The following is a 72,089-nucleotide window of genomic DNA, read 5'->3' as shown; positions in this document are numbered from 1 at the left end:
TATGGTATGGAAACATACAACACCAAATATAAGAAGATGATAAAGAAGAAAACTATAGGCTACAAGTAAAAATTACAATTAAATACCGAGGACGACATTCAATGCTTCCCGGATTGTTTCCTCCGGAATGTTTACAAAAGGTTCCTGTACAGAGTATCCATTATTAATTTCAAGGCATATGGCTCAACATATTTGGCCTAAATCACATCAGAAGAAGTATCGGTGAATATTCAGTCGAGTCGAGCGAAAAAAATTCAAGTTAGCTGAGTTTGCAAGAACCACCTTTATCATTCAAGTTATATTTGATTTTTTTCGGGTCGGTCGAGTTAAATAGATTAATTTGGATTTTTATTAAAATTCAAATAAATTATTTATAATATTATGGTATTGATCGGCTTCAATTTAAACTAAGACAATATTGATAGGAATATAAATGAGTTAAGGAATTGATGAGAAGTAGGAATTTACAAAGAGTTGTATTAAGAGGACTAAATAGAAAAAATATAAAGCTGATAGACCAAACTACAAAAAAAAAGAATTTTGTTGTCAAAAAGTGAATTGGCAGTTACATTGGTATCTAAGAGTGTTGAGGAGTGTTGAGGATCATATGGTTGATTTTTGTAAAAAAAAAATAGATCTAAAACCAAGTAGGAATTGAATAAATAAAAAATTTATAAATTAAAGATTTATATAACAAATAAGTATCTAAAATATATCATCTTTTTCATTTAAGTATCTAAAGTATTTTTTGGTCAAAATAAATATCTAAAGTATTTTTTGATCAAAATATATACATAAAATATTCAATTGTGTTTCATCTAAGTACGTATTCTTTAATTAATGTTACATGTTAACTTTTTTAGAAAAAAATTTGAATAGTTTAGGTACCTATTTTGACATAAAATACTTTCAGTACTTATTTCAACCAAAAACATACGTTTAGATATTTATTTTTAACAAAAAATACTTTATTAAATGAAAAATATGATATACATTATGTACTTGTTTGTGAAATAAGCCAAAATTAAATCAAAAATCAATCAAATTACTTAACAAAAAACTAAATAAATTGTACTAATTTTCGTTTTTTCAATTATTCGACCATCGCAAATTCAAGCTAGACGTTTTAGTTCAACACTCACAAGAAAGTGTAAGCAATCCACGGCCTGAATAAGAGCATTATATCCACAATTCTACTTTTTAGTTCAATCAATTGGTAAACCGTAAATTTCACAACTAAGAAGAAACAAGACTAGTAACAGCTCGAGCTAGGGTGATGATGCAAAGAAGGATGCTTCTTAGCTATCAATTTTAAATTCCCAAAGGATTCTATAATCTTATATTACGGTAAAGAACACAGTTCAGGGATCACAAATTCCATGGATATGGAGAAAATAGGACAGAATTATCAAAAATTAACATTTTGATTTTAGCTTAGGAAGAACCATTTTCGATGTCAATTGAGATATAATCATGGCAATCAATACCTTGAATCCATCGATACCGAATTGGAAAAGCTTGATTCCATTAGCCTTTAAAAACTTGTTGCTGGCTTCCGGATATGTAACACCCTCAGACCGATGCGGATATCCCGATCCGATCTGGAGTGTCACATTAGGGTCACCGTAGCGACCCATTGTAAAAATAGCAAAAAATTTAAAACTTTTATTAAAACATGTAACTCATAATTGCTTTATCATCATTCAGAAATAAAACATATTTTCAGACTCGTATATAAAACAAAATACAATCTACATGCCCCCTAATCACATGTATCATACTCTGAAAACAACGCCGGAAGAACTACCTTACTGATGTCGATAGCTGCACTGGTACAATTCTTTTAACCTGCAATGTTGAGTAATAGAGTGAGCTTCGGAAAGCTCAGTAATACAGAACTACCAGATGATGCTACATGACATGTAGATAAATGGAAAGCCATATAATTTTCCTTATTGAATCATACGTATACCAGTTTGCAAAATAATTTGGGGTTCCCTTAGAAGTTCATCGAGTAGAAGCCATGAATCTCAGTTCATAAGAAACCTTTCAAAGTATGACATTTTCAAGAGATCGAATAGGATGTCTAGTGTGTTCCAACAGTATAATAAAATCATAATAGGTACACTTATCAAATGATAGTTCAGTAAATCTCATAAAATCATAATGAAATTTAACTTTTGAAAATCATAGTTTAAACTCTTTTCTTGTACACCATCAGTAATTTCCAAAACTATTTTTCATATAGCTTACTCTAAGCACACAGCAAAAAGAAAGTCAACCCAAGGATAAGCTTTATAGCTTGTATCCTTAAGCCCGTAAGTCCAAGTCCATATAGCTTACCCTAAGCACACAGCAAGGGAAGCCAACCTAATGTATCTTGGGGCCCCAAGAGTCACATTAGGCCCATTCTGTTTATTAGCTTGATCAGAGCTATACTATTGTAATTCAATCCAAAAGTTCAATTGCACCGTGATACAAATTCCATAAATCATCACATTAAATTGGTGCATCAATAAAACAGTAACCAAAGAACTCAGTGTACCTCATATTAAAACCAATAAAATAGTTCAGTAATAATTAGGGAACACACTAGAGAATCCAAGTATTTTCAGAGGCCATTGTAGTTATCATTTTGGATAACATGAAACTTATGAAATTTGATCAAATTCCAGGAACAAGGTCCTATTGAGGAGAATCGATTACTAACCGATCTAGCCAGACATTTAAGGTTGATACATTAGAATCCCACTATATTTTCGTGTGCATTAGGAAAATGTTCAGGAACCTTTATACATAATAATTCTAAATTCAGATTTACTGCGAGTGATTCCATTACCCAACAATCAGGGGTATTCAGAAATATACTTTGAATTCATAGGATTTCATCCCAATTGAACCAAATGAGATATTCATAATCTTTTCCTTCTGCGTTACTTGTTTTTTTTTCAAACATGACCGAAGTGATTTTAGATGAAATATAGAATCGAAGATTCAAGTCATTTACAATCTACGACTATCGATCATATTATCAAACAACTCGAGTTACATAACTCTCAAACTGATGCATGTCAACAAGTCAATTCATTATCCTTCCAGTGTATTCACTCTTTAATACCATAATGCAGATCCATAGATCATCCCCATAATCATCACTGAATAAATCTTCCAACGGTCTTTATTTCATTTCCACGTTTCAACAATATCCGGAAATACTGACGTACTTGATCCATGGCTCATAACCCATAATGACAATTCATCATGTAAGTTCAATAGTGTTTCCAAACTCATCAAATCACCTATTTAATCCTTAGTCATTGATGTTACTTAGTTCGTTTGGTAAGCAAGTCTATCCCGATTACTTTAAAGTTTTCCAGAATAACGTTTCTGAATTTCAAATACCCGTTGTACTTCATTTCATTTCAATTTATTCATATAATAAAGTCATTCTGGTATTCGTGGTTGATTTGACTAACGAATACCCACTTATTAGTACTGTATGCGCTCTAGAGTTGAGCTGAGCCAAGTACTTCCAGAATTATCATCGATCCAAATTTGAGAAGATGAACAAACATTCAAGTGATACTTATATCATTCAGGTAATGATATAGTACTAACGTTGGTTGATCACTTAAGTTGCGTTCCACAACTTTTACTGGTAGCACAACATCAATGTTTATTTGGATTTCTTAATTAATCCAAGACATTTACTTATTCTAGGTCATAAGGGCATTTTGGTCATTTTGGTGCTCAACATTTTTCTATTCATTTCAAAGCTTTAGTATATCCATTCATTCCTGAGCTTGGTGACATTCTTGAGTCATTTTCATTCCAGGGGTAATTTGGTCATTTTATAATTCTAGAATATTTCAATCATTTCCTTCCATCCGGTCTTATTATTTAATTCAATCTTATCATTTACTTCAGTCCTTTCGAACAATTCTGTCAGCAAAATACCTCCGATAAATTACTCTTCAAGTATTTACTCCTTATTCGAATATTTTCGGGTCAAGTGTCTTCTCAGATTTTACAAACGGAATATTATAAATTTTTCTGTACAAAGACAGGATCTTAACAATTAAATTCGTACTTAATCGAGTTAAGTACAAATCCTCAAAGTACTTTCTCATTCAGGGTTAATTCAGACTATTTTATCTCTCAAGGGCATTTTCGTAATTTCTTAACTAGATAATTTCAATATTAGCTCTTAACGAAAATAATTATAATTTAGAGATCATATGATCAATTGCTTTCCCGAACATTCTCTTATCTTGAAATAATTCCTTAATAGAATTCTAATATCTTGCACAAACCCTCTTGGTTTTAAAAACCGGTTATTCACATTTCCTATATAAAACTAGCATTTCTTATGCACATAAGTAGTTTTATCAGATCAATATGTCTTTTCAGATTTACTAATCAACTTACAGGGACAATTCTTATCATTTTCCTACATAAGGGTAATTTCGTAATTTTACCATATCGGAGTATTCTCATAATTTTTTCATCCAAGTACCTTTAACATTTAACCCTTGATGATATAAAATATAAGTTACAAATCCAGAGCTGATTTCTTTATCACCAATCACAAACTTGTAATTTAATTCTAACAATTATCAATCTCTTATCTTAGTCATTCGATCCGTATTCAGTTGTAGAATTTCTACCACATTCATATCAAGTGTATAAATTATTCAACTCCACAAAAGTGATCAACATTATCTTATTCATGCATTTACCGATATCAACATGTTCCATAAAGCATAAAGAGGTAGTAAAGTATTACCTCGATTTTTCATGCCATTTAAATTCCATTCGAATGCCCTCGATCTTTGATTCAACTTCCAATAATTTCCTCTCGATCCAGACCATTAAAATTACTAACTCGTATCCAAATAATTTTCCTCGCCATAAAAATAGCTTATTAGAATTGAAATAATAATTTGGAAACCCAACTGATAAAATTGAAAACTAATTGTGCCATCAAAATATTTAATTACCCAATTTAGTGACTAAATTGATAGTATAGAAATTATCATGTCATAACTATAACCACTTGAAAACTAAGAGACAAGGTAAAAATCTTACCAAACTTGGATGGCACACATTGAAATTTTCTCATTCTCATTTTGTTAAAAACCTCCAAAACCACGTGCCCTGTACCAAATCTTTATTTCCTCGTTTATTTTATTTCTTTTAAATTCTCCCCAACCGAAAGCTCTGTAGGAAGACGACGAAGCTTCATCGACCATTACTCAAAACGCCGATGACCACCGTGTCGACCGTCATCGATGGTTGCCAACCAAAACCTAAGTTACACCGTTCGAAGTGCCTTGGTCTCCTCTCCATGAATATGTCTTCTGTTCGTCGAGAATATTTATAAATAAATACAGATCTACCAAAAATGTTTCAGATCCGAGGCTCTCCATGTTCCCTTCCAGTTCGCTTGTCTCCATTTGAATTTGAAGCAGAAACCATGGCTGCCTCGCATGCCATCTAATTTACTTTGGACCCCTTGACCGGTTCTGAATTAAGGAAGCTCCAAGGGGGCGGCAGACTTAGCTACGACAGATTGACGTTGGCTAGAGACCCTCTATAGCTTCCCTTTTTTATGCCTCGTTTGTGATATAGGATTAACCTATTTATTCTTTCACTGTCGGTGTTGTGCTATCTTCATTTCCAGCGGTAGTCGTAACATTCATAAATGGTTCTTTATCATCGGTGTAATGCTTGAACAACAATTTCTGGTTCTGCTGGTGTTGCTTTTACCTCTGTTGAGTTCCGAAGATGATGAAAAAAAAGTAGCAGCAGCGACAGCAGCATGTTCAGGCAAATCAAGAAATTTTTGAAGCTGGTCTAAAGTCCATGAAACATCCATATTTCCCTATATGTGATTAAGCGAAGCTGTGGACTGCGGATAAAAAAAAAGAATCGACTGGTGGCAAAGATGCTAGACCCCTTGATGACTGAGAAGTGAATGTGGGATTTTGAGAACATTGAATATGTGCTAGAGCCGAGAGATGCACATCACCAGTGGCTATGGAAGGGGATGAAGACGAACTCCAAAGGGTTCCCTTCTAGGGAGCCAATGAAGATTCTTCAAGTGATACTGTGTTTTTCATCACCTCCCTTCCCGAGGAAACTTGGAAATGGGTTGAAATCTCCTTTATAAAAAAATCCAAAATATCTTTAAAGTATGTGGTTCTCAATTTTTCATATTATAAAAATAATAATAATTGCAGTAGTTGAACAACTCTTTTCACTTGTGGTTATTCATTTTTCATATTTTAAACTTAAGAATTCTAACCCCATATTGGGGTGTGACAATTCTCTCATCCTTAAAAGGATTTCGTCCTCGAAATTCATTCATGTCACATAATTGCAGTAATGAAATTTCAATCAATTCTATCATATCTTCTAGTAGCTTTTACAAAAGTATTGGTCATCTATTAATCTTTAACTTGATGATTATACATTTTCTTCAGAACTCTCCCTGATTCCAATAAAATAACCATAACAAATTTATCATTGTGGAATAATTCAGCCTTGGTTACGAGAATAAGCTCATAGAGCGATAACATATCTCAATTTCATTTCTGAAGTTCGATCGAAATTTCTCAGATGAATAACTCTCACATGGCTCATGAGGTACTTTATAGGGTTTAGACATATGTTGATGGTATTCTTTTTTTGTACAAGTATAGCTTTAACAGATAGAAACTTCGGTTTACTCATTACAGATAGAAACTCAGCCTTAGAATTCTAGCTCAGAGAAGTACGACTGTAGTCTAAGGGCATGTACTGATTAGACATATTTTGACATTCGATCGGGCGGTCTAACTTGAAAATGTTGACTCAAACCTGGCTCTGATACCACTAAATGTAACCCCCTCAGACCGATGCAGATATCCCGATCCGATCTGGAGTGTCACATTAGGGTCACCGTAGTGACCCATTGTAAAAATAGCAAAACATTTAAAACTTTTATTAAAACATGTAACTCATAATTGCTTTATCAGCATTCAGAAATAAAACATATTTTCAGACTCGTATATAAAACAAAATACAATCTACATGCCCCCTAATCACATGTATCATACTCTGAAAACAAACGCCGGAAGAACTACCTTATTGATGTCGATAGCTGTACTGGTACAATTCTTTTAACCTGCAATGTTGAGTAATAGAGTGAGCTTCGGAAAGCTCAGTAATACAGAACTACCAGATGATGCTACATGACATGTAGATAAATGGAAAGCCATATAATTTTCCTTATTGAATCATACGTATACCAGTTTGTAGAAAAATTTGGGGTTCCCTTAGAAGTTCATCGAGTAGAAGCCATAAATCTCAGTTCATAAGAAACCTTTCAAAGTATGACATTTTCAGGAGATCGAATAGGATGTCTAGTGTGTTCCAACAGTATAATAAAATCATAATAGGTACACTTATCAAATGATAGTTTAGTAAATCTCATAAAATCATAATGAAATTTAACTTTTGAAAATCATAGTTTAAACTCTTTTCTTGTACACCATCAGTAATTTCCAAAACTATTTTCCATATAGCTTACTCAGAGCACATAGCAAAAAGAAAGCCAACCTAAGGATAAGCTTTATAGCTTGTATCCTTAAGCCCGTAAGTCCAAGTCCATATAATAGAGTGAGCTTCGGAAAGCTCAGTAATACAGAACTACCTGATGATGCTAAAGGACATGCAGATAAATGGTAAGTCATAATTTTCTTATTGAATCAGACATATACAAATTTTCAGAATAATCTGAGGTTCCACTGGTAGTTCATCGAATAGAATCCATGAATATCTCAGATCATAGGAAGCATTCATAGTATCACGTTTTTAGGATATCGAATAGGATGTCTAGTGTGTTCCAATAATACAATAAAATCATAATAGTTACAATAAACAAATCATAGTCCAGTAAATCTCATAAATTCATAAAAGAGTTTAACTTTTGAAAATCATAGTTTAAACTCTTTAATACCATAATGCAGATCCATAGATCATCCCCATAATCATCACTGAATAAATCTTCCAACGGTCTTTATTTCATTTTCACGTTTCAACAATATCAGGAAATACTGACGTACTTGATCCATGGCTCATAACCCATAATGGCAATTCATCATGTAAGTTCAAAAGTGTTTTCAAACTCATCAAATCACCTATTTAATCCTTAGTCATTGATGTTACTTAGTTCGTTTGGTAAGCAAGTCTATCTCGATTACTTTAAAGTTTTCCAGAATAATTCAGACGTTTCTGAATTTCAAATACCTGTTGTACTTCATTTCATTTCAATTTATTCATATAATAAAGTCATTCTGGTATTCGTGGTTGATTTGACTAACGAATACCCACTTATTAGTACTGTATGCGCTCTAGAGTTGAGCTGAGCCAAGTACTTCCAGAATTATCATCGATCCAAATTTGAGAAGATGAACAAACATTCAAGTGATACTTATATCATTCAGGTAATGATATAGTACTAACGTTGGTTGATCACTTAAGTTGCGTTCCACAACTTTTACTGGTAACACAACATCCATGTTTTTTTGGATTTCTTAATTAATCCAAGACATTTACTTATTCTAGGTCATAAGGGCATTTTGGTCATTTTGGTGCTCAACATTTTTCTATTCATTTCAAAGCTTTAGTATATCCATTCATTCCTGAGCTTGGTGACATTCTTGAGTCATTTCTATTCCAGGGGTAATTTGGTCATTTTATAATTCTAGAATATTTCAATCATTTCCTTTCATCCGGTCTTATTATTTAATTCAATCTTATCATTTACTTCTGTCCTTTCGAACAATTCTGTCAGCAGAATACCTTCGATAAATTACTCTTCAAGTATTTACTCTTTATTCGAATATTTTCGGGTCAAGTGTCTTCTCAGATTTTACAAACTGAATATTATAAATTTTTCTGTACAAATACAGGATCTTAACAATTAAATTCGTACTTAATCAAGTTAAGTACAAATCCTCAAAGTACTTTCTCATTCAGGGTCAATTCAGACTATTTTATCTCTCAATGGCATTTTCATAATTTCTTAACCAGATAATTTCAATATTAGCTCTTAACGAAAATAATTATAATTTAGAGATCCTATGATCAATTGCTTTTCCGAACATTCTCTTATCTTGAAATAATTCCTTAATAGAATTCTAATATCTTGCACAAACCCTCTTGGTTTTAAAAACCGGTTATTCACATTTTCTATACAAAACTAGCATTTCTTATGCACATAAGTAGTTTTATCAGATTAATATGTCTTTTCAGATTTACTAATCAACTTCCAGGGACAATTCTTATCATTTTCCAACATAAGGGTAATTTCGTAATTTTACCATATCGGAGTATTCTCATAATTTTTTCATCCAAGTACCTTTAACATTTAACCCTTGATGATATAAAATATAAACTACAAATCCAGAGCTGATTTCTTTATCACCAATCACAAACTTGTAATTTAATTCTAACAATTATCAATATCTTATCTTAGTCATTCGATCCGTATTTAGTTGTAGAATTTCTACCACATTCATATCAAGTGTATAAATTATTCAACTCCACAAAAGTGATCAACATTATCTTATTCATGCATTTACCGATATCAACATGTTCCATAAAGCATAAAGAGGTAGTAAAGTATTACCTCGATTTTTCATGCCATACTGGTCGACCATTTAAATTCCATTCGAATGCCCTCGATCTTTGATTCAACTTCCAATAATTTCCTCTCGATCCAGACCATCAAAATTATTAACTCGTATCCAAATAATTTTTCTCGCCATAAAAAATAGCTTATTAGAATTGAAATAATAATTTGAAAACCCAACTGATAAAATTGAAAACTAATTGTGCCATCAAAATATTTAATTACCCAATTTAGTGATTAAATTGATAGTATAGAAACTATCATGTCATAACTATAACCACTTGAAAACTAAGAGACAAGGTAAAAATCTTACCAAACTTGGATGGCTCACCTTGAAATTTTCTCATTCTCATTTTGTTAAAAACCTCCAAAACCACGTGCCCTGTACCAAATCTTTATTTCCTCGTTTATTTTATTTCTTTTAAATTCTCCCCAACCGAAAGCTCTGTAGGAAGACGACGAAGCTTCATCGACCATTACTCAAAACGCCGATGACCACCGTGTTGACCGTCATCGATGGTTGCCAACCAAAACCTAAGTTACACCGTTCGAAGTGCCTTGGTCTCCTCTCCATGAATATATCATCTGTTCGTCGAGAATATTTATAAATAAATGCAGATCTACCAAAAATGTTTCAGATCCGAGGCTCTCCATGTTCCCTTCCGGTTCGCTTGTCTCCATTTGAATTTGAAGCAGAAACCATGGCTGCCTTGCATGCCATCTAATTTACTTTGGACCCTTTGACCGGTTCTGAATTAAGGAAGCTCCAAGGGGGCGGCAGACTTAGCTACGACAGATTGACGTTGGCTAGAGACCCTCTATAGCTTCCCTTTCTGATGCCTCGTTTGTGATATAGGATTAACCTATTTATTCTTTCACTGTCGGTGTTGTGCTATCTTCATTTCCAGCGGTAGTCGTAACATTCATAAATGGTTCTTTGTAATCGGTGTAATGCTGGAACAACAATTTTTGGTTCTGCTGGTGTTGCTTTTACCTCTGTTGAGTTCCGAAGATGATGAAAAAAAAAGTAGCAGCAGCGACAGCAGCATGTTCAGGCAAATCAAGAAATTTTTGAACTCAGGGCAAAGATTTCTAGACGGAAAAAGCGAGCATAAAAATGTAATTTAAATTTTATAATTAATGAAATTTACGTTGTCGATAGCCATAGCCACGCAAATCGGCAAGTTTGAGTGACTCACGTAATAGAACGGTGCCCTAGAGCTTGCAAGAACCTGAAATTATCGGAATCAGGGAAACCAGACCTAAAAACTCCATTATCAACCATGGCGAAATTCAGAGGTATGAACAGCTCCTCTCCGTCGATCTTGCTATCTTCAACGGTGACAGGAAAATTAGGCGGCAGCGAGTGACCGTCAACCGCCTCGCAAGTCTTTTCCTCAAATCCTTCCACTTTTTCGCGACAATTTTTTTTTTAAAAAAAAAAGGGGTAAACCGGGGGGATGAAATCTCGATGGATCTTTTGGGGAGAGAAGATGGAAGAATTTTTCAAGAGTGAATCTACAGGAAAGAACTTTGATTCATGAATCTTTGGGGTTTTTTTTTTCTCTTGAATTACGAGGTAATAATATAATGAATAAGAGGGATCCAAACGGATGGGACGATTAGTCACACTACTCAAGTGCCCTTATTCCTTTTCGTTTTAAACTTAATTATAACGGCTGAATTTTCCCGATAATGCAGTGGAAATTTTTATTTCCCAAAATAATGTATTGCAATAATTATTTCATGAAATGAGGTGAATGTTAGGAGACCATGGCTAAAACGCCATGTGTTCCCAGCGTCCAAAACCGGAGATGTCATGTGGCGTCATGGGGTTCCATGGGGAGCAATGCGTCTCCCCCTAGTACTCTGCATCCATATTTCACGTGAAAGCTAGAGCGCCTCTGGGATCAATGTATGCAAACCCAATTTCACATGAAAGCTGAAGAATGGTGTCAATTTTGTATGACTAAAGCTGCATATGGCAACAATAATTTTGCTTGTTTAAAGCTGCATATGGCAACAATAATTTTGCTTGTTTGAAGCTGCATATGGTAGTAATAAATGGCACCAAACAAAATAATTTTGTGTTGGTGGAATCGGGGGATGATTTCAAGTTTATATATATGTGATAGTTGGGAGAATTTAAACACACACTCTGAAGAGAACAAGGAAGAAGGAACAAGGAAGAAGGAACAAGGAACAAGGAACAAGGAACAAGGAACAAGGAACAAGGAACAAGGAACAAGGAACAAGGAACAAGGAACAAGGAAGAAGGAAGAAGGAAGAAGGAAGAAGGAAGAAGGAAGAAGGAAGAAAAAAGAAGAAAAAGGTAAATTTTATATTTCGATTGATTTTTTAAATTAATTAGTTAGTTTATATTACTTTTAGATTAAATTATTTTTGTTTAAATTAATATAATGTTTAGATTAAAAAGTTATTATTTTATTAAAGATTCGGATAAATGGTAGAAGAAAATAAACTGTTTTTCTGGATGTTCATCATATTTCTAGCACTTTGGGAGTGTAAACACGTCATTTCGTCCCACTTTGTGTTATGTGATTTATATCATATACACATTATATATTACATATTTATAATATATATACATTGTATAGTTATATATTATATTTATGTTTCTATTATATAGTATGGAGCATATATTTATTTTTATTATATGTTTTGTACCAGGTCCAATATTATAATGTTAGGCCCAAAGCCATTACAAAGTTGCCAACCCATTACACACCAAACCCAACAAGCGGTCCAACCCGACAGTAGCTCCGACCCGAGACCCGATTCAGACCCGAACCGGTCCAAGTTGTAACCTGAATTCAGCTAGGGTTTTAAAACCCTAATTTTCCACCCTCTTCAGTGTTGCACGGTCCATTTGCCAAGGGGAACCGCTGGTCAAGAGTCCATCCCCAAGTTTTCCGACTTCATGATTTCGTGGGGCACCAAAAAACAACAAACAAGCAGTCTTTTAGTCCGAGTAAAACTCTAAGAAAATCCAAACTAAAACTAGCAACCCTAGAGATTATAAATACACGTAAAGGACACGAGAAATCATACAAGGAAAAATTTAGAAAAATACTAGAGAAAATACAAGAAAGCCGAGCATTTGTAAAAGATTCGAAGTGAAATCAAAGGGTAAAATTTCTCACTTTTTTTTATTTTTGTGTTTGCATGTGGGTTGTCATTTTTTCTCTTCGTATTTGACTCGAAAAAAACCAAAAATAGTTAATCAACCGATGACAGGGGAGTGCTTTTCGAGATCTTTCTCCTCAGATCTAGCTCTCCCCGAGGCTTGTTTTTGAAAACCAACGAGACTTTTGAAACAAGGATACAAAGATCTATTGAAATGTTTAAAAAAAATTTGTCGCCGATCAACGACGGCCAGCAAGGCGCCGATCGACCCGTGACCCGATCTGACCTCCCTAAGATCCGCGTATTTTCGATTAAAAGGGGTTAATCTCAATTATGGTCCCTCTTTTTCTTTTTAAAGTTTATTTTGCCCCTAAACTGAATTTTAAGCTCGGCTTTCCTTTTAAATTGACCACCTAATTTGTTTTTCTTTTGATTTGGTCCTTTTCTGAATTTAATTCACGATTTAATTATTTTTATTTATTTTTTTATTTTCTATTTTCTATTTTTTGGTTTTTTGTTTCTTTTATTTTATTCTATTTAATTCCATTATTTTATTTATTTTTATTTTTATTTTCCTTGTTTTATTTTTATTTTATGTTTATTTATTTTTTTATTTTTTTACTTTATTTTACTTTATTTATTTTATTGCTTTTTTTTGGAAATTAGTCTTTTATTATTTTATTATTTTTTTTATTTTATCTATTTTTTAAGGTTTATGTTTTTTATTTTATATATATATATATATATATATATATATGGATTGTTAGTTTACTTCAGAATGATTAAGCGTTGAATGATTCAAATGCTAAATGATTCAGAGGCTCTGTATGAATTAGCTCTGAATGTGACATGATGTTTGATAATGACTCTGAATTATTCAGAATGTACTTCTGTGCTGAATCATTCAGCATTGTTTGCTGAATCAGTCAGCACTGAATCATTCAGATGTGCGAAACAAACGCGAATGGTTTCATTAAGAGGCAAACAAACAGCCCTTTAGACTTTTTTTCTTCCATTACATTTTTTATGTGTTGTGTGTTTTAATACGAGCACTTTGTTCTTATTTATGTTAATTCCTTGGCATGTGTTTTTTTAAAAGCACCCTAATTTAACCTTCATTTTTTTCTTTTAATTATGCATTTTGCTTTATCTGACACTTTTCTTGACTTTTTAAGGGTACGCTTGTAAATCCATTAAAGGTAATAATTTGGATCAAACTTTACCTTTTAGTTTAACTTACAATTCTCTAAATTAAGACAACTGAAAATTAATTAGTACCGAAAGGGCAGTTCAATGGTGCTAACCCTTCTTTGATTGTAACCGACTCCCGAATCCGACATATCTTTGGTAAGATGCAGATCAGGTAAGAAATCAAGGTATCCGATCAACCCATTTATTCTTAAAATAAATGATGGCGACTCTAACACTTTTATTTCAAGTTGAAGCCCAATTTCGGGCCCACCCGAAAGACGACGACGACAGCTTGGCAACTCTACTAGGGACAGTTAAGTGACTCAGGCTAAGGTTAATTTCCAGTTGTCTTCTTAAGTGAAAAGATTAAGTTTAAATTTTAAGGTAACTTTTTCGATCCTTATTACAAACTTTTGATTATCTTTTCAAATAAATAGTTGTACTGGCAATTTCTTTCAATGGTTTTAGCTTATCAAATTGTTTTCACCTAAGGCTCTATACCCGAGCTCTAAACCCTTTTAAGTGGGGGTAAAAGTGACGCCTTCGTGAGAATTTATTCTCCACATAGGCCTAGCAAGTAGCCTTTGGGATTCATATACCTTATGCCTTCGTGTGAATTTATTCACCGCATAGACATAAGGGAATGTATCCTCTCGAGTTTAACTTAGTCCACACAAGCTTGTAATGGGCTCAGGACTAAGGTCTAGCAAGCCCAAGGGGGCACCAACAAGGAGAACTCGGGTACCTTCTTTAGAACCTAAACCGGGAAACTGTAGGGAATTAGAGCCTACCCTAAAACCCCATTTCAAAACCTAGGATATTTTTTACTCATGCAGTTTGTCAATTATATTTTTTCTTTCATCATTTATATTTTTATCATACTAACGTTTTTCCTTTCATGTTTTTCTTTTTAGCATTTGTATCATAAAAAGAGGTCATTGATCCATAAAAAGTTGTTAGTTACACACAAATAATCTACATTAATGGACAAAGGGGTTGTAATGCCAGAGGTAAAAAATATCGAGGTACGACTATGGTCCGAAAAGACTCAGAAAGAGAAATGAGACAGTTTGTAAGGGAGCTATGTGCCAGAACTGGTTAGCCATGCTTCTGTCATCCTAAAGAAAAATGATGTTCAATAGCTACGGAGAATTTGGGATAACTGGAAGAGTGACCAAAAGCAGAAGTTCAGCCAGCGGTATGGTGATATCGCTCTCTTTCTCTATGTCAAAACGGATGAGACCCTAATTACAACCTTGGTACAATTCTAGAACCCGGGGTACAGCTGTTTCACCTTTAACCAAGAGGACATGGTGCCCACAATCGAAGAGTATACTACATTTCTATATTGTGAGGGAATCATAATAGAGCAGGTCTACATCAAGCACATCAAAAGTCAGCCTTTCAAGAACGGACTGGAAAAGGTTGCGGTGGTATATGAAAAATGGATAACTGACAGGGCTCTACACAAAAGTAGTAGGGAAGGAATTGCTTGGATCAATATCAAGTAACTAATGAAGAATTATCCCGATGAATGGAAGGCAATATATCTTTTTGCGCTAGGTCTTTATGGTTTGGTTATATTCCCAAGGACTTTGGGGTAAATTGATGCAGCTGAGGTGGAACTATTTGAACAAATCCCGAGGTGAGTAAATCCAGCACTGGTAATTTTAGCTGAGACCTTTTGCTCTCTCAACCACTACAGAAAGACCGGCGGAGGAAGATTCATAGGGTGTGCTCAGCTTCTCCAAGTTTGGATCCACAATCATTTCTTGAAGACTAACGGGATTACTTACCACCGATTCAACACCACTTATTCACATTTGGGGGAATTTCTTACTCCAAAATGGCACGAATATACCTCAAAAGAAAAGTGGATGAAGGTATTCATACATCTTCAGGATAGGGATATTGCCTGGATAGCTCTTTGGTTGACCCATAGTGACATTCGTTTTCGATGTGGGGATTCGGGCACTATAACATTACTTGGATTACGGGGAAGAGTTGGATATTCTCTACTTTTGGCACTGCGACAGTATGGGGCACACCAGTGTGTCCCAGCAACATACGGAATATTTGGATCATAATTTGCATACCATGGGGACAATTACAAGAAAATGGTCAAGGAAGTAACTGAGTTATGGAAGAAAGTGTTCTGAATGGATGTTGTGGCTGCCAAGGACATTCTTACTCCCGACTATTTGGAATGGTGGAGGTTAAGGAAAAATGAAAACATTCATGTGCCAGATCATGAGGACACCCGGACTCTAGAAGAACATCTTAAGCATGTTCCTTCTGAGCTAGAAATAGCAAGGGAAGAATTTGAAGTTGTAAAGAAAGAGCTGAAACAGAGGGTAAGGGAGCTTGAGGTTGAAAGATACCAGTGGAAATTAGATGTCGATACTCAGAAGGATCGGGCAGACAAGATGGAGAAGGAATAGAAGAAAACTTGTTTTGAACTTGAAGACTTGAGAAAATGATATCGAGAACAAGTCCAGAGCAATTCTAATCTGAAAAGGACTTCTGAGTACTGGAAAAGCGAAGCTAGAAGCTTGAAAAGGAAGTTTGAAGGGCATGATGAAAGAGAGACTCTGAAAGAACAGTTAAAGACTGCTCAGAGGCATTTGATAGATAGCCAGCATTAGAAGAAGCGTTTGAGAATCCAGGTAGATAATTTAGAAAAGTCCCTTCAGAAGCAGCAAGAACAAGATAGAAAAACCATAGCTGAGTTAGAGGCCATTGTGGACGGTTCAAGAAACAAGCAAGCGAGCTTCATATAGTACCTTTTGATGGAGGGTTACAGTGGCGTTTTCGTTGGGAACAAGCTCAGCAAAGGGTGAAAGTTAGAGATGTAGTCATCCGTTATTTCTTGGAACAAGTATAGAAGGCAGCTTGTCAATTGCATAATTTAGCAAGAGAAACCAGAGCGGTTCGACAAAGCATTCAACCAGTGACAAATGAAGGAAGAAGACTTTTCAACCTATTAGATGTTGTTCGAGGTCTAGAGGATTTAGTCTGGATGTACCTTTAGAAAATGTTTATTATCTCTTAAAAGATAAAACACTTTTGTCTCAATAAGGATTATTTATAATAACATATACATTTCTGGATCAATGCCTCTAAATTTCATACATCATGCATCTCATACTTTGCATTTTATTTTCCATGTTTATTTTTCTATTTTGCATGTTTTACATTCATATTAACTAACAAAAAATGTCTCATCAGAAGAAAGAACAAACACCGAGTTTACCTCTACAAGCTTTGGACACGCATCATCCCCACAATACCCGCACAAAGAAAAGATAAATGGAAGCCAAAATCGCTCAACTCGAGCAGAACATGTCGAATTTATAGAGAGAACTGGAAGAAAAAGATAAACCAGAACAATCAGAGTACTTTGGATACAATCACAAAGAGCCAAGAGTTCTTGGTTGATCAGATTGTGGCCAAGTTATCTGGCTTACATCAAGCAAGCGCACTAGGGGCAGGTTCATCTGATGGGGTAACTATACCACCGACCCCACTGGTGGTTATCTCACCTAGAATCTTACCCAGACTGTAAAGGGACTCATCTGGTGCAAAAGGGAAAACCTCATCTGCTATAAAAATACAGACTTCTGTATCCAACCCTGATAATAATCCAGATGATTATCACATATCGGATTTTGATGAGGAAGATAAGGTGAAGAAGATGGAAGAGAAAATTACGCTGCTTGAAGACCAAATAAAGATGGTCAAAGGGGACCATGATTACTATGGAGTGGAAGAATTGGAGCTAAGCTTGGTCTCGGATTTGGTGCTTCCATCAAAATTCAAAGTTCCTAAGTTTGATAAATTCGATGGAAATAGTTTCCCCTCAGCCCACATCACCATGTTATGTCGGAAGATGACGGGATATGTGGGAAATGATCAACTCCTGATTCATTGCTTCCATGAGAGCCTGTCTAGTTCAGCAATCCGGTGGTATGATCAGCTGAACCGATCTCATATCAACACCTGGAAAGACCTAGCCAAGTCTTTCTTGGAACAGTACAAGCACATAAATGATATGAGACCAGATCAGGTTAATCTACAAAGCATGGAGAAAAAACATAACGAAAGCTTCCGACAATATGCACAGAGATGGAGGGATTTGGCTGTGCAAGTTCATCCACCCTTGAATGAAAAAGAAACAAAGAAGCTCTTTGTACAGACCCTGAAGGCTCCTTACTTCGAGCACCTAGTTGCAATAACATCAGGAATTTTATTAGATTTAGTTATGGCCAGAGAGATAATTGAATTGACCATTAAACAAGGCGAAATCAAGGGAGGGGAATCAATCATGAAACCTCCCATGAAGAATAAAGAGATTAACAATGTCAACACCTATAATGCCAATAAAGGTGTTACAATCTTAAACATAAAATCAACTGCAAGTGTACCATCAGGTACTTCTAGACAAAGTCTGTGGGAACCTAGGAAAGAAATAGAGAATGAGCAATTCGATCCTATTCCATGTCATACAAGGAATTATACCAACAGCTCTTTGACACTCATGTAGTGTCAATGTACCCTGTGGAACCAATGAAGCCCCCATACCCCAGATGTAATGATGAGAACGCTCACTGTGAATACCATGGTGGTGTACGGGGCACACGATCGAAAATTGCCTCGCATTTAAGAGGATTGTAAAGAATGCGCAACAAGAATTGGATCCACTTTAACTCTGGAGCACCAAATGTTGCACAAAATCCTTTTCCTAATCATCAAGAGAGTGGGATTAACACAGTCACTTTCGAGAAGGGAAAGAAAGTCAAAATTGGTATTTCAGAAATAAAATCTCATTTGTCTTGGGTATGGAGCCAAATGATGAAAGCAGGGCTTCTCGTACCACATTCGGATACTTCAAGGAATGGAGATGGTAACCACTGTTGTTACCACAATGAATAAGGGCATGAGGTGTAAGATTGCCCAGAATTCAAAGCCTTGATCTAGCTCATGATGGATAGTAAGGAGCTAGAGTTCTATAAAGAAGTTTGAGATTCTCCAGAAATAGATGTTTATGCTATCAGATAGTCATCTGAAAGGAGATACGACAGGGGTAGTCTTTTGATAGTTACCCCTAAAGTAAAGACAGTAGACAAGACACGAGAAAAAGTGGTGATCACAGCACCTCGACCTTTTTTCTACAAAGACAGCCGACAGGTGTCGTGGAAATATGAGTGTCAAGTGAGCACCATGAAAGAAGATGATAGTGAAGTGGCACAGGCTGCAGGAAAATGCTACTCCCAAGAGGCCAAGTCACTCCAGAGACCACATGAATCGTTCAATGAGGACGTACTGGCAATTAACAAGCCCATAAAGGAGGAAGAATCTAGAGAATTTCTTACATTTTTGAAGCACAACTAATATAGCATTGTAGAATAGCTGAATAGTTTGTCGATACGCACCTCAATGTTGGCACTACTGCTAACCTCGAAAGTACATAGAGAGGCACTATTAAAGGTCCTAAATCAGACGTTTGTGCTACAAGACATACTAGTCAACAAGTTAGATCAACTGGCTAATAACATTCAAGCTGATAATCTAATCTCATTTTTGGATGATGAGATTCCGTCTAAGGGAAGATATCGAGCTAAGGCATTGCACATCACCACCCATTGTAAGGGGCACTCCTTGCCAAGTGTTTTAATCGATAACGGTTCAGCCTTTAACGTAATGCCTTTATTCACATTGAAAAGACTGGCAATAGATACCTCTCATATAAGAACCTGCCAGAGCGTGATTCGAGCATTTGATGGGACCAAGATGGAGGTAATTGACAAGATTGAGGTGTCGTTAACCATCGGACCTACCACCTACAATATTGAATTCTTAGTGATGGATATCACTCCTTCCTACAACTACCTTTTGGGAAGGCCTTGGATTTATCAAGCTGGTACAGTACCATTCACACTGCACCAAAAAGTCAAGTTTGTATTGATGGGGCCATGGTAATCATTAATGCTGAAGAAGATATCGTGGCAAGTCTGACCAAGGATGCTCCACATATTGAAGCAGATAAGGAGGCGGTAGAATATTCATTTTGCTCCTTAGAATTTGTGAATGTCACATTCGTGACTGAAGGAAGAAATATTTCCAAGCCCTGGCTTCTGAGTGCGCCAAGATGGAAATAAAGCAGACCTTGGAAAAATGTGCCAATATAAGAAGAGGGTTTGGGAAGCTACTGTAAGGAAGGATTAATCCAGTCCTTCCTATATCAAAGTTAGATAAATTTGGGCTTGGTTTTTAACCCAGTCAGAAACAAAAAAGGAGGGAAATTCAGAAGAACCGGGAAAGAAGAATGGTCAGGTTAACTGGAAATGAATTCCAATGGGAACCCATGGTATTCCCACCTCTTTACGACACATTCAAGTCAAGTGGTTATGTGTTTGAGACCACCTCACCAGATTTGGAAACGGCTCTGAAAGACTTGAGTATCAACGCCGTAATTACAAAAAATGTTGAAGATGCGAATAGATCCGGAATTCACCCACTATTACATGGGTCTGTGCTTAGCAAATGGTCGGCGGAAGAACTACCTGTGATTTTCAAAGTTCTTTCAGAGTAATATTCAAACTATCCCTATTCGCCTATACCCGAGGTAATAGGTGATATTTTGTAAGGATGAATAAACATGTTGATTTAAATTCAATAAAAGATGCAATTTCTTTCATAGCAAACAGTTTTCTTATTTCATTTCTTTTGAATTCAATTTTTTCTTTTTTTTTCTTTCTTCATTTCAATACTCCATTTCATTGTCTTTCAAATTTAATTTTCATCTGTTCCGTGTGGGATATTTTTCCCTCACACATACACATTTTCTTCTTCCTTCAGGTCCCAAGATAACAATAATGCAAGCACTGACGATCCTGATCTGGAGGTGGATTTTGAATCATCAATTTGTCTTGGGGAAATTAATGAATGTGTCAATGAAGAGGAGTGCAACTAATCTACCGAATTGTTGAGAATGGCAGAAAGAGAAGACAAGAAAATATTATCACATGAAGAGAAAATCCAAGTCATGAATTTGGGCACCGAGGAGGAAAGAAAAGAGGTCAAAATTGGCATAACTCTTTCGACTGAATCAAGATAAAACTTGATAGTCTTACTTCAAGAATACATAGATGTGTTCGCATGGTCGTATCAAGACATGACGGGGCTAGACACAGATATGGTAGTCCACAAACTGTCAATCAAACTAGAATGAAAACCCGTGCAACAAAAGCTAAGGAGAATGCAACCTGAAATGCTCCTTAAGATCAAAGAAGAGGTCAAAAACAATTCGATGTTGGTTTCCTTCAAGTGGTCAGGTATCATGAGTGGGTGGCCACCATAGTGTCGGTTCCAAAGAAATACGGGAAAGTATGCATGCGTGTTGATTTTCGGGACATTAACAAGGCAAGCCCCAAAGATAACTTTCCTTTGTCGCACATAGACACTTTGGTGGATAATATAGCTAGGAACGATTTCTTCTCATTCATGGATGGATTTTTAGGATATAATCAGATTAAGATGCATCCCGAAGACATGGAAAAGACCACATTCGTCATAATGTGGGGAACCTTCTGCTACAAAGTGATGCCCTTCGGATTGAACAATGTTGGGGCAACGTATCAGAGAGCTATGGTGTTTTTTATCCTTTTTTTTAAGAGAAGAAAAATGATTGGTGTTTTTTATCTTTTGTATTTATACTAATACCCATCGAACTGTGACCTGATCCGACGCCCCTAAGATATGTTTGTTTTTTATTAAAAGGGGGTTAATCTATATTTTGGTCCCTCTTTTTGTTTTTGAAGTTTATTTTGCCACCTAAACTAAATTTTAACCTCAAAGTTCATTTTAAATTGACCACTTAATTTGTTTTTCTTTTGATTTGGTCCTTTTCTGAATTTAATTCACGATTTAATTATTTTTATTTATTTTTTTTTCTTTTTTTTTTTTGTTTCTTTTATTTTATTCTATTTAATTCCATTATTTTATTTTTATTTGTTTTCCTTTTCCTTATTTTTAATTTAATTTTATGTTTATTTATTTATTTTGTTTATTTTATTTATTTGTTTATTTTTATTTTTATTTTAGTTTATATTTTAACTATTTTTTAGGGTTTATGTTTTTATTATATATATATATAGACTTTTTTTCTTCCATTACATTTTTTATTTGTTGTGTGTTTTAATACGAGCACTTTGTTCTTATTTCTGTTAATTCATTGGCATGTGTTTTTTTAAAAGCATACTAATTTAACCTTTATTTTTTGTTTCCTTTTTGATTCTGCATTTTGCTTTATCTAACACTTTTCTTCACTTTTTTAAGGGTATGTTTTAAATCCATTAAAGGTAAGTAATTTGGATCAAACTTTACCTTTTAGTTTAACTTGCAATTCTCTCAATTAAGACAACTGAAAATTAATTAGTACCGAAAGGACAGTTCAAGGGTGCTAACCCTTCCTTGACTATAACCGACTCCCGAATCCGACATATCTTTGGTAAGATACAGATCAGGTAAGAAATCAAGGTATCCAATCAACCCATTTGTTCTTAAAATAAATGATCGGTGGTGACTCTAACACTTTTATTTCAATTCGAAGCCCAATTCTGGGCCAACCCCAAAGACGTCGGCGACATGAAGCAATGGTGTTATTATTTTTTAATAAGATATTATATTAATTAATTGGTAGAAGTTTCTTTTATGATTAATTGATTAATTTTATTAAAAAATTAATTGTAGGAAGACGAGTAGTGAGTAATTCGTCATCGGATCAGTATTCCCATCAAGCCACACGAGTTGATTGAAGAACACTTGTGAACGGCTAGATTTTACTACGTAACATTTGTTCGAGAATAAAAGTTGGTCCCAAGTTTGATCAGTGCGTTAATTGAACGTTGGAAACCAGAAACACATATATTTCATTTTCTGTGTAGAGAATGCATGGTAACTCTGGAGGATGTGGCGTTGCAACTCGGGGTCCCAACAAATGGGATGCCAGTGGTGCTAAAAAATGAGTACGAAAAGGAGGAAAATCTTTGTGAAGAATATCTTGGTCAGATTTCAATAAGACCAAATTTAAAATAGTGGCGTTTGAGGTTATTGTAGTTGGAGAATAAATTTAAGCTTGGAAGAAATAATATCGAACTAGAAATTTTATATACTACTCGAGCATATATATTACAGTTGATTGGGGGAGTTTTGATGCCGGATAAATTCGATAATCTGGTTCACATGTAGTATCTCCCATTTTTTAGTAATTTTCATATTACTTGTCAATATAATTAGGGATCAGTAATATTGGCGTTCTTGTATCGAGAGATGTGCAAGGCGTCATTGACCATAAATAATATTAATATATTAGAAATCGATGAATGTTTGATGTTGCTAGAGTCATGGGTGTGGCACAAACTTCCATTTATAACACTTATTAGTCAAACGGTGATTGATTTTCCACTTGTCGGAAGGTAATATTTCTATATTTTAATTTTAAATTTTAATTAGAATTTATTTATTGTGAATAAAAATAATTAACAAATAATATTTTTAATCTATATTCATATGGAGGCATAAAATAGAAAGAACAATGTTGGTGCATAATAATGTTAAAGAGTTTAGGTTGATTATCGACATTTATAGCAAAAAGAAGGCATAATAATATTAATATAGCAATATATTTTCATAATTATTGTATATACTAATATAATAATATATTTAAATTTATTTTACTATTTATTTATACTTTTATAATGCATAATTATTTAATTTTTATAAATTTTGATTGTACAGTTCAATTGGATGTCGTATGTAGATGACGAAATTATTGCGTTTGTGCCGTAAGACGGTTGGGATGATTGTGAATTTTGGTGTGCTATTATACCATTGATTCACTTTTTTATTGTTGAGTACCAGTTTTTGGATAGAGTGTTGAGGCAGTTCGGCTTCCACCAGCCGATTCTGTAGACTCCAATTTGGCAGACCATTTTTCGTGTGGGATTTTTGAAGCCCACTTCCAAACATGCTGATCATCATAAAACATTTTCAAATTCTCCAACCTCTTATCAAAATTTGATTGGCGTAGTTCGTATCATGTTTCATAATATAATATATATATATATCATCAATTAAAAACACATAAATTGATACACAAATGTTGAAAATAAAACTTGCTCATTCTTACCATCTCGCAACGAACGCGGGCGTTATGAAAATTATCGATACAATTCTTACCAATATGGAAAATACATAATGTGGGATATGCATACAGAGGTATCCAATGACTTCCTGGTCATTCAATTACCACCAAAATTCCTATTCCTCGATCGTATATCAAGCACACCCCATTTTCTCGAACTTCGTATTTACGTAGATTAGTCAAAAAGAAATCACAAGCCTCAGTTTCTCTTCTTCAACAATGGTGAATGCAATTGGAAAGATATTTCATTCACCATCTTACATGACTGTTATCAATAATACATGCTTAAATTGACCATATAACCATGTATCATCTACTTGGACCATACATCTGCAGAATGAAAATCCTTCGATGCACGACTTGAATGCCCAAAAGAGTACATGAAATATTTTTCTTTCTTGGAACAAGTTGACCTTCTTTGTTGTATGCAAGCATGGTTTGTGACTTCACTATGGTTCCTGAGATGAATCGTTTCATTGCTTGTAACAAATTTGTTAGTTCATTGTATTATGCATCCCAATCTCCAAACGTTAGCCTCATTGCCTTCGACTTCGGATACCAAACCTTGTCGTATTTCACTCAGTATCGCAACTGGCTTCAAATAGATGCAGATAACACTGAATAAGGGATCCTTGGATTTTTTTCAACCATTACCTTCACGTATTGACATATTACATCAGAGTCCAATAGTCGGTGGTCATGTTCGATGGAGTTTCGCAAACATGTGTGAGGACCATTGTACCTTGTGATGACCCAAGCATCATACCTGTGAATTTTCGAGACTCTAATCTTTCACTTGCACTCTGGATCATATATAACACACTTCACATATATGGTTTTCTTGTTTGACTCTGCAACATGGAAATCAACATGGAATTTGATGGAATACTCTTTAATCACCAATGTAGCTTCATTTTTTCCTCCAAATTGCATCCCAGGTGAAAATTCACTCGAATTTTCAAATTATTCAGCCATGTGATATGGAGTCAAGTGTGGCATGTATGGGCATTCAAGTGCCCTCATCGCATCATAATCTATCTCGTACATGTGAGGGATAGGTTAATACGGTGCCAGAACTTCATCCATGGCCAAATTAGGTGCACCACCATCGCAGAAATCGTCATTTTCATCCAAAATATGTTCCTCGATTTCTTAATCTTCGCTAGAATCATCAGGTATTTCTCCCCATCAATTTTCATAATCAACATCAACATTCAATTTCGAATGATGTATACTTCTCTCCCCATACTCTATTGTCGCAGATGTCCTACCGACTTCATTTCCACTTTCCAATAACAACATAAAATTGTTTATTGATCTGTATGTTGGATCCTCAACCTCACTTCCGAAAGTCATTTGAGATGAATTTCCAGTCACATTTCTTGATGACCCAGTAACATCGGATATGTTACGCACCTTAACAAATAAATCAATAACAATAATATTTGTTGACTAATATAATACAATCATGGTTTCAATATTATCATCTTCTTCAGTTGATACTGCAACATATATAACTGGATTGGGACATACCATAAATCTATACCTCAAACTATCAACGGTAGCTCAAAATTTTCTTTCTATCATATGCTTCATTTCTACAAATGTGATGTCCCTATTGAACATCATATTTATAAGTTTTTCATAATAAAAAGCAACTCCGATCTCATTTTCACTTAATATATCTATTATAATGGACAATCGTGAAAATATTGTCGCTCATGTTCTCTACAAATTAAAAATAACAATTTAGAATAAAATAAACATATACATATACTATGATAAAAATTATTGATCGTAAAATAATTCAAATAAAAGTTCTTCACTAGGCTGAAAAATTATTGATCGTAAAATAAACACTTACTTGATCGTTTCTTACAACATCTTGATTTGGATGAAAAATATTTCACTCATTCTTCCTCTATGAATTTCTTCCTCTGTCAATTGCTCTCCCTTCAATTGCTTCCTCTACAACCAATTCTGAAACAATTGCTCATTCATCAAATATATAGTTGAAGAACTTTTTTATATTAAAAATTTATTATATCAATTATGCATGAATCGATTCCCATACCATGTTGGTCTGTTACCTAATCTATTCCCATACCCACTGCCATGCCTATGCCTAATCTTATTAGCAGTGCCACGACCTATGCCTAATCGGGTCACAGAAAAGGGGGACGCAACACAAGAAGGGGATGTGACAGAAAGGGATAGACGCATTGCAGTCTGGGTGTCTCCGCATGGAACCCTAGGACACTCAGAGCACATGGCATCTCCGGTCTGGACGCTGGGAACCCATGTCGTCTCAGCCATGGATGCATGGAACGCACGGCGACTCCCTCCTGCACTGTAGCATTCACCCCATTTCATGAAGTAATTCTTCAAGTACATTATTTTGGGAAATAAAAAATTCCCACTACATTATCGGGTAAATTTAGGTAATTTATAACTAATGAAACTTTGAGGGAAACTTTTGGTTTCGTTCCCTCAACTATGCATAGATTCAGAAATTAATCTATATTCTTTCATTTGATCTATTTCCTCCCTTTAATTTTTATGAAGTTTTTTTTATATATGAAAGATGCATAAGTAAGAACTAGGTTAGATATTGACTTAAATTTTAATTGGTAATTAAGTTAAATTTTATTATAATTCTAATGGTTGAAGATTACCTAACAATTGAGTTTATTTAATTAGTAAATACTTATTTTAAACACTAAGTCTTATGAAATTAGGTTTCTTGGTGATTAAAAATTTGAATCTATAAATATGAAATAGGTCTTAACCTTTATAATTAACTCAATTAATGATAAAATTATTTTTGGACCTTTGTAACTTTTGAGGTTTCAAATGTAGATAAAATTTTGTTGGGATATTGGAAGAGTCTTTTAAAATATACTAGGTTTTGATATATGTATATCGGGTGTGTGAATTATGAGATATCATGTGCGTGTAGATAAATTTTTGTAGTGAATTATTTATTTCTCTCATTCTTGAAAATAGGTAATATCAAACCACATTAAATATTCTCTCATATGCGTGTTTCTTTTTACGTTAGTATAACTTTAATTATTCTTTCGCTTATAAATTCCTAACAAACTAACATACAAGTTCTTTGTAGGAAGGGTCAATTGCATCCCAACAGATTACAAACTATTTTAGGAACATCATCATATGACATCAATTGAACATTCGAAGATATTTTTAGCTTGATCATATCATCAATTATTATATTGATCTTACGGAAAATCCATTTAATCTCTATAATCTAACATTTTACAACTTGTGCACAATTAGTTTAGACTTGGAGACGTTGGAAGCTACAAGTCCACACAAGACAAAACCTTTCATAAAATACCCATAATTTAACCTATAATGGAGAAGTGATCCCAATTCGTACGATAAAACCTAATCACTCATTTGCGAACGCCATTCTCTAATAGTAAAGACTTTCAACTCACATAGGTGGGTTTCGAACAATAACTTTTAAAGTCCGAGTTTATTTGTATAATGCTACTTTTATAACGTTATTATTATTTTTATCAAACATGATTATTTTTGTATTATAATTAGTGTTTTAAAGAAATAAATAAATTTCAATTCTGTAGTTAGAGTAACTAATAGTGTTAACTATTTGAACTAGTTAATAACATTATAAAATAGAGGACTCAAACTCCATCAAGTTAAAATATAATGATTAAAACCTAATTTCGGCATTGTAGAAGGACTAGATTCAGAATTTGACCAAGATTTTTAATCAAAGACCTATAAATATCTCTATCGGAGCAAAATTCTCTTCTTACTTGGGCTTTACTTTTGATAATAAAGGGCGATTCGTAATTATTTATCATTTATACGAGGTTACCATAGTTGGAAAGGGAATTAAATAAAATAGTTATGGAATCCAATCATTCATATTATTTTATGGGTAAATTACACGTTTGGTAACTGAATTTTACTCTTTTTTATATTTCACTCATTGTATTTTTAATTTTTTAATTTATTCACTGAACTTTATAGATTGGATTTTTTTAGTCACTCCGTCGTTAAATAATTAAACGACACCATGACATGGAAACTTACATCAAAATGACATCGTTTTGAATTATTAAAAACAAATTTTAGACTAAAACCACGTCGTTTTGATTAAAATACAGTCATGTCATAAAGTTGTTAATTATTTAACGGTAGAATGACAAAAAATTTCAGTCTATAAAATTCAGTAAATAAATTAAAAAAATAAAAAGATAAATGAAATAAGAGAAATAAAATTCATTTACCAAACGTGTAGTTTACCCTTCTTTTCTTTGGCGGTCGAAATAAAGTTCCAACCTGCCGGTAAGTAGTCCACTATGGTATCTTGTATTTATTTATTTATTTATTTATTTATTTATTTATTTTATTGTTTTTGCTTAAGGCTGCGTCGATCTAATTGAAAACATGGGTTGAGAAATGAGAATATGTTTGTTAAATTTTTTAACGGATACATTACTGAACAGATATTATTGTCAATAACGTCATTTTTTGCATAGTAATAACGTCATTATTGTTGTTGTAGTAGTTATTTTGGGATTATTTAATGTAAAACGTGATTGGTCCTTTATTTAACTTTTCCTATAAATTAAGAGAGTATCGAGAGATTATTGTTATCTTTTTATGTCTCGGATTTGAACAATGAGTATATAAGGTTATAAAAATTTATTAACAGTTGATTATGAATTTCTAAATAAATACTACTTTGTATTCACTCCGGATTTGTACAAAAAAATATTTTTCTCCTTTTTATTTCATTGCCATTTTAAAATGTTTAAAGTCAAATTTTTTATTTTTTATTGTGAAATATTTTAAATTGAATATTGTATATAACGATGACAGTAAGTGGGGTCGGATTAAATTTTTAGTCAACCAATATTTGATTTAAGTATGATATTCATCACCTGAAATTTGACTCTTGTTTAAAGAAGTTTCATCAAACTTATTAGATTAAAAGTTTGTATATGATCAGATTCTTGTAATAATTAAATTAATCAAACTGTCATAAAATAGTTATTTCAAAATTATAATGAGTGTAAAAGTTTGATAATGAACATTTTTTAACTGTTCAATAAAATTTAATGACTATCTTGTAATAATTCTATAAAATTTAATGATATATTTATAACTTTTTAAACGTTTAGTGACCAAACCGATAATTTGAACTTAGTTGAGTGACCTCCAATGTACTTTAACCAAAATTAAAAGATTTATAGTACTTAAATAAAATATTTAAATAATGGCGGGCTAGTCACTGAGAAATTGTATATAAAGGGAAGATGGAGAGAACTCTTCAATCCATCGCCACTGTATTTCGAAATTACGAAAGAGAGATTCTCCAGTATTCATCGCCGTTGCTTTTGAATTTACGAAAATGGAGAACAAGGTTGCAGCAAGAAGACTTGAAGGCAAAGTCGCAATTGTGACTGCTTGGACTCAAGGCATCGGTTTTGGCATCGCAGAGAGCCTAGCTTTGGAAGGTGCTTCGGTCGTCATCTCCTCTCGCAAGCAGGTCTTTTAATAATTTCGATCTTCGCCGGATTCAATAGTAAATGATTGCTATTCGATATTAATTAGCAAGATTTGAATAATCATTTGTTTATCGATCGATTGCTTATGCTGTGGTTCTGTGGATGCTGTTGTTACTTTGCAAAATAGGAAGAAAGCATTCCGACCATACTTACAGTAACTTATTAAATTACTTTCTTATGTTTCTTTTTCTTTGAAATAGGCTGTTGTTTGATCTGTTTTGATTTGATTATGGATGTTAATTATGTTTTTGAGGTGTACGCTTGTAGAAAAACGTGGATGAGGCAGTGGAAAAGCTTAAAGCTAAAGGAATACATGTTCTCGCAGTCGTTTGTCATGTATCTGATGCGCAGCAAAGGAAGAATCTAATAAACACGACTGTTGAGCTTAGTCAATGAAAATCTTGAATTCCAATACCAATCGTCGAAAAAGAAAAACTAGTAAACTTGAGAACTCGATTACTTTCCTTTGATCTGTTCCATTGTATTAATTTGTAACATTACATTTTCTAGAGGGACTACACCACAATTTTATCATTTCCGGGGCCAAAGCCCTGTCTGCTCCGCACTCGGACTCTGCCCTTGTGTTGATGACCCTTTCTCTCTTATTTGTTGCTTATAAGATTGAATGCGAAATTCTCTCATCAACAATGTTCAATCCTCTGGCTAATTGTTATGCATAAAATTGTATGTACTTTGTTTTCAGAAAGATGGGAAAATAGATGTGATTGTATCAAATGCTGCTGTAAATCCGACTAATGTGCCCTTGCTGGAAACCAAAGAATCCGTCCTCGACAAGCTATGGGAAACAAACGTCAAAGCATCCATACTTCTTCTGCAGGTAATCAAGATGATTAGGGTAAACAACGTATCCTTAATCACTATAGCCTATTTGATGTGACGCTAATCTGTTTTCGTTGTATAATGCAGGACGCAGCTCCTCACTTTAAGAAAGGTTCATCAATTATTTTTATATCATCATACGGTGGTTATCAACCTCATGTTGCGGAATACGGCTATCGAATCGCAACTGATAATTTGAGAAAATAAAAATGAAGAAAAAGAAAACACAAATTTTACATAGAAAACCCATAAATAAAATAGGGTAAAAACCACGGGCAAAGATAGAAGAATTTCACTATGAGAAAATATGAATTACAACTTCTCTCGATCTAACAATTAGAAAACAATAACAATTCTCTCTTGATAAAAAGGAGAAAACAACTCTCAATAAAAACTCTCTAAATTCTCAAGTATTGAGAGAAAGCTAGAATGATTTGGGATGATTTTGAAGCTAAATGGGTTAGGATATTTATAGTTGAAGCTTAAGGACTAATCTCGTAAATATCCTAAAGTATAGGAACTAAATTTGGTAATTTCCCTTACCAAATTCAACAAAATCTGCTGCCACAATTTCTGCAGCCTTTTGACCACTGCACATTCAGTGCATTAATGCACCGAATAAATGTTTGACTTTCAATAATCTCCCACTTGAAGATTTGATTGGAACAATCATATCTTCACATCATTCTTTCTACCTTGTACCTTCATGTTGCTTACGTTTCTGACAGGCCACAAGAGGATCGACACCGAGTAAATGTATCAGCATTTACCGCCTTTGTCATAAAATGTTGTCTTTGGTATGGATTTTCTACATATCTACTATAACATCCTCAATACCAGGTTAGTGATCAAATTGTAAAGTTTCAGAATTTGGTGATTAGAATAGAACCATGGATTAGTTCAATGATTTATTTGGAAATAAATCATAAAAGTTATTAGTAATTATTAGATGAATTGAATGGCAAAAAGGTCATTTAACAAGGAAGATTTTTTTATAAGATAAGGAACCACGTAGGAAGAGAGAAAGGTTCCAGAGTTCTCTTCTCTTATTCCTTCTTCATACGTGAAGGCTTGACTCAAAGGTGAGTTTCTTTGTTAGTTGATTAATTATTGATTTTAAGGATGGGTTATGATTATTAGATGATAATTAAGCTTAATGAAAGCTTAATTTGTTCTAAAACAACAAGATGAAAGATATAGAAGAGATTAAAGAAAATGAGTTTTTAGATGAATTTATGGAAAAGAGTTAATAAGTGAAATTTGACTTGTCATCACTAAGAATAAGAGATATATGAAGTTAGAAAGGATTAATAACAAAGTTGAAAGTTTAGCAAGATTCTTAAATTTTAAGAATCATGATGAGATATGGAAGATAAAGATGGTTTATATGGATATAAGTTGGTTTAAGTAATGGTAATTGAGTTTAATGACATGATAAGGGCTTAAAATAGAAGAAGTGAGTGAAAAGTTGATGGTTTTCAGGCTTAAAATGCAAATTCCGGGCAAGGTGTATTGATGCACATTCAATGTGTATTGATGCACTCTTTAAAGAAGAAACATCGAATGTAATTAGTGCATCGATGCATAAGGAGTGCATAGATGCACCCCCTTAAAATGAAAACATCGAAGGTGATTTGTGTATCGATTCATGAGTAGTGCATCTATGCACATGATAAAGAATGCATCGCATCGATGCACTGTAGAATGCATCGATGCACTTCAAGGGGAAATTGAAATAGACATTTCTTTTGGTCTAAAAAATGATAGATTAGAATATATCAATTAGATACTGATATATATCAATGTATGATTATATAGATATCGAGCACGAACAAGTTCCAGAACGATTATCAAGTTAAAATTCGATCGAAAGAGAGGAAAGCATAAAAGTGGATTGGAACTTAGTGAGGCCAAGGTGAGTGCATATACATTGGCATATGATGTGTGTGGAAAAGACTCACGATGAGTCTACTTCCAATATTTGATTGCATGATTTTATGGATGTTAATATGGGTGATATGATTATTATTTATGCATGAATATAGTCATGGATGATATATATGATGAAAGAAGAATAAGATATGAATCATATGATATGAGTTATATGGAAAATATATGTGAGACCATGCAAAGTGATATGAGCCATGTGAAGTATGAATATGAAATCATATGAGAATTGACATGAACTATGTGAAAAGAAACTACGTGACTACATGTATATGTGAAAGAAGCTATGAGCTTATATGACATGTGATATGAAAGTGTATATGTGGAATGATATAAGTGAAAATGCCCATGTTATATGATACGAGAGCGATAGGTATAGTTGGCATGCCAAGAGTCGAGGGTTTACCTATGTTCTACGGAACATATGGACATAATTACCTATGTCTTTCGAGACATATGGATAGTATACCTATGTTTTAAGAACATATGGAAAGTTTACCTAGGTTCTTCGGGACCTATGGACAGTTGTCGAGGTTCTTTATGACCTCTGAATAGGTCCTTCGGGATATTTATATGAGCTGTGATGACAACATAGTGGTGCACAACCTCAATGTACTCACATACCTTAAGTTCTCAAAAGTATACATGAGCTAATAAGAAATAACATTGAATACAATGTATATGATACGATATATGTGTGTTAGTGATTATTGTATATGTTATAAGATATATGATATGAACATAATGGATCATATAAACAAGATAATAGAAATATGAATGGTAATGATATGATAATGATAGGAAAGAAGATAATTATATGCATGTGTGGATATGATATATGAGATGATGTGTATATTACGTGATTAAAAGAATCATATATGGTTTAAAAGAATGAATATATGAGTATATGATTATAAGATATAAATAATAAGAATATGGATAGTGGAATAAGGTTAGTGATGGAAATAGTGTGAGATATGTATATTACATTGTATGTAATGTTATATTGTTTTGGGTGTGACATCATGAGATGATGTGCTTATGCATGTTTAAATAGTTAGAGTTTTTTTAATAAATTTAATGCCTCACTAAGTCATACACTTAGCGTGTGATTGTTTCACACGTAGGTTACAGAAACGAGAAGAAGAGTAAGGAGCAATGTGGAGCAAGACATGTCAGTTCTCCTTACTGAAGGTCAGATCAGAAGAGAGGTGAATAATATGTATTTTAATATATAAAGTTCTAGTTGGCATGTACTCAAAAGAATATAGCGTATAAGCTCTGAATATTTCTGTAAACGTTTTGAATAAGTTATATGTTATAAAAGTTTTAAATTACTCACTATTTTATACAAGTAAATGTTTTAAAAAGTCAATGTGACACCTCAGACTCGGATCCGGGTCGGATACGGGTTGAGGGTGTTATATCTACCGTCCCTTCTTACACCTTTTTATGAATGAAATGGTATTGAACTCATATATGTTTTGTCATTGAATGAATGTTGGATTCCTTGCTAGATGCAAGACACTTTGACTGTCACAAAATAGAGAGACATACTCTCGATTGTGCCCAAGCTCCTCCAATAGCATCTTCAACCACATTGCTTCTTTACTGGCTTGTGTAGTTGCTACATATTTTGCCTCTGTTGTGGATGTGGACCATAACTGACTGTAATTTTGAAACCCAGCTTATAGCTCTACCAGCAACTTTGAACACATATCCTGTAGTAGATTTGCTTTTATCCAAATCCCCTGCATAGTCAGAATCAACATACCCATTGGTAAGTAAATTTGATCCTCTGTAACATAGTGCAACATTTGAGGTCCCTTTGGTGTATCTCAGGATTTTCTTTACTGTATTCCAATGCTCTTTGCCTGGATTTGCCATATACCGACTAACCACTCCCACTACTTATGAAATGTTTGGTTTTGTGCATATCATAGCGAACATTAAACTTCCCACTGCTGATGCATACGATACTCGAGACATCTTCATCCTCTCTTCTTCACTACTAGGACTCATACTGGAGGATAATTTGAAGTTAATAGGAAGAGTGATAGAAATTGAATTACAATCTTACATGTTGAATCATGACAAGATCTTCTTCAAGTAATTCTTTTCTGAAAGCCAAATCTTCCTATTACTTCTGTCCTGGTGAATTTGCATCCCCAGAATCTTGTTTACTATCCCAAGTCCTTCATTTCAAATTCCCTAGCCAATTGTTCCTTAAATATGATCTTTTTTGGACATGTCATCCACATAAACAGTAATATAACAAAAATTTTATCACCAAACCTCTCAAGGGTCTACATTAAGTCTGTTGTATCCAAGGCACATAATGAAGGAATCAAATCTCTTATTCCAACACCTTGGCGCCTGCTTTAGACCGTACAGAGATTTGTTCAACCTGCAAACCAAGTTCTTATTTTCTTTTTCTTCAAAACCTTCAGGCTGGAGCATGTAAATGTCTTCTTCAAGATCTCCATGAAGAAAAGATGTTGTAACATCTAGCTGCTCTAGATGTAAGTTCAATGTAGCACACATTTCCAAAACTACTCAAACTATTGTTAGTCGAACCACAGGAGAAAATATTTCATTGAAATCAATACCTTTTTTTGAGCATATCCTTTTACCACTAGTCTTGCACGATACCTCTCCACTTGATCGTAACAATTTTGGTTGATTTTGAAGACCCATTTGTTACCAATTGGCATCCTTCCTTGTGGTAGTGGCACAAGGTCCCATGTATTATTTTTGTGAATGGCTTCAATTTCTTCTTGCATCGCCACCATCCACAGTGAAGCATCTGAGTTGTTTATTGTCTCTTGGAATATTGATGGCTCACCGTCCTCTGTTAAAATGTAGTATGCATTATTTCCTTCTATAACATAATCTAAGTGCCAATTGGGACGTCTTTTCACACGATTTGATTGACAAGTTATTGGAGCTTCAAAACTTTCTAGTTCTTGTTCATCATGTGATGGTTCTGCTTTCAGAAGAATCTCCTTGTTCAAACTCTTTTTCCACATGTATCTGTGTAGTCTCTGACTTTTTAGCGCTATCGTCGTCTTTTTTTCTTTGTAGTTTATCTTCTACAAAGATAACATCCCTGATGATGATCACTTTGCGGGCAGTGAGATCCCACAAATGATACCCCTTTACACCATTAGCATACCCCAATGATTTGCATTTCCTAGATTTTGGATTCAACTTTGAAATTTCTTGGGAGTTGTACATCACGTACACAATACTTCCAAATACATGGAGGTTTGAATAATCAACTGGTTTACCGGTCCACATCTCCATTGGTGTCTTTAGCACTATTGTAGTTGATGGAGCTCGATTCACCAAATAGCAGGCGGTATTGATTGCTTCTGCCCAAAATGATTTTTCTAGGCCTGCAACACTAAACATTCCTCTTTTTCTTTCTAACAAGGCTCTATTCATCCAATCTGCCACTCCATTTTGTTGAGGAGTGTTCGCTATTGTGAACTGTCTTTTGATGCCTTCTTTCCTGCAAAAGTCATTAAATTCTTCACTTGTGAATTCTCCTCCATTATTTGTTCTGAAACACTTGATCTTATTTCCAGAATCAAGTTCCACCCGCGCTTTGAAGTTTTTGAAAGTTGAAAACACATCTGACTTCTTTTTAATAGGTACACTTAACATCTCCCGGAGTAGTCATCAATAAATGAGACAAAGTATTTTGCTCCACCTAGGGATGTAACTGGTGCTTGCCATACGTCAGAATGAACCAATTCTAGAACACTTTTGCCTCTAGAATTTGACGTGTAGAATTTCAATCGGTGCTTCTTACTTGTTATGCAATGCTCACACAAAGTAAGTGATACCTTTGTTAAGCCTAAAAGTAGCTTTTGCTCCACAAGGACTTTCATTCCTTGTTCTGACATGTGTCCAAGTTTCTGATGTCATAGCATTGCAGAATCTGAACTACATGAGGCAACAGAGGCTTCTGCTTCTAGAAAAGTCTCTCCCTTTAGCATTTACAAGTTTGTTGCTATCTTTTCACCTTTCATCACCACAAGTGCTCCACGGAACACCTTCATGATTCCTTTCCATGTATCAATCTTGTTTTCATTATTATCCAACAATCCGTACGATAATAATTTTTTCTTCAGGCCTTTCACGTGCCGCACATCTCGAACAACTTTAATTGTTCCATCATATATCTTCAATTTGATGGTTCTCACACCAACGATCTCTAAGGCATGATTATTGCAACTATACACAGATCCCTAAGACAGGTTCATAATGATGGAACCATTCTCTTCTTTCATGTGATATGTTGCTTCTGAATCAATGAGTCATATATCTGCAAATCACTTTCTACCTTCCGCGGTGGTTGACGCTTCACAAAATAGAACATCTCCATCATCTGAAGTGTTTGCGGTATTGCCTTGTGGATTGAAGTTTTTACCTAGACTCTAACAATCCTTCTTCAAGTGGCCCTTCTTTCCACAGTTGTAGCACTTTAAATTTTTCTTGCTTCTTGACTTTTATCTACCATGTTTGTGACTACTGCTTTGGCCATGTTTTGTTGATCTCTCTCTCATCGTTGTTAACGCTTCTGCTTGTTACAAATTTACTTGTCTGTCTTCCTTGTTCTTGCGCCGATTTTCTTCTTGTAGAACAGAAACTGCAACGTCATCGAAGACTAGACTGGTGATATTACTGTTTGTCAAGTTGATGATGAGTTGATTATACGAATCAGGTAGACTTTGAAGTAGAATTTCAACACGTTCTTGTTCTCCTATTGTATACATCTTAAGGATGTAAGCTGAGAAAATAAAGTGTTCATTGTGTTTAAGTGCTCCGTCACTAAAGTAGATTCTGGAATCTAGAGCGTGTATAATTTTCTCTTAAGGAAAATTTTATTGTGCAACGATGTGGCCTCGTACAATTTGGTGAGATGATCACATATCTCCTTAGGTGTCTTCTTCTCCTCAATACTTGACAATACTTCATCTGCTAATGCTAGATGAAAGTTTGCCATAACATTCCCGTCTATCTCGTTCCATTTACTATCATCTGTGAAATCTACCGACCTTTCACTGATAGCTGCTAGACAACCGTCTTTCCTCAGCATGACCTTCATCTTCAATTTCCACAATGAGAAATTTTTCCCATTGAACTTTTCAATATCAAATTTCATTACTATAGATTCTATTACGGATAGCTCCCACTATTTCACTATCGTGAATAGTTCTCTAGAACCTTCAAAGAATGGGTAATAACTTCTTACTTTCTTATGTTGGAAGATCTACCTTTTGGTGACAACCACAAAGATAATAAATAGATATTACACACTCAAATCCGTCTCTGATACCAATTGTTGCGGAATACGGCTATCTGATAGAGCAGAATCGCAACTGATAATTTGAGAAAATAAAAATGAAGATAAAGAAGACACAAATTTTACGTGGAAAACCCTAAATAAAATAGGATGAAAACCAAGGGCAAAAATAGAAGAATTTCACTATGAGAAAATAAGAATTACAACTTCTATCGATCTAACAAGGAGAAAACAATAACAAATCTCTCTTCATAAAAAGGAGAAAACAACTCTCAAGAAAAACTCTCTAAATTCTCTAGTATTGGGAGAAAGCTAGAATGATTTGGGATGATTTTGAAGATAAATGAGTTAGGGTATTTATAGTTAAAGCTTAAGAACTAATCATGTAAATACCCTAAAGTACAATGATTAAATTTGATAATTTTCTCTTACCAAATTCAACAAAATCTACTGCCACAATTTCTGCAGCCTTTTGACCATTGCACATTCGATGCATTAATACACCGAATAAATGTTTGACTTTCAACACCTCTGCCTAATATGGCTATGTATGGGGTTACTAAGACGGCACTGCTTGGTCTCACTAAGGTTTGTTTGTCTCTCTTTCATATTAGACTAAAAAATATATATAATAATTGTTTAATAATAAATAAAAACAATGATCGTTAAATAATCACGCTATGGAGAGATCCGGTTGAGATGTGCTTGTAATGATCCTTTAATTGGACACATTTCAACTAATTTATAAGATACATAATGTCATTTTTGTATTAGATTTATTCATGGAACGAGTGGCTGATTCCGCTTCATCCATATTAGATTATAAATTTTAGGGTTAAAGTAAAAATAATTATCTAAACTATATATTTTTTAGATATCTAAATTATTTTTTGTCAAATTAGGTATTTAAATTATAATATTTTTTAATTAGTAAATTATTTTTTTGACCAAAAAGATGTTGACACAACACACAAATTAGGTACTTATTTTGATAAAAAAATATTTTAGGGGCTTAAAGCAAAAAAACATAGTATAATTCAGGGACTTATTTTGACCAAAAAATAGTTGAATTACTTAAAGTGGTTACATATAATAGTTTAAGGACTTATTTTGACTAAAAAATAATTTAGGTACTCAAAGCAAAAAAAATAGTTGTATTTTTTTCAGTTTAAGTTTAAATTTTATTATAATATGAGTTAATTGTATAGGAGGTCCATAAATAATGTTTATATTCTAAATTAGTTCATAGTTTTTAGAATATTTAATATCAATCTCAAAATTATGATTCCAAATTGTTCTTTAAATTTTAAAATATTTTATATCAGTCCTCAAATTATAAGTATCATTACAGTTTGATCTTTATGTTAAGTGATGTTAACTCTACTGGTTAAAAAATTAATATATTTTTAAAAGCCCTAATTTTTTAAAAAGGTCGTGATAATTCTCGGAACCTTCAAAAATATATAAATATACGTTAACAGAAGCATCAAAACATAATGTTACTAATAGTTTAAAGATTGACATAAAATACTTTAAAGTTTAGAAATCAATTTAGAATGTGATCATAATTTAAGGATTGTTATAGAATATTTGAAGTTTAAGGCGCTTGTGCAATTATCTCTTATAAATTTGATAGATATATTAAAATATAAATTTAAATATATAAAAATAATTTTTTTGATAAAATATATAAAAATATTTTTAAATTTAAACAAAAAGTGAACAAATTAGATGGATTAATTTGGAATCTGATATAAAAAGTTTATACTCAAATAATATTATAAAAATTAAATTTTATATTAAATAATATTTTAAAATTAATCGAGCCAAATTTGGATTGGGGATAACAAAATAAAGTTCCAAACTGTAGGTAGGGAAAACATCCTATATGTATGTATGTACGTAGTCCACTATGGCGTCTAATTAGATTTATATGCATAAAAAAGAATGATGTGTCAATCTAATTGAAAACGTGCGGTGTTGAATATGTTTGTTAAAATATTTTATAGTAAACTACGTGTTTAATATCTAAACTATTAATTTTAGTATGTTTTAATATATAACTTTTCACATTTTAACATCATACTTAATGTGTAGATTTTGTTTTATTTTAACACCCATCTTTAAAAACTTAACGGATGGGCTCACCGGTCATTGCATATGTTGACCAATAAAGCCCAAACTTTCTAACCCACACCTTTTTTTACTTTCAAAACGCGATTTCGGTCCCCATTTTACCGGGAAAAAACACTTTAATCTCCCCAAATCAACATGCACTATTTGATATATTCATCCTCTGATCTCCATGATCCATAATCTTACATGCCTGAAACTGGACTATGTTGGTCGACTCATCATTCTCTCGTGGTATACCGTTCGGATTGGTCATCCGTCCACTGTAGCTATGCTACATCAATTCATCCGTTAAGTTTTTAACGGCGGGTACTAAAATGAAACAAAAACTAAATATTATGTATAATTAAAAAAAATGAAAGTTTAGGTACTAAAATAGATCAAAATTGATAATTTAGGTATTGAATACGTAATTTACCCAATATTTTAATGGTTACATTAATTATAGTTAAACAACTATTATTATTATTATTATTATATCATTGATTCCGAAACGTTATTTTCTTTTTTATTTAAAATTCATTTTTTTTGTTCTCTCTGGTTTCGTTTAAATTTCTAAATTTCAATAAGAATTTTCACTTGAAAATTATTTAAAATTGAATATTGAGCACCGCATATCAAATAGTTTAGATTAATACGTTAAAAAAGCCCTCAAGCTAGTACATTTTATTCAAGTAAGTCTTTATATTATTTTTTTAACCAAATATATATTTGATAAAAAATAGAGAAGATAATATATAATTGTATTGAAAATGAAAAATAACAAAATTAAAATACATATTTAATAGAGAAGATAATATATATATTATATATATCAGTAATATGTTGTCGATGACTCTTCAGTTCTATTATTAAATTGCTATTTGATGTGACATATATACAGTTAAATATATAAATCCAAGAATGAATAAAAATTTTAAATAATGGCGGGGTGGTTGTTGTGAGGACTTGTATATAAAGGGATGATGGAGAGAGCTCATCGCCACTGTTTTCTGAATTGACGGAACAGAGAAACTCTTTGGTCTTCATTGCCACTGTTTTTGAATTTACGAAAATGGAGAGCAAGGTTGCAGCAAGAAGATTTGAAGGCAAGGTAGCGATTGTAACTGCTTCGACTCAAGGCATCGGTTTCGGCATCGCCGAGCGCCTTGCTTTGGAAGGTGCTTCGGTTGTCATCTCCTCTCGCAAGCAGGTCTTTTAATAATTTCCATCTCCTTTGAATTATATCGTAAATGCTTGTTGTGAGATCTGTGATTAGCAAAGTTTGAACAATCTTTTGTGTATTGATCGATTGTTTGATTTATGCTGTATATGCGGCGTTTTTTCTGAAAAATCACCGGTGACTGATATATTTATCGATCTAATACCGATCATATTATATTTTCCGATCTAACACCCGTAGCATGAAAGCGCGTTCTCTGTCCTGCGCTATATGCTGATTTGGTGTCACGTGGGGTATAGCGCACCCCCTGTACTGCGCTATATGCTGACATGACTTACACGTGGGTATAGTGCGCCCCCTGATCCGCGTTATACACCACGTAGGGGTATAGCGCTGCTCCTACTCAGCGCTATACCTGGGTATGAATTATATTTAGCGCGGACCCTGGTCCGCGCTATACATTTTATCTGAATAATTACATATAGCGCGGTGCAGGTACCGCGCCTTATATGGTTATAAATACCCTTCCCTCCCGGTTAAGTTTCTTACATCTCCTCACATCTCTCCTCTCAACTTATAAATTAATACAACAACTCTGTCAATGAATAATAATTCTGGTAATTTTCTCATATTTGATTTAGAAGTTCGTACGATTTTTCGTTATAAATTTTGTTATAAATTTTTTTATTATACTTATTGTTTATTATGATTATTTGAAAAAATTATTATGCTAATTATTTTCAATTAATTTTTGTGTTGGTAAAATTAAAAAGCAGGAGCATACGTCAAAATAGTTTTGCGGTACAGGTAATAATATAAAATTATATTATTTAAATTATTTATGTTGATGTGTAAAAAATTTATTGTGTTATATTTTCGTTCATATATAATTTATTTAATCAGGTTTGTTTCAGTTTTTTTTTTTAAAGATATAATATTATCGTACTTTTAAACTCAAAGAATGGCGCGACTTTCAGCTATTGTTTATTATGATGGTGAAATTCGAGAAGATGAAACCGACGTTGTTTTTGTATCAAATGAGCGTGTTAAAATATCATTCAAGAGAAACATAACTCTTGAGGAGCTGATAACGAAGATTTGGAGGAAGATTCATGTTGGAAGTAGTAGAAGAATGTCGTCGTTGCAGTACAAATTTCCAACATCACATCGTTCGAACTTTCGAACAATGATGATGTTCAAATGATGGTTGAAGCTCAAAGTAATTATTTAGACACCGCTATTGAGATGTATGCACATTTTGTTCAAGTGCGTGCTGTTCGGGGTTAATCATTAAGTTCCACTATGGGCTGGCTGAACAAGTTGATCAAGTTTACAGCCCGACTACACTAATGTGTAATGATTTTAATGTCATAATGGGGAGACATTCATTCGCAACTCCTTACGATATGTACCGAGGTGGGTCCACGAACAATTCGTATGGCAACACCGCGTCCAGTTCAAGAGGAATGCATTCATCTGCAAATTTGTTTGACCATATGGAGATGTCATCGACGCAACCATCTATGGAGTTTCCATTTGACACGATGGCTTCAAGCTCCAGGGGGAGGCATTCGACTGCGAGCTTTTTCGATCTCAATGTCGATATGCCTTCCAGTTTAAGGGGAATGTGTGCAATTAGTAGGTTCTTCGACCTAAATGTGGAGAGCATGGGGAACCATCATCTCCATCAGAAGAATCGCTTCATGAGCCTGGTACGGATGGTGCTAAGACTGGACTATTCATTCACCCAGAATCACCGTAATTCAACTCCGATGATGATGAAGTTCCAGGAAATGTGGCACAAACTGACCCTCCTGTACACATGTATGAAGCTGATTATGGTGCAATGTACGGGCCAGAATTTGCGGATATGTCTCATCTCGTTGACTATGGATATTACTCATCAATAAATAATGGTGAGTTATATTTTGGCATGGAGTTTTCAAGCAAAGAAGAAGCAGTAATGGCTATAAAAAATTACAATATCCGTAATTCTGTTCAGTCCAGAGTCAATTGATCGACGACTGAAAAATATGTATGCTATTGTGCCCGACGCGAAAACGGATGCAATTAGATGGTTCACGTATCGAAAATGAAGAGGAAAAACAACATATGGGAACTAACAGTATAAAACGGTCATCACACATATTGTGCTGGAGGGGTCAACCAAGATCATCCCAACTTGGACTCTGAAATGATATGCCAAGCCATCATGCCCATGGTAAAAACAAGCTCTCATATAGCTGTTGCAGTATTGATTTCAACTACACAATCGCAGTATGGGTACACTGTCTCCTATAAAAAAGCTTGGTTGGCAAAACAAAATGCCATTTTCAAACTTCATGGCGAATGGAATGCATCTTACAATGAACTTCTAGGTTGGTTTAGGTTGGTGCGTGTAACATCCTCCATACCGGGTTAGTGATCAAATTGTGAAATTATAAAATTTAGTGACCAAAGTAGATAAATTGAATAGTTGAAAGATTTAATGGGAATGTTTTGTGTAGGATCAATTAACAAAGAAGGAGGAACTAAAGGGGTAAAGAAGTCTTTTAATAGGGGAAATAATTAAATATTAGATGAGGATATTTAAATCCACGTGGAAGGCAAATGAAGAGAACAAAAGTTTCCAGATTTCTCTTCTTCTTCACTTCTTCTTCTCCATCGAGAGACCAAGCTAAAGGTGAGTTTTCTTGTTGATTAAATTCTTGATGAATTTAAGGTTTCTTATTGATCCTTAGTTGATAACTAAGCTTAATGAAAGCTTAGATTATCTTAAAACCATAAGATGAGGAGAATATGAAGAATCAAAGAAAGGAAGTAGAAACGTGAAATCTTGGATTAGAGTTTTTAATAAGAATTAGAAGTGGGATTTGACTTGTCATAAAGCTAACTAAGAAGTATGAGATGTTAGAATTCAAATTAGAATATGTTGGAATTTGGGTTAGATTCTTAAATTCTACATGGAGAATTGGATGTTTAAGTTTCAAAAGTATGGAATGGATAATAATTAGTTTAAGTAAGAGTATGCAAGTTAAGGATATATAAAGAGGGGAAATATAAAGTGTTAAGTAGACTAAGAATAGATTTTCGTGCTAAAATGACAATTATGGGCAATGTGCATCGATGCACATTCATTGTGCACCGATGCATCGATGATAAATCCCAGAAATTGTTTAAGGTGCATCGATGCACATGCAGTGCACCGATGCATTAATTTAAAAAGAAAACATCAAATAGGATTTATGCATCGATGCATAAGGAGTGCATCGATGCATCCCCATTAAATACAAACATCAAATAGGATTTATGCATCGATGCATGGTGTAGTGCATCGATGCATACCTCCATTAAAACATGAAAATGGCTTTTCTTTTAGCCTAAGAAATGATAGTTTAGAATATATTAATTAGTATATTGATAAGTATCAATGAATTACTATGTAGATATCGAGCCTAAACGAGTTCCAGAACCATCAACAAGTAGGATCAATCGAGGGAAAGACAAAGAAATCTAGGTGAGTGCATATACATAGCATGAATATGTATTTTATTCAGTTATAGACTTGTGATAAGTTTAGATTCAATATTTTGATACATGATAGTATTTCATATTATGATATATGACATGAATCCATACCATATGCATTATGGGACATGAATATGCAATAAAAAGTTATATGAGTTATGTGATAAAGGTATGAAAATAATATGTCTACGTGATACAAATAAGATAAATTGTGAAAGCCTATGTTATGTAAATGAGAACTATAGGTATAGTTGGCATGCCAAGGGTAGAGGGTTTATGTGGTCCTTCGGGACATATATGTATTCTTTGGAACATGTGTGAGGTCTGGTGAGACACATACTTGATCCTTGGCATATGTATATGATTCTTAAGGAATGATATGTGGTCCTTATGGACATTATTATATGGCACTACGGTGCAATTCTATGCGGCACTCCGGTGCAATTCTATGTGGCACTTAGGTGCAATTATATGAGTTGTGGTGACAGCATAGTGCACAACCTCACAATACTCACATACCTTAGGTTCTCTGTATGGTACCATGGGCTAATGAACTTACTAAGGCGAACTTATGAATCTGAATTTGATAAGTATATGTGTAAGAAACATGGTTCTGGTTATTACATTGTTTACATACATCTTATCATTGCAACCCATCTTATTTTGGCAATTATTTTATATTTATCGATATTATTATTATATTGCCTCACTAAGTAAATGACTTAGCGTGTGAGTGTTTCACACGTAGGATCCGATAAAGTAGGCGATCGAGGTTAAGCAGCTGGACAACATTACTCCTGCAACTATCAGATCAGAAGCAACTTAATCAGTAGGTCTTTTTGTTATGAAAAGGGATGTTGGCATGTAACTAAAGGGTTAAGTTGTGTATGCTCTGAGTATTTTGATAAACTTGTATTAATATATGTATATTATTGTATTTTTCTTAATATAAGTTCAAGTATTTTGCTATTATTTGTAAGAGTTGTGTTTTAAAAGTCAATGTAATATCTCTGAATCGTATCCGGGTTGGATACGGGTTGGGGGTGTTACATTTAATGGTATCAGAGCTATGGTTTAGCCGATTCTAGGTATAAACCAGAGTCTATAGAGTCTTTAAATGGAATATATGCTAACAAATAGTGAGAACTTCTGATCTGGTATAGTATGAGTATGTTGTTTTGCGAATAGAACAATGTGTTTATTCTTATTAGATGTCCAGACATAATAGCTCCCGAAGCGAAGCGGGAGAAGATAGGCCTGCTGAAAATAGTAATTCACCTACCCTGGCCAAGCAAGGTGAAGAACATGCATCTCAAGGAGTGCCTGTGCAAGATCAAGATATGTTTTTCAGAACGTTAGACGCTATTCTAACGCGTCTTCAACCTCCTGCTCCACCAACTCAAAGGATGAATGTAACAAAAGAGTTGAGAGGTTTGGGAGCTCCCGAATTTAAGGGAGAAATCGACGAAGGTCCGGTTGCGGCAGATCTTTGGTTAAATGATTTAAAAATCATGTTGGATGTCTCCACTGTTCTGAAGTGGAGAAGTTAGATGGAGCTGCTCGTTGTTGAGGGGTCAGGCGAGAATATGGTGGACGAACGTCACCATGAGGATGCCAGTGACCAATTGACTTGGTCTTTATTCTTAGATGAATTTAAAAACAAGTACATTGGAGATCAATTTATTCGACAGATGAAGCAGAATTTTTTGAATTTGAAACAGATGAACTGCTCTGTATATGAGTATGAATGTGAGTTCAACAAGTTGAGTAGGTTTGCATCCAAGCTTGTGCCTACTGAAAAAGAGTCTTGTGAATGGTTTGTGGAGGGTTTGCGCCCTAGATTGAAAGAGATGCTGATAGTATTGAATTTTCCCTCGTTCCAAGAGGTGATCAATCGTGCGAAGGCTCTTGAAAGAGCTCAGAATGAGAGATTTGGGGATTTTAGAGTTCAGACATCAAAGAGAACGGGTGCTTCTTCTAGCTCAGCACCATCAAAAAGGGGAAGAGACGTAGGATTTCGATCATAAGCTAGATCAGAATCAGTTGCATCGTCTGCTAGGGGAGCAAGTCAGGCAAGACCTAGACAGACGCAGTCAGTGGGATCTGGTGTTGGGAGATCTACTCCGAGTCAAGCGAGACAGTTTCAGCACTGTGGGAAAAACCATTATGGGGCTTGTCGGATGGATGTTGGGACTTGTTTTCGATGCAGAGATTCCGGACATTTTATCTAGGATTGTCCATTGATGGTTGGTGAGCCTGCACCATCTGAAAGAGTTGGTTCTTCCTCACAAAGAGGACGAGGAAGAGGCAGAGAAAGGAACCCGTCTGAATTCTCTGCTCAACCTGAAGTTCGGTCAACCGCACGGGTGTACCATCTAAAGACAAGTGAAGACCATGATGACCCTGATATTATAGCAGGTACTTTTCAACTGTACGATAAATTAGTATTGGTACTGATTGATCCGGGTTCTAATTATTCTTATATTACAAGTAAGTTAGTAAAGGAATTGAGTATTCCCTTAGAAGCTATGAGTAATGAGATTATAGTAACAACTCCTTTAGGCCATAGTGCTAGGGTGAATAAAGTCTGTAAGGGGTGTCCCATAAAGGTTCAGGGAATTGAATTCCCTGCTAATCTGATGGAATTACCCTTTGACGAGTTTGAAGTGATTCTGGGAATGGATTGGTTGTTCCATTACTATGGAGATATTAATTGCAGATTGAAAAAGGTAACCCTGAAAAGTCTAGGAGGAACAGAGATAAGTGTGAGCAGTGAAAAGTTTAATCCCTTAGCAAATGTAATGTCAGTAATGTCAGCTAAGAAGCTATTGCTACAAGGATGCCAAGGATTTCTTGCAAATGTGATAGATTTAAGAGCGATAGAGAAAGGGCTAGAGGATATTCCAATAGTTCAAGAATTCCCTGAAGTTTTCTCGGCTGAGTTGCCAGGATTACCTCCAGATAGAGAGGTAGAATTTTAAATTGAAGTAATGCCAGGAACCGCTCCAATTGCAATGGCACCTTATCGGATGGCCCCCAAAGAATTGCAAGAGTTAAAGAATCAATAGCAAGAGTTGTTAGGAAAGGGATTTATTCGACCAAGTGTGTCACCTTGGGGAGCTCCGGTGTTATTTGTTAAGAAGAATGATGGATCAATGTGTCTCTGTATTGATTATCGACAGCTTAATAAGGTGACCATCAAGAACAAGTATCCCCTTCCTCTTATTGATGACTTGTTTGATCAACTAAAAGGAGCTTCGGTATTTTCGAAGATCGATCTACGTTCTAGTTATCATCAATTGAAGATTCAGGAGAAAGATATTCCGAAGACGGCTTTCAGAATGAGATATGGTCATTATGAATTCATCGTAATGCCATTCGGAGTAACGAATGCACCAGCTGCTTTCATGGATCTCATGAACAAGATTTTTCAGCCCTATTTGGACTAGTTTGTTGTTGTCTTTATTGATGACATACTGGTTTACTCGAAGTCCATTGAAGAGCACAGCACATATCTGAGGCTAGTTTTGTAAATTCTCAGAGATAAAAATCTCTATGCGAAATTTTCCAAATGTGAATTCTGGCTAAACGAAGTAATTTTCTTGGGGCATGTGATCTCGGCAGTTGGGATTAGAGTGGACCCTCAGAAGGTTAAAGCTATAATGGACTGGGAAGTTCCAAAGAATGTATCTGAAGTTCAGAGTTTCCTTGAACTTGCCGGTTATTATCGAAGATTCGTTAAGAATATTTCGATGATAGTGTTGCCTTTAACAAAGATGATGAGAAAGAATGTACCGTTTGTTTGGACTTCTGAATGTCAAGAATGTTTTGAAGCTTTAAAGAGAATTCTGACAGAAATTCCGATATTGGTTCAACCGGAATCTGGCAAGAATTTTGTAGTATACAGTGACGCATCCCATAACGGGTTGGGGTGTGTATTAATGCAAGAAGGGAAGGTGGTAGCATATGCATCGAGGCAGTTGAAACCACATGAAAAGAATTACCCCACCCATGATTTAGAAATGGCTGCAGTGGTGTTCGCTCTCAAGATTTGGCGTCATTATCTATATGGAGAAAGATGTTACTTGTATACATACCATAAAAGTCTGAAGTACCTGATGACTCAAAAAGAGTTGAATTAGAGGCAACGTAGATGGGTAGAGTTCTTAAAAGATTATGATGTGATAATTGACTATCATCCCGGAAAGGCTAACGTGGTAGCAGATGCTTTGAGTAGAAAGACGTTTGCAGCTTTACGAGCTATGGACGCAAGATTATCTTTAACGGGAGACGGTGGTCTTTGTGCAGAGTTAACACTTAAACCAACATGGTTGGAACGAATAAGAGAATTGCAAAGTAAAGATGAAACGTGTTTGAAAAGAATTGAGCAAGTAAAGAGCAAAGATATTAAAGACTTTGAGGTTAAGTCAGATGGAAATCTATATTGTAAAGGAAGATTTGTAATACCCGACAATGACGACTTGAAGAAAGAAATATTAACAGAGGCTCATTGTAATCCGTTAACGATGCACCCGGGTGGAACCAAGATGTATATGGATTTGAAGGATCGATTTTGGTGGCCAGGGATGAAATGAAACATCATTGAATTTGTGTTTAAGTGTTTGATATGTCAACAAGTCAAAGCTGAGCATCAAGTTCCGTCAAGATTATTGCAACCGCTTGTCATTCCTCAATGGAAATGGGAAAATGTTACGATGGATTTTGTTTCGGGGTTATCCTTGACTCCGAACAAAAGAGAATCAATCTGGGTAATTGTTGATCGATTAACTAAGTCAGCACATTTTCTCCCAGTTAGAACAGATTTCTCTATGGAAAAATATGCAGAGCTGTATATTAGAGAAGTTATTAGATTGCATGGAGTGCTTGTTTCCATAGTCTCTGATCGAGACCCTCGATTCACTTCTAGATTCTAAAAATCTTTGCATGGAGCGTTGGGGACTCGTTTAAACTTTAGTACGGCTTTTCATCCTCAGACTGACGGGCAATCAGAGAGAACTATTCAGATATTGGAAGATATGTTGAGAGCATGCGTAATAGAATTCAAAGGATCATGGGAAAAGTATTTGCCGCTGGCAGAGTTCGCTTACAACAATAGTTATCAGTCTAGTATAAAGATGGCCCCATATGAGGCATTATATGGGAGGAAATGTCGTACTCCATTAAATTGGTATGAACTCAAAGATCGAAGTGTTCTTGGTCCGGATTTAATTCAAGATGTAGAACAAAAAGTTCGAGAAATTCAGCATAACCTCAAAGTGGCCACTGATCGGTAAAAGTCCTATTCTGATCGTAAAAGAAAAGAGATTGAGTTTGAGGTTGGAGATAAATTTTTCCTTAAAGTATCTCCTTGGAAGAAAGTATTACGTTTTGGTCGGAAAGGAAAGTTAAGTCCTAGATTCATTGGGCCATATGAAGTTGTTAAGAGAATAGGACCCGTGGCATATCAGTTATCCTTGCCACTGGAAATGGAGAAGATCCATAACCTCTTCCATGTGTCCATGTTACGAAGATATAGGTCCGATCCCTCTCACATCATTGCACCAGAACAAGTAGAAGTCCAATCGGATCTGACATATGAAGAAGAACCAGTGAGAATATTGGCTTTTGAAGTCAAACAGTTAAGAAGTAAGACAGTTCTGTTGGTCAAGGTTCTTTGGAGAAATCACAAAGTAGAAGAAGCTACGTGGGAACGTGAAGAAGATATGCGACTTCAATATCCCCATTTGTTCATCCAATGAAAATTTGAGGATGAATTTTTTTAAGGGATGGAGATTTATAACATCCTCCATACCGGGTTAGTGATCAAATTGTGAAATTATAAAATTCAGTGACCAAAGTAGATAAATTGAATAGTTGAAAGATTTAATGCGAATGTTTTGTGTATGATCAATTAACAAAGAAGGAAGAACTAAAGGGGTAAAGGAGTCTTTTAATAGGGGAAATAATTAAATATTAGATGAGGATATTTAAATCCACGTGGAAGGCAAATGAAGAGAACAAAAGTTTCCAGATTTCTCTTCTTCTTCACTTCTTCTTCTCCATCGAGAGACCAAGCTAAAGGTGAGTTTTCTTGTTGATTAAATTCTTGATGAATTTAAGGTTTCTTATTGATCCTTAGTTGATAACTAAGCTTAAGGAAAGCTTAGATTATCTTAAAACCATAAGATGAGGACAATATGAAGAATCAAAGAAAGGAAGTAGAAAAGTGAAATCTTGGATTAGAGTTCCTAATAAGAATTAGAAGTGGGATTTGACTTGTCATAAAGCTAACTAAGAAGTATGAGGTGTTAGAATTCAAATTAGAACATGTTGGAATTTGGGTTAGATTCTTAAATTCTACATGGAGAATTGGATTTTTAAGTTTCAAAAGTATGGAATGGATAATAATTAGTTTAAGTAAGAGTATGCAAGTTAAGGATATATAAAGAGGGGAAATATAAAGTGTTAAGTAGACTAAGAAGAGGTTTTCATGCTAAAATGACAATTCTGGGCAATGTGCATCGATGCACATTCATTGTGCACCGATGCATCGATGATAAATCCCATAAATTGTTTAAGGTGCATCGATGCACATGCAGTGCATCGATGCATTAATTTAAAAAGAAAACATCGAATAGGATTTATGCATCTATGCATAAGGATTGCATCGATGCATCCCCATTAAATACAAACATCGAATAGGATTTATGCATCGATGCTGGTGTAGTGCATCGATGCATACCTCCATTAAAAGATGAAAATGGCTTTTCTTTTAGCCTAAGAAATGATAGTTTAGAATATATTAATTAGTATACTAATAAGTATCAATGAATTCTATATAGATATCGAGCCTAAACGAGTTCCAAAACCATCAACAAGTAGGATCAATCGAGGGAAAGACATAGAAATCTAGGTGAGTGCATATGCATCGCATGAATTTGTATTTTATTCAGTTCTAGACTTGTTATAAGTCTAGATTCAATATTTTGATACATGATAGTATTTCATATTATGATATATGACATGAATCCATGCCATATGCATTATGGGACATGAATATGCAAGAAAAAGTTATATGAGTTATGTGATAAAGGTATGAAAATAATATGTCTACGTGATACAAATAAGATAAATTGTGAAAGCCCATGTTATGTAAATGAGAACTATAGGTATAGTTGGCATGCCAAGGGTAGAGGGTCTATGTGGTCCTTCGGGACATATATGTATTCTTTGGAACATGTGTGTGGTCTGGTGAGACACATACTTGATCCTTGGCATATGTATATGATTCTTAAGGAATGATATGTGGTCCTTCGGGACATATATGTATTCTTTGGAATATGTGTGAAGTCTGGTGAGACACATACTTGATCCCTAGTATATGTATATGATTCTTAAGGAATGATATGTGGTCCTTATGGACATTATTATATGGCACTTCGATGCAATTCTACGCGGCACTCCGGTGCAATTCTACGTGGCACTTAGGTGCAATTATATGAGCTGTGGTGACAGCATAGTGCAACCCCTCACAATACTCACATACCTTAGGTTCTCTGTATGGTACCATGGGCTAATGAACTTACTAAGGCGAACTTATGAATGTGAATTTGATAAGTATATGTGTAAGAAACATGGTTCTGGTTATTGCATTGTTTACATACATCTTATCATTACAACCCATCTTATTTTGGCAATTACTTTATATTTATCGATATTATTATTATATTGCCTCACTAAGTCGATGACTTAGCGTGTGAGTGTTTCACACGTAGGATCCGATAAAGTAGACGATCGAGGTTAAACAGCTGAACAACATTACTCCTGCAACTATCAGATCAGAAGCAACTTAATCAGTAGGTCATTTTGTTATGAAAAGGGATGTTGGCATGTAACTAAAGGGTTAAGTTGTGTATGCTCTGAGTATTTTGATAAACTTGTATTAATATATGTATATTATTATATTTTTCTTGATATAAGTTCAAGTATTTTGCTATTATTTGTAAGAGTTGTGTTTTAAAAGTCAATGTAATATCTCTTACTCGTATCTGGGTTGGATACGGGTTGGGGGTGTTACAGTGCGGATGTTGAATCCTGGGACAATTGTGGACTTCGAAACCTCCTATGCATACTATAATGATCGAGTTCTTCGTGATCGAAGCCAATTCTATCGGGTTTTTTAGAGTTACCCACAATGCGTTAATGCTGCCAAATACTACAAGCTTGTGGTCCAGATCTACAGGACTTTCTTGTATGGAAAATACAAGCAAGTTTTATTATTGGCAGTTATCCAAGATGGCAATTGCAACATTCTTCCAGTTGCTTTTGCTCTTGTCGAAGGAGAAGATACAGATTCTTGGGCTTTTTTCCTCCGAAATTTACGTGCGCATGTTATCACGAGGGAAAACATCTGTGTCATTTCAGATCGCGGAGCTGGGATCAAAGCAGCAATGGAGTCTTTGGGTTCAATGTGGCAACCACCCTTTGTCCAACATAGGTATTGTCTCCGACACATTGTTGCGAACTATCATGGAAGGTACAAGAAGAATGATGAGCGTCAATTTATTGTGTGCATGGGTAAGTGAAACTGATGTAGTTTGTTTTCTTTCAATCGTTTTAATTTTGAAAAGAAAGCAAGTTAGTAAGTTATACATTTTTTGATCAGGTTACGAACTACTTCCTCGAACGTTTGAATCAATGCTTCAAGATTTACGGGCGAAGAACGAGGAAGGATACGATTACATCAGCCTCATCGATAAAGAAATGTAGATGAACATATATGATGGTGGATATCGATATGGACACATGAAGACCAACTTGACTGAGGCAATCAATTCAACCTTAAAGGGTGCACGTCACTTACCTGTAGTGGCTTGTAAAAACTACATATTTTCGTTTGGGGGCGCTTTTTGCGAAGCTTGGGGGACAAGCTCAAACCTGGATGCAAGGCGACCATGTCTATCACCCTAGATTAGTTGCAGATCTACAGAAAAAAATTGTTGCATCAAATGGAATGTCTGTAACAAGCTTCTCTAGAAGGCATGAAATGTTTCGTGTCACAGAGTTGCCGCGACCTCTTCAAGGGATTGAAGCTGTGTTGTTAAGAGTAAATCTAAGGGATAGAACGTGCGACTGCGGGTTTTTTCAAGCTCTGAAGTATCCATACTCTCATGTGATAGCAGCTTGCTCGCATACACGTCAAGATTATAACTATTTTGTGGATCCCGTATACCTACTATCTGAAGTTTTTAAGGTATACGAATTTGAGTTTCCCCCATAGATAATGAAAAAGACCCTGATGAGGTTCAAGATTGGCTTCCGATTGTACCAAATCTGACTTTATTGAGGGAGCGTGGTCGTCCAAAATCCAATTGAATTCATTGCGATATGGATATTCGAGAAAGATCTAGACAAGACAGAAGATGTGGGCATTGTAGAAACCCAGGACACACTAGAAAAACATGTCCATTTCTGTTGTCATCAAGTAAAAATTGATGAGGAAATGATGTATTTGTTTATCAAATAATAATTCTTGTACTTTAATTTGCATTTACTTCAAGTTAATGTCATTCGATAATCGCTGATGAAGATTAAAAAATGAACACAATCATTAAATTTTATCAAATTAATAACAATTTGGTATTTGAATATAATTTTAAATACAACAAACTTACAATAAGAATTAAATGGTAAATGATAACCAAATTACAATAACTGATATTAAATGGTAATAAACAAAATTAACTGAAATACATTAAAAAAAGTCCAACAAATTTAACAAAATAAAGTAAGTATTAAATGAGAAATAATAAAAAATTACAATTTAACAAAATAAAGTAAATACAAATATAATAAAAAAAATCTATCGATGCCTACGATGCGAATGTGTTCTACAGGGTGGTGGCTGTCGATCTCGAGGAGGATTTCTTCGTATCACTGGTTCTGACTCCTCGCTATCATCATCATCACCATCGTAGTCGTCCTGAGCAGGTACATTAGGTTGATGAGGAGCTGATGACGATGAAGCACCTCCATAGAATAAGGACCCTGAAGGTGTATGACTGGCTATCCCACCGGCCTGCGAAAACTGGGAAAACTCATAAAACCCAGACATCGCTGAGTGTGAAAACTGTACAGGAGGTGTCTGTGCTGCGGCCATGGGTATGAGGCTGAACTCGCCAGATATCCAGCATATAAACCCCAAGTTGGATCTACAAACATAGACCTATAATAGCCTCTATGAGGGGTCATTTGTGATGGTGGCAGCGATGAGGTCATAAAACCATATGAAGGCGGCGGCGACGGCATCTCTTAATGGAAAGGCGACGACATCATATATGGCTGCGACATCATAAATGGTTGCGGTGGCTGCTGTGAATGTCCTGCTGGTGCAGCTGAGGATTAACCGGAAGCACCTGCTCTCCGCCCACGAGTCAGGGGACGATGGTGCTGTGTCGGTGAATGTCTCTGTCGACGTCGCGGAAAGGTCTGCCCTCGTGCATCCTCGGGAAGCAGAAACGATTTCCCGTTACTGTTGAACCACTCATAATAACCTTCAGCAACACTCAAGAGGTCAAGTAAAATGGGCTCTTTACGGGGAAGGCGCCGATGTCGATCCTCCCACAACACGACCCACTCATGATGCCTCACTAGCCAATCTGTATCTGTCTTGCCGCGTCTATCTAAGCTATGCAACTCGTCCATATTACGAGGTGCTTCCGGAATTGGTTGAAAACAACCAAACTGCCAGAGCATGCGATCAGTAGAGTGTCACTCGACGGTCGCATAACAGATCAGAGGGACCATCGCCATCCAATATCTAATGGGCCCCTCAACTCAGGTGGGCTCACCGCCCTCACATCATCAGTACAATATGGCACCCATTCAAACTAAAACAAATATTATATAATTTTTTATCAAAATAATAATCTAATTATATAACTATAATCTAAAATCGATTTTTAAACATTAAAATTCATACATGTGTGCCAGCCTTCTGATCGATTAGCACCCTAATTTTTTCTAAATCATCAGGTAGCTCCTGATGATTTTTTCTATCAGCAGACCACCTATTCAAGGAAAAACATTATTACACGCTGTATAAAAATTATTAATATACAAAATCAGTTTTATAATTACCTCAGAAGTAGTGGAAATACGAATGGGTTCTTCACAACGGAACATAAAAAAGGCAATCGATACCATGCCCAAGACTGCAGCAGCAGGAGACATCCGCCGATAGCATTACGCCTGTAGTCAGTGACTCCACACATCTCCCTGTACAGCAAATCCAAAACTGCCGAGCCCCAACTGAATGATCCGGCCAGACGAAAGTCGCTAAGATGTCACAACCACATGAAGTGAACTAGGTTGCGCAATTTTTCCGGCATCAGCAACCCTCCTATCAACTGCAGTATGCATGCTCTTGCATACATCTTAACTTCATCCTCAGAGGCGTCTGCGCTCAACTCCCGAAAATTGACATCTAACCAATTTAACGGTATCCTACCTCAGATAAAACTTTCCGAGAAACGTCCTAGATTATCCCGGCATAAAGTAGTCCAGGAACCCTGCGAGATCTCTGATATCACATCTCCATCCACCGGAAGCCCTAGGTGCATAGTAGCATCCTCAAGTGTAATCGTGCACTCTCCGCACGAAAGATGGAATGTGTGGGTCTCCGGCCTCCACCGCTCTACTAAGGCAGAAATAAGGTCTGGTTTTATCTTACAGTGACCCTGATATCTACCTATGTAACCAAATCCAACCTCTACTAAATACAGCAAGACACGGCTAAGTATCACTAACTTAAGATTCCTAATAAAAGGATCTAATACACGATCCTTCTCCTAAAATTAAATAATTACACAAATTAATTCTTAATCTAATAATCATGCATTAAATAAATCAACATTATTACAAATAATTTAAATTAAATTAAAACGTTAAAATGTTACCGTATCCGCAAATTGTCGAGATATATGATTTCCATCCAAGCGAAGTAGACCGCCTTCCATTATATATCTGCAAAACAATTATATTAGTAAAATGCTTAAATAAATTAAATACATAATATTAAAAATATTATAAAATATACCTTAAATAGAGAGAGTATTTGAGAGAATTTGAGAAAATATAGTGTGACGAAAGTAATAGAGGATAGAGGTATTTATAGGGAGGATTGGGGGTAATTAAAGGTATAGTGCGTCCCTTATATCGCTCTAAAACCCACGTGTCAGATAAATAGATATAGCGCGGATCAGGGGCCGCGTTATACCCACGTGTAAGTCATGTCAGCGTATAGCGCGGTACAGGGGGAGCACTATACCCCATGTGGCGCCAAATCAGTATATAGCGCGAGACAGAGAGCGCGCTTTACTGCTACGGGTGTTAGATCGGGAAATATAATATGACCGGTGTTAGATCGGTAAATATACCGGTCACCGGTGATTTTTCGGGAAAAACGCCTGCTGTTTTGCTTTGCAAAAAATTGTGGTGAAATTGGTGGTTGTTTGATTTGTTTTGAACATGACGATGGATGTTGATTATGTTTTTGCGGTGTAATTGTAGAAAAACGTGGATGAGGCCGTCGAAAAGCTTAAAGCTAAAGGAATACATGTTCTGGGAATCGTTTGTCATGTATCAGACGCCCAGCAACGGAAGAATCTAATAAACACAACCGTCGAGGTTAGTCAATGAAAATCTTAAATTCCAGTATCAACCACTGGACAAAAAAGAAATTAATAAACTTGAGAACTCGAACATTTCCTTTTGATCTCTTCCATTTGATGTGAGAATTTGACCCTGTCCTGCCCATGTAAAGCGTCTTCATCGCTTTTGGCAATTCTACTGGTGGTTGGTAGTTTGCTTGGGTTAATCATCTATATTTGGCTTGATCGAAATTTGAGAGGGTTTGAACAAAAATATTAGATCTAAAGGTATGTTTAAAACATGGGTCATTTTCGAGCTTCAACGTTCAAGGTCCGAGTCTAACCCGTTTTGATGGCCAATTCTCTCTTATTTGTTGCTGATAAGATTTAATACGCAATTCTCTTGGCAACAATGTTGAATCCTTTGGGTAATTGGTTTCAGAAATATGGGAAAATAGATGTGATTGTATCAAATGCTGCTGTAAATCCTGTTAACGTGCCCCTGTTGGAAACCAAAGAATCCATCCTGGACAAGCTATGGGAAACAAACGTCAAAGCATCCATACTTCTTCTGCAGGTAATGGAAAGTAGATGATTAAGGTTAACAAAGTATCCTTAATTACCATAGCTTATTTGATGTGAAGCTAATCTGTTTTGGTTGCATAATGCAGGATGCAGCTCCTCATTTGAAGAAAGGTTCATCGATTATCTTTATATCATCATACGGTGGTTATCAACCTCAGCCTTCTATGGCCATGTATGGGGTTACTAAGACAACCCTTCTTGGTCTCACTAAGGTTGGTTTTTTCTCTCTTTTACACACACATTCAGGACTTGCGCAAATTTTGCATAGTTTACACAATGATAATACTAACCTGGCTATGTTGGTTGATTCTTTATTAGGCTCTGGCAGCTGAGTTGGCGCCAAATGTTCGAGTCAATGCTATCGCTCCGGGTTTCGTACCGACACGGTTTGCGACTTTCGTAACAGCCAATGAAGCCACGGTAAGTTGACATGATTTGAAAGAACATTATATATGTTAATGTAACGTAAAAATTTCATCTCGTATGTCATTAAAATTGGGATCGGGATTTTTGTTGCAGAAAAAATCCTTTGAGGACATAACACTATTGAAAAGACTTGGGTCACCTGAAGAAATAGCAGCCGCGGCTGCTTTCTTAGCTTCCGAGATGCTTCTTACGTTACAGGAGAGATCTTAATTGTAGCAGGAGGAACCTCCTCAAGGCTCTAGTTTCTTATGCAATACATGTGTTGGTTTTCCCTTTTGCTTTATAAATTTCCTATTGCAATTTTTATGTATTGAATTCATACAGAAACCGTCTGACGTGGAGCTACTTCAGACAAATAAATAGGCATTGTTGTATTTGGGAGATTTCTCTTCTATATATTAGAACAAATTCCAAATGTTATCGTAAAATTCACTTTGATTTTTAAGAATATGATCATCTTAATAATAATTGGCGACCCATTTGTAATCTACTGATAATTGGATGACTTGTGGTGTCATTTACCCAATAAGAAAATCATTAAAAAAAATTATAAATCCATTTCATTTTCAGTGATCTAAAGATTTATTTGTAACAAACTATGGAGTGATTTGTTTGTGTTTTTTAATTAATCTATCTATAATTTATTTGTGTTATGACGTAACTAACATTTAAAAAATTTTAATTGGTAAAATATTTTATTTAAATAAATTTATTAAAAATTAAATTTTAATGGATTATTCTAATCAGTAAAAGTCTTTTTTAATGATTCCTAATGAACTAAAAGGCAATGGCTTAGATTGTAAGTCAAAGAAGAAAAGTTCCATAAGCAATGAACCAAACATATTAAAGAACCTTTGGGTTTTTTATTCAAATGGGTATCCACTTGCCAGCGCAAACAACTCCCTCCAAAATCATTAGTTAGTTTGTTTGGGTACAACAGTAATAAGGGTTAATTGTAATAGACATCCTCAAACTATGATCAATTTCTAAATTAGTTTTAAAAATTTTAAATAATACAAATGAGTCCTTAAAGTATCGATATCTTATCAGTTAGGTTCAAAAAATTAAAATATTGTAAGTGAATCCTGATAATATCAATATCTCAACCATTAAGTCCTTTATTCATTCGATTCGTTGATTTGATATTAAATGACAACTCAAATCTTATATGGAACATATTTTAAAAGTGCGTGAATTAATTTATAAACATGTATCAATTTAATACATATATAATTTAGATGTGATGTTTAAAAAAGGTTTTACTAAATTTTAGTAGAACTATAATTTTAGTTTTGCCATATAAAATATAATTTATCCGTTAGTAGCTTGGTATACACATGTTTATAAATTTGATCCATATATTTTGAATATGATCCATGTTAAATTTAAGGAGGCACTTAATGCCTAAAATGAAAACTAAATTGATAGAAGGGCCTAATTGAGTTAGAATTCGGATGATATTTTAAGGATTATTTTAATTTGGGATGGAATTTAGATTAATTTATAATTATTTGATCCAATTAATGTTTATTTTATAATTTTTAAAAGTTTATAGATGAAAACAATTAAGCAATGATGCTTTTAAATAGCAATGGCACCCAGAGTTTTGATCTTGTAAATGCAATGATAAAGACGAAAGGCAAACTTGAATGGCCATTTAGCATTGATTAGATTGATGAATGATGTTGGAAAGAAACGAAAGACCCATTTATCCATCTCAAAAAAGTTTCTTACTTTCGAACCAAGCAATCACGAGATACCCTTGAAAAGCTCTGCTTTGAATTCATCTTTCTGCTGCTAAACCACCTTAGATGCCGTGAGAAGTTTGCAGTGAAAAGTTTGCACCCTTTCTCTCTGCGTTTCCAAATCCCATGAATTTGCTATTCTCTTTTGATTTTGTCATTTTCCAGAGGAATTCATGAAACCCATTCTCCCTTTTTCATTCTCCTGGAAATCCCATGTTTTTGAATCAGTTCATGAAGTTCCTGAATTCAATCCACACATTCAGAAGGAAGATGCCTTTTGATTGTTTGTTTTGACACTAAACACACATACTTAACCCTTTCAAGTACGTATCAGCTTGTCAATGGGAAGCTCGTGTTTCCATGCGTTTCGCCTTCGAAAATCGAGGAGCAAACACCTGCAGCTCCCTTCGTCGTCGTCCAAGGCACAGATGAATTCTGATATGGTGAACATGGAAAAGAGGAGATTCGATAGCTTGGAATCGTGGTCGATGATTTTGGACTCGGAGAATGTGGAGACGTGGGAAGTTTCAAAGGAGGACCAAGAGGAGTGGACAGCTGATCTTTCTCAACTGTTCATAGGTAATAAATTTGCATCTGGCGCTCATAGTAGAATCTATCGTGGGATTTATAAGCAGAGAGCTGTTGCTGTCAAAATGGTGAGAGTCCCGAACCAAAAGGAGGAGACCAGGTCGAAACTCGAGCAGCAGTTCAAGTCTGAAGTAGCTTTGCTTTCACGCCTCTTTCACCCCAATATAGTTCAGGTAACACCTAAAATATACATACATGTCTATCTCTGTGTTGCTAAAGTTTGTCCCTTTTTTACAGTTTATTGCTGCTTGTAAGAAGCCGCCTGTGTACTGTATCATCACAGAATACATGTCACAAGGGACTCTGAGGATGTATCTGAACAAGAAAGAACCCTACTCGCTTTCGACGGAGACGATACTGAGGTTAGCTCTCGACATATCCCGAGGGATGGAGTATCTTCATTCACAAGGTGTCATCCACAGAGATCTCAAATCTAATAATCTGCTGCTAAACGACGAAATGCGGGTAAAGGTGGCGGATTTTGGTACATCGTGTTTAGAAACACAGTGCCTTGAAACCAAAGGAAACATGGGAACGTACCGATGGATGGCACCCGAAATGATAAAAGAGAAACCGTATATGAGGAAGGTCGATGTGTACAGCTTCGGGATTGTGTTATGGGAGCTTACAACCTGTTTGCTTCCCTTTCAAGGAATGACCCCTGTGCAAGCTGCTTTTGCCGTGGCTGAAAAGGTTTGATATCTCTGGCTTTACAGCACTATTTTCGTCACTTAAATTGTCAATGAGCACACTTTCGACGGTAGCTTCTTCTCGTATTGTAGAATCATTCTTGTTTCTTGAGACAATGATTTCGTTTTACAGTCTAAGATAAAACCTAAGATCAATTGTACAATTATGAGTTGTAAGAAACAATCATTTGAACTCTATATGCTACATAAACTCACACATTCTTAGTTCTTACACATAAGACATGAGGTGGGTTAGTACAGTTTGTAAAAGCTTGTTCCTCTATGCTTAACCTTATGATGTAGCTCCTTTAACGTTGATCCTTTCTTTTCTGCAGAACGAACGGCCTCCATTGCCGGAGAGCTGTCAGCCAGCACTTGCACACCTCATAAAGCGCTGCTGGGCAGGTAACCCTGCAAAGCGGCCAGATTTCTCTGAAATTGTTTCCATCTTGGATAAGTACGACGGATGCGTAAAGGAGGGCCTTCCATTAACTTCCCACTCGGGACTGGTCAGCCGAAATGCCATTCTCGAACGGTTAAAGGGATGTGTATCTATGAGCTCATCTATACCTGTACAGGCCTGAATCTATCATGTAGAAACACTTCCCTCTTCTCTGATCAAGATTATTTCATAATAATTTGTACATGCCTGATGTTCTTTCAGTAATTCAATGACAATGTTATCCAACTGAATTAACTTCTCGGCTTTCGTAAAATACACTAAGTTCTAACAAATTAAAATGAAAAGACGAACTTCATAATTTTACAAAATAGAAGGATGAAATTTATAATTAATCCTTTTTTGTTTTCAACAAATGGGAATCCTTAAAGTGTCTTTTTTTTTTATCTTTATTCTGGTTAGAATTCACAAACGCGTGATTTGCCAACAATTTCCTTCCACTTGCATCTTGCAATATTGTGAAGGAAAAACAAAGGTGGGAAAGAGATGAAACATTTGATGATGAACCAACCATTGGTTCTATAAACAAAAGGGTAAACTACACCGCTAGTCCCTAAATTTTTAGGACTCTTACATTTTAATAACTGAACATTTAAAACTTACATATAGTCACTACTGTTAAGAGTGGCCGATAGGCATTAACAACAACTAAGTCAACATGTCATATGTCATTTTTTTAAAAAAATTAATACTCTCTAATAAGATAGTGACACGTCCTGTCATCTTATTGAAGACCAATAATTTATTAAAGAAAATGTCATGTGACATAATGGAAACGAATTAAGAGTTTAGTAAAAAATTTAGAATTTTGGTGATCAAATTGTAAATTTCCTAACCGTGTAGGGACTACCAGTGTAGTTTACCCAAAACAAAATAACCTGATAATCGTTGGAAAATATAAGAAAATAAAGAAGTAAAGATATCACATGAATGCAATTCAATAATAAAGTAAAATTAAGATAAGAACCCTTCATTCACATGCATGCTATTGATGGGACATATACATACACGTACATCTTACCTATGGATTAATGTTTATTTTTAATTTTTTTATTTATTTTAGTGTTCTAAAATTGATGGACAAATCAAGCATACTAACATCGCTTAACACGTTCTAATTTGCTTCAAAATGGAAAAAAAAAATATAAAAAAAACCTTTGTTAGTTTATATAACTAATTTGGATTCGGTATAAGTATACCATACGTACAGAGCTCATATATATGTTGGAACTAAGTTACCATAACAGTTGTTAGCAAACTATGCACGGAATCTCAGCAATTTAAGCAGGGTGGCTTTAAAGGTTCCACTTTCATTCATGGTGAAACTCCAAACAAACTCACTACAGCCTCCAAATTAAGACATGAACAGTGGTAACCAAAGTTAAGAGAGAGAGAGGCGATCTGATTCCTAGTACAACGAAAAATACCAAAAATGCAAATATGTAGAAGATAATCTCAGCAAAGGATATAAGAGATGAAATTACTTTTGCTAAAACAAAAGAGAATGTATTCAGCTTTCCCTTGCTGTTTCATTAAGACAATTTTTCAAGCAAGCACCGATGGTACTAACCTTATCCGGCTATTAAACAGTCTATCTATCTTTAAATGGTAGCTTGATATTCATCAATGGTTTGTTCCATTGAATCCAGCTGAGAGAGAATGTATTTGAGTTTCTTGCAACAGATCTCGTTCGAAATTCTCGAACTGTAATCGCACTTCTCAAAGGGGCGATACTCACAAGCACTCTTGATTTCATCCCTCAATGTCACTTGGATGTCCTTTCTTTTTCAAAACAGGAAAAATTTAATGTTTAAATACTACAATTAATGCTTAAGACCACAATGAAGCTAAAAATTTGATCTATAGGAGGAAAGGAGAAACCTTGATCATCTTCATGAATTCACGGCAATGATTGTTGATGAATTCTTTCCTGGGACCTGTTGGAGTGGCGAGTTCATCCACAACACCTCCTGCCAACTCCAAAACCCTAACTATTCTCTGTATCAAAGAAGCTAATTTCTCTAAAAAAAAATGCGGTTTATCGTTGAATAAGTCCAAGGGTGGAAATTAATCAATTACCTTCTCCACATTTTGAAGCCGCTGCAAGGAAGTGTTTTGAGTGGGAGAATCCATGGAACTATCACGGCTTCTTCAATTACACCAAAACTGAAATAACCTCTCGGAATCCTAATTCCAAAATAAATCTCGCCGCTACCATGGGATAATTCAACTATAAGTTCTTAAACTATTTCGTTAGTTCTAAATTAGTGTCAAACTTTTATATATTATAACGAAGTCCTTATAGTATGATTTTCATATCAATAAGGTCTTCTTACGACTTATCAACCTAACCATCGACATTAAAGTGGTAACTTGGACGACGCTATTAAAGGATTAAGAGGTTTTTTTAGTTTAAGTATTAATTAAACAAGATTTATTGATCTTTTAACTTTTATATTTAAATATTTAAGAAATTTTTTTAGAATAATTATACCTTTATCAATATTCAATCCTAGTTTCGCCTTTTCAATGACGTATATTTAAAACATTTAGGTGGTGTTTGTTTTTGCAGAGGTAAAAGGTCTGCAGTCTGCGGACCACATCTGCGGGCATCTGCAGCAGAAGAGGTGGACCAAAAGTCTACAGTCTATAAGAAGAAGATTGTTTATTTTTTAACGTCTGCAGACTGCTAAAATGAACTGAAATATAAATAAACTGATTTTTTAAACTTAAAAGAGTTTTGCAATACTGAGATTTAAATAATTTTATTTTACAATACTGGAATTTAAATAATTCATACAACTACAATAATAAATTATTTAAAATAAATCAATCTATATTTTAAAATAAATCAATTTATTCTAATAAATTATTTAAAATAAATCAATTTATACAACTACAATAATAAATCAATCCATATTTTAAAATAAATCAATCCATACTAATAAATTATTTAAAATAAATCAATCCATATTTTAAAATAAATCAATTCATACTAATAAATTATTTAAAATAAATCAATCCATACAACTACAATAATAAATCAATCCATATTTTAAAATAAATCAATCCATACAAACAAATTATTTAAAATAAATCAATCCATACTAATAAATTATTTAAAATAAATCAATTCATATTTTAAAATAAATCAATCCATACAACTACAATAATAAATCAATCCATATTTTAAAATAAATCAATCCATACAAATAAATTATTTAAATTAAATCAATTCATACTAATAAATTATTTAAAATAAATCAATCCATATTTTAAAATAAATCAATCTATACTAATAAATTATTTAAAATAAATCAATCCATACAACTACAATAATAAATCAATTTATATTTTAAAATAAATCAATCCATACAAATAAATTATTTAAAATAAATCAATCCATAAAACTACAATAATAAATCAATCCATATTTTAAAATAAATCAATCCATACAAATAAATTATTTAAAATAAATCAATCTATATTTTAAAATAAATCAATCTATACTAATAAATTATTTAAAATAAATCAATCCATATTTTAAAATAAATCAATCCATACTAATAAATTATTTAAAATAAATTAATCCATATTTTAAAATAAATCAATCCATACTAATAAATTATTTAAAATAAATTATTTTAAAAAAATCAATCCATATTTATAATAATTTATTTTAAAATAAATTATTTTATAATAAATTATTTTAAAATAAATTATTTTATAATAAATTATTTTATAATAAATTATTTTATAATAAATTATTTTAAAATAAATTATTTTAAAATAAATAACCTTATTAAATTATTTAAAATTATTTTAATAAATAATTATATTTTATAATTGTTCTTGAAGAGGTTTGAAGACCTTTGAAGACATAAAACCAAGTCTGCACCAAGAAGAGCTCGCGCAGACGTTTGAAGAGCTTCTGTCTTCTAAAAAACAAACAATCTGCGAAGCCTAATGTCTGCGCGTGGTCTGCGCGACGCAGACACAAGTGGTTTGAAGAGCTTGCACAGTAAAAACAAACACCACCTTAGCTAAATTATAATGAATACAATCTCAATAAAATTTAAGATTTTTTTAACTTCAAATTTAAATTATTCATATAATAAGTTTAAACGTATTTAGAATATACCAAGCAAGTATTCTATATCTAAACTAGATGACACAGTTAATTAGAAAGGTTCGAAATTAGGACTGATTTAAATTTCGGATCCATAGTTTTCGATATCCAGCGTAATTAACCCTTTATTGATAAGATACACACTGTTGGCTAGGCTTTGGAGAACGAACCAACTCGTGCAGCACTATAAGCTACCAACCAATATTTGCTGACTCGGCCAAATATTCCATTTTATTGAAGAAGAGTTAAAGTGTCGACTCAATGTCGTCCTCCAAGCTCCAAGCTCTATGGAATCACCCAGCCAGCCCCAAAACCAGTGAGTTGACTCTCCTCTACTCTTTTAGCGATGATAATTGCATATCAACTGAAGAAGAGTAAAAGTGTCGACTCAATGGCCTCCTCCAAGCTCCAAGCTCTATGGAATCACCCAGCCAGCCCCAAAACCAGTGAGTTGACTCTCCTCTACTCTTTTAGCGATGATAATTGCATATCAACTGTCCGTATTAATGGACCCTTTACTCTCATTTTTCCATTAATTAAAGAAATCAGAATCTCTCTTCTTTTCTTTTCCGAATCAATTTGCAGTGACAAGATTCATGCTTTGTATGAGATAATGTTGGATATAGATGAGTTGGGTTTCTCTTTATTAACATGTTTCTGTTATTCCTTCTGCCCATGACCTTTTAATATGAGTATAGGATTTAACATTTTACATGATTGAAAGTGAAGAATGATTGCAACTGCGATTGTCATAGATTCCAGAATTGATAGTGGATGTGAGTTGTTAATTTGTTATGAGCTTCTGATAGTCCCCTATAGTATCAACAGTACAATAGACGAAAATGCTCGATTTTCGCTTTATTTCTTTGTACTAACAAGGTGTTTCAAACGACTCCGACTATCAATTCTTAAAGCATTCATAAGCTAATGGCTTGTTTCTTTCATCAGTTCACTTTTGGGCACCAACCTTTAATGGGGCATTAGCATAGCCAATGTAGCTGATTTCACCAAGCCACCAGAAAAACTTTCCTACCCTCAGCAAATATGTATGTTATGCTCATCGAGTTTTCGTGTAATGTCGATTCTCGTAGTTGCTTCTTTATATTTATACGTTCAACACTTGTTCTGTTGCCTCTCATTTTAACAGTATTTCTGCTACATTCTTCTGGTTTTCTGAGTGTTATTTTCTGGTACCCAGCGGTTACTTGCACTGGAGTTATCTGGTCACGCTATAGCACTGTAATGACTCCTGTAAGTTTGATGATTCTTACTTGGATTACCTTCCTTCTAAAAGTTCCGGGAAATCAGCATTATCAAAGAGAAATATATGAACAATCGACTGCGTACATGTACATTCGACCTAGATTTTTGTTCTGTGTAGATTTGGTTTGGTTTGTTTCTGATTGAGGTCATTCTGTGATTTCAAAATGCAGAAAAACTGGAACCTCTTTAGTGTAAACATTGTTATGGCTGGAACAGGCTTATACCAACTAGCTCAAAAAGTACAGCAAGTCGACGCAACTGATGATATTTGTTTCCCCTTCCTTGTTTGAACTTCTGCAACATGTTTCGAATCTATTGGCTGTGCAAGCAAAGAGACATTTAGTATTTCAATCATTTATCTAATGCTTATTTTAGCATGTCTGGCTAAAGAATACGTTCTTCCTTTCCACATTGAAGCTGACGTCTGCCAAAAAAACTGAACCTACTTGCCTTTATATGTAAAATGATGGTTTCTTTAGCTTTGTTTCCATGACATTTTCTCCTTTTCTTGCTTCTTATTGCCATTTATTGCATATGGTTGCTCTCTTATGCACTGCTTATATGTTTTTTTTCTCTATGTTCAGACATGATTTCCTTTCAGAGGCGAAGGTAGAACCAGCTAACGTAAATGAATGACGACAGAATCTTCCGAAGTCTTTTGTTTCCTCAGTACATTATTCAAGCAACGATCGGTTGTGGGAGTTTGTAATTTGATAATAATCTGTATGTCCACAGGGGAAACAAAAAAAGATATATTCTGTTTTCAATCAATACAAGTTGCAATCAGCTCACAAATGCAATGCGGGACTAAAAATACAGAGACAAACCATTTCAATGTTCTCTAACTAAAAGACAAAGGACTGCAAGTTGGAAGGCCGAAGGGAAATTTGGATCTCTAAGAAAAGGCTGTAAATGAGGAGGCTAATGTCTAGTTATCATCTCCATCTAGATGCTGAAACGACATGGAAGCCGCTACTCGATTTCACTCTTCCCAACTGTCCATTGGGATCCGTTTTTGAACTAGACTCACCATATGTTCCATTCAACCCAAGCTCAAATCCAAAGTGCTTTTGTTCAGATCTTGCCGCGCTATTTTAGTATCTTCCTGAGACACAGAATTGGAGTTAAGTCATTAGACTCAAAAGGAATAATATTCAGTAATTACTGTGAGACTCATCGTAACAAACGAAAATAGTGCTACAAAAGTCAAATTGGCTTCAATTTCATCAACCTTCCCTATGAATCAGTGCAATGAGATGCCATTTATCATTTATGTTTTATGTATTAGCATCTCAATGAAGTATGTCATCTATGAAAGTATCTAGAATGACTTTGGCACTCACCTGACTTTCATCCATAAGTGCGTCACTAATGTCAGGTTTTTCGTCAAAACCATCATTCCTGGAAGTTGGCTCTGCGTCACAAGGTTCAGCCTCACATGGTTTACCTTCGTCCTCAACGTTTTCAGCTGCTTCATTTTTCTGTTCCTCTAGCACCACAATCTGCATGTTCAAGCAGTAAAAACAATCCTAAGACCAAACAATCTGAACCGATATTAGAGCTTATTTCCACCTAGAATGGTTACACAGAGCAGTCTTACAAACCTATGAGTTCTAGTCTATTCGAACTACAATAACCAGAAATCACCTATTCTCGGTGTTTGTTATGAACAAAGATAAAAAGATTATGCAACGTGCTCGTGCAAGCAATATGTCGACACCCGTTTTAGTCCCGCTTTTAATATTATTATTATTAATTATAATAATTATTATTATTATTTTCAAGCTTTACAAACCCAACCGGCCCAACAGACCCGGACCTAAATTACAAATCAACAATCCAATCAAACCCAAGACCCTAAAGCAAACCCGGCCTAGAACCCATTATACTCAAAACCCAATTACAAGAGGGCCCATTTGGCCCAGTGCTAACCCTAATCTATTAGGATTTCTAAACTATAGTCGCCGCCGCCACTGGAGCCAATCCCCTACCGCCATTCTTGTTGTCCACTGCTAGCACTCCGTGTCACCACCAACCACAAAAGCTTGGCTGCTCCAACAGGGTATCACCACTCCTCTGATAACATCACCAAACATGCCAAGATATCATAAAAGCCAATTTCGAACCACACGCAAACAAAAAAAATGAAGAAATGATAATTTTTGAGGTGATAAAAGGCCCTCGATTCTCTCTCTAAAGGGGTCAGATCTTCAAACAAAAAAGAAATAAAAAAACAGTGAGGGACGGTTTGTTTGGGGTAACTTTCTCTCACCACCGTCACCGGTGGCGGCACCGATCGCAACTGAAGGTCATCAAGATCTGGGAATCTGAGAGAGATTAGAGGATTTTCTCTCATCCTCTTTCTCTCATTTCGACTGTGTGGGTGAAAATGAGGCTAGGTTAGCCAAAAAAAATATAATGATATATATATATAGGAGTTGTGAAACTACGTCGTTTAGTGGGTTAGGGTTATTCAAGTTTTGCGCATGGGCTAACTACAATTTAAGGGCTTGAATCTCCGTTCTTCTTATGTTGTAGTCCTTAATAGCATTAATGAAATTTCTGATTTTCGGGTCTGTGTTTTTATTTCTTACGTTTTAATCACCCGTTCTGGTTATTTATTTCCATGGGAAATTTGTAATGTGAATCCATTTATTTCTATTTTCTTTCGACTTTTCCCTGTCGTATTGATTATATTTGTTTTGATCATGCTTTTTCATTTTATTGCATGTTTACTTGATTGTTTACTATTTTGTGTTTCTTTTAAATTCTAGTATCATGTTTTAAAAAAGGTTTCATTTTAGTCCCAAATACGATTCATGGTTTATTTCCCTTTTCGGTATTTGTGTGTTTTGATGTTTGCATTTTTTATATTATTTTTATTACGTTTGATATTTCTTCTCTTAAGTTATTGTCATTATTATTTAGTCCCTAGTTTGCTAAATATGTTTCATGTTGTTTTATGCATTCTAACTTGCCATTTTCCCTCTTATCATGTTGTAATCCATCGTTGCATATTTAATTTTCTCTCTTTCTTTTTAAAATTAATGTCCAAATGTACATGTATGTAGTAAATATACTTTGTATGCCGTTTCGTGGAAGTAATCGTCCATATATGTTATATTATTAGTCTTTGCATGTCAAGTATAACATAATATAATAAATATTATTTCATTTGTTAATGTTAATAGTTCAATTTTTTTATAATATGTGAGTAAATATATTTTATTTGTTCCATATATATATTTAGGATTTAGTTTTAATTAATTTGCATGATATCCTTTAAGTGACTTGGCTCGAATCAAAATAACTTTACTAAGGGTAATATACGTTCATTTCAAAATTGTTGTGAAGCGACTATCTTAACGTATAAGAAAGTTGTTTTCGATAATTTTAAAATGAAATTCTCTCCCGTTTAGTGACATGAATTAAATTGAATCTATTTTAAAATATGGGGATTGGGAAAAAGATCATGTTCTTTTAATTAAATTCACAGAGAAAAGGTTGTTAGATCGAATCTAAGGTCTCGTCTTGAGGTATTTAAATAATTGAACATCCTTATTGTCGTTAAATATTGGCAAAATAAATAATTAATTGTATTTGCTTGGGGTATGTTTTTAATTTTTTTATTTTTGCATGTGTTTTTCAATAGGATTTCAAAATAGCAACACTCGAATCGATATTCAAAATAGCAATATATCCTCGTTTCAGTTGGAGAAATAAATGATTGCTTTAAGGCATTAGAGATCATTTATTCTCGATTGGAAATAATCAGATATTACCATTTTTTCTCGAGTCAATATTGATTTTTAAGACGAAATAGAGATATCTCTTCATTTTGATTGGAATAATAAATGATTGCTTTAAGACATGAGAGGTCATTTATTCTCGATTGGAAATCATTAGATATTATTGTTTTGACTGGAAGCAATATTGAATTTTAAGTCGGAATAGTATCATTTCATTTCAATTGGGGTAATAAATGATTGTTTTAAGGCATGAAAGGTCATTTATTCTCGATTGGAAATAATTAGATATTATCTTTTTCTCTCTTAAAATTATTTTGTGTGTTGTAATTTTGAATTAATAATGAACTTTGGAATAGAATTTTAATATTTCTTTATTTCAATTGGAGTAAAAATCGATTGCTTGAAGGTATGAAAGGTCGATTTTTCTTGATAGGAAATAATTAAATATTATTTTGCTTCGTCCTAAAATTCAAAGAGTATTACTTGTAGGGGATCTTAAATTAAATTAGACTCGAATTCTTAAGTTTCATTGCAAAGACAACTAATTAATCGACTAGGTACCGATTTAGGGCGTTGTGGGGGTGTTAATCCTTCCCCACACATAACCGACTTCCGAACTCAAATTTTGGTAACTCATACCGCTAATTTATTGTTTTAATTAAAATGAATATTTTTTTAAATGACATATATTTTTTTGGGTACCCAATCATACCTTAATCAAAGATTGATGGCGACTCCTCGAACCATGTTTTATCATCAATCGGTCATTAAATTATTCGAAACGATACCTCATTTCCTTTTCGAAAACCCGTTTCGATAGCTTGACGACTCTTCTAGGGACTTTTTTTAGAGAGTCAGGTCATTAGTCAACTAATTAATTTTTCTTTGCAAATGAAAACTACAAGTTCATTTTAATTTGATTTTTGATCCCCTGTGTGGTTTGAATAAATTTTTCACTTAAAATTTGACTAACCACTAAATAGTTGTACTTATTTGTTTGCTAATGTTTTTAGAGTAAATAAATGCTAAAGTTTTTTAGGCTTTTGTTTGGTGTTGATTGTTTTATTTTCGCTTTTCCTCACCCACTACACAT

General features: G+C 34.4%; 4 protein-coding genes and 2 pseudogenes across 4 annotated transcripts in view; 4 read left to right on the top strand and 2 right to left on the bottom strand.

Moving 5' to 3' along the window:
* LOC120156217 (tyrosine-protein phosphatase DSP1-like) overlaps positions 1-11,093 on the bottom strand; it is a gene marked incomplete at its 5' end in the record, with an annotated part of 11,402 nt that extends 309 nt beyond the window's left edge. The window contains 5 exons of the mRNA XM_039167608.1: position 1; positions 87-144; positions 1,488-1,565; positions 10,756-10,771; positions 10,879-11,093. The exon at position 1 is cut by the window's left edge and continues 43 nt beyond it. Coding sequence (XP_039023539.1) covers position 1; positions 87-144; positions 1,488-1,565; positions 10,756-10,771; positions 10,879-11,093 — 368 coding nt within the window. The remainder of the gene's footprint in view (positions 2-86; positions 145-1,487; positions 1,566-10,755; positions 10,772-10,878) is intronic.
* An 18,538-nt stretch (positions 11,094-29,631) lies between these two features.
* On the top strand, positions 29,632-31,382 carry LOC120156216 (tropinone reductase-like 3). The gene is made up of 5 exons (XM_039167607.1): positions 29,632-29,769; positions 30,056-30,170; positions 30,490-30,626; positions 30,716-30,800; positions 31,357-31,382. The coding sequence occupies exons 1-5, from the start codon at positions 29,632-29,634 to the stop codon at positions 31,380-31,382; spliced, it is 501 nt and encodes a 166-aa protein (XP_039023538.1).
* Positions 31,383-41,018: 9,636 nt separating this feature from the next.
* Positions 41,019-58,630, top strand: LOC120156092 (annotated as a pseudogene).
* Positions 58,631-60,459: 1,829 nt separating this feature from the next.
* On the top strand, positions 60,460-63,920 carry LOC120156081 (serine/threonine/tyrosine-protein kinase HT1-like). The gene is made up of 5 exons (XM_039167493.1): positions 60,460-60,879; positions 60,944-61,399; positions 61,731-61,998; positions 62,030-62,058; positions 63,909-63,920. The coding sequence occupies exons 1-3, from the start codon at positions 60,460-60,462 to the stop codon at positions 61,977-61,979; spliced, it is 1,125 nt and encodes a 374-aa protein (XP_039023424.1). The 3' UTR covers positions 61,980-61,998; positions 62,030-62,058; positions 63,909-63,920.
* Positions 63,342-64,066, bottom strand: LOC120156083 (mediator of RNA polymerase II transcription subunit 11-like). The gene is made up of 3 exons (XM_039167494.1): positions 63,935-64,066; positions 63,737-63,853; positions 63,342-63,633 (listed from the first exon to the last, which is right to left on the bottom strand). The coding sequence occupies exons 1-3, from the start codon at positions 63,986-63,988 to the stop codon at positions 63,457-63,459; spliced, it is 348 nt and encodes a 115-aa protein (XP_039023425.1). The 5' UTR covers positions 63,989-64,066; the 3' UTR covers positions 63,342-63,456.
* Positions 64,067-66,363: 2,297 nt separating this feature from the next.
* On the top strand, positions 66,364-67,615 carry LOC120156137 (annotated as a pseudogene).
* The last annotated feature ends 4,474 nt before the right edge of the window (positions 67,616-72,089 follow it).

The sequence above is a fragment of the Hibiscus syriacus genome, unplaced genomic scaffold (genome assembly GCF_006381635.1).
Source record: "Hibiscus syriacus cultivar Baekdansim isolate YM2019G1 unplaced genomic scaffold, ASM638163v2 tig00111213_pilon, whole genome shotgun sequence".
Lineage (NCBI taxonomy): Eukaryota > Viridiplantae > Streptophyta > Magnoliopsida > Malvales > Malvaceae > Hibiscus > Hibiscus syriacus.
This window is presented reverse-complemented; position numbering and strand designations above follow the sequence as displayed.

Bases quoted from the DNA above. Each gene is read 5' to 3' on its own strand.
- LOC120156216 (XM_039167607.1), top strand. From the start codon at position 29,632: ATGGAGAACAAGGTTGCAGCAAGAAGACTTGAAGGCAAAGTCGCAATT. The intron at 30,627-30,715 runs GTAATCAAGATG...TGTATAATGCAG, and splicing joins CATCCATACTTCTTCTGCAG to GACGCAGCTCCTCACTTTAA. The intron at 30,801-31,356 runs GCTATCGAATCG...CGTTTCTGACAG, and splicing joins ACCTCATGTTGCGGAATACG to GCCACAAGAGGATCGACACC.
- LOC120156081 (XM_039167493.1), top strand. From the start codon at position 60,460: ATGGGAAGCTCGTGTTTCCATGCGTTTCGCCTTCGAAAATCGAGGAGC. The intron at 60,880-60,943 runs GTAACACCTAAA...CCTTTTTTACAG, and splicing joins TTCACCCCAATATAGTTCAG to TTTATTGCTGCTTGTAAGAA. The intron at 61,400-61,730 runs GTTTGATATCTC...TCTTTTCTGCAG, and splicing joins CTTTTGCCGTGGCTGAAAAG to AACGAACGGCCTCCATTGCC.
- LOC120156083 (XM_039167494.1), bottom strand. From the start codon at position 63,988: ATGGATTCTCCCACTCAAAACACTTCCTTGCAGCGGCTTCAAAATGTG. The intron at 63,854-63,934 runs GTAATTGATTAA...TCTTTGATACAG, and splicing joins GGCTTCAAAATGTGGAGAAG to AGAATAGTTAGGGTTTTGGA. The intron at 63,634-63,736 runs GTTTCTCCTTTC...TGAAAAAGAAAG, and splicing joins AATTCATGAAGATGATCAAG to GACATCCAAGTGACATTGAG.